Source organism: Carettochelys insculpta, chromosome 7 (genome assembly GCF_033958435.1).
Source record: "Carettochelys insculpta isolate YL-2023 chromosome 7, ASM3395843v1, whole genome shotgun sequence".
NCBI lineage: Eukaryota > Metazoa > Chordata > Testudines > Carettochelyidae > Carettochelys > Carettochelys insculpta.
Window position 1 is genome coordinate 17,636,387 of NC_134143.1, and position 62,226 is coordinate 17,698,612.

At 42.3% G+C, this 62,226-nt stretch overlaps 2 protein-coding genes across 3 annotated transcripts; both read left to right on the forward strand.

Annotated features, from left to right (window-relative positions):
* Positions 1–24,209: 24,209 nt before the first annotated feature.
* LOC142015692 (pulmonary surfactant-associated protein D-like) lies at positions 24,210–31,559 on the forward strand. The gene is made up of 6 exons (XM_074999458.1): positions 24,210–24,222; positions 24,450–24,523; positions 25,012–25,219; positions 27,452–27,550; positions 28,595–28,678; positions 30,706–31,559. Exons 3-6 carry the CDS (start codon positions 25,027–25,029, stop codon positions 31,080–31,082), a joined length of 753 nt encoding a protein of 250 aa, XP_074855559.1. The 5' UTR covers positions 24,210–24,222; positions 24,450–24,523; positions 25,012–25,026; the 3' UTR covers positions 31,083–31,559.
* A 7,675-nt stretch (positions 31,560–39,234) lies between these two features.
* LOC142016030 (uncharacterized) lies at positions 39,235–56,073 on the forward strand. 2 transcript variants are annotated; one of them, XM_075000079.1, is made up of 7 exons: positions 39,235–39,444; positions 44,853–44,969; positions 46,385–46,492; positions 47,122–47,238; positions 48,945–49,061; positions 50,312–50,395; positions 51,899–56,073. In XM_075000079.1, exons 1-7 carry the CDS (start codon positions 39,243–39,245, stop codon positions 52,273–52,275), a joined length of 1,122 nt encoding a protein of 373 aa, XP_074856180.1. In that variant the 5' UTR covers positions 39,235–39,242; the 3' UTR covers positions 52,276–56,073. The 2 variants fall into 2 exon arrangements, with proteins under 2 accessions (XP_074856180.1, XP_074856181.1); XM_075000080.1 differs by lacking the exon at positions 50,312–50,395.
* Positions 56,074–62,226: the final 6,153 nt, after the last annotated feature.

A 62,226-nucleotide genomic window follows, 5' to 3' on the forward strand; every position in this document is an offset into this window, starting at 1 on the left:
TGTGGTGTTAATCCCTTCTGGCCTAGTGGAGGGTATGCACACCTAACCACAATATGATAAACAGCTGTTACAAGTTTGAGACAAGTTTGAGACTTGATGGCCTTATCTTCTCTTTGCTGCACCAAATAGGCATAATTGAAAGAAAAGCTATTTGTGAGAAAGTGTGGCTTTTATTTATCTGTTTTAGAGAGACGAAGTAAATCCTGGCCAGTATTGTCAACCTCACAATTTTGATCAAGTTTTTCTTGGTATTTGCTCTTTGACTTAAAGTTCCAGTTCCTGGAAACAAGTGATTACATAAGAATCCAGGGATTTCATTTAAAAAAAAAATTTCTGGTTCTTCCAGGTTAAAGCTTGAAATGACCCCAGTGTACCACAGAGTAGCAAAAACCAGGTGGCAAATACAAAGAACCCAAACTTTATTAGTCAAAACAAAACAAAACAAAACAAAACCTGCATGATTGCTGAGCCAAGCTTACAATTTTGAGGAGCCTGATTCGTGATTTTTGAGTGTCTGAGGCTGACAAAACTGTGGAGTAGTTTGCATTTGCAAAGTACCTTAGGGGGTGATGTTTCTAGAGAGATGACTGTTAGGTGCAAGTGGTATATTAGTGTTGGGCCTCTGCACAGAGGTGAATTTCACACGAGGAGTATCATGCCATCACTTCAAATCACATCAGACACACGTTCAATAGTTCTCATGTCATTGCATAATTTTTCATAGCCAGAGTGACTGCTGTATCAGTTGCTATGGTTTTTCATGCTGAAAGAAAGCATACAAAAGGACTTAACATTAAGCAGAACATTGGCAGTTGAGTCAAAACACCTCAGACAATATGACAACACATGAGGAAAGTGCTGTCTAATATAGCAGTTGATGTTACCTATCTACTCTAGCTGCAGACAGATATTTGTTTAAATTGAGGATACATAGTTAATGGATCAAGTTCCCCACCTTGCCTACAAGCTACCCATTTGACTTCAGATATTTTAGGAAAATCTTGGTTATTAAAAATGAAAAATTTAAATGTCAATTAAAATATCACTGCAGATAATGCAAAAAGTATTAAAATGCTTTGCCTTACTGTAGGAGGGCCAAGATCTACCTTTTACACCAGTGTTTAAAGTTGAGATGTTAAATTGTCCTGTATGTCCATGCAGGGATGTAAGAAGGTTTTAAAAGCCGTGTCTACACGTGCACGCTACTTCGAAGTAGCGGCACTAACTTCGAAATAGTGCCCGTCACGGCTACATGTGTTGGGCGCTATTTCGATGTTAACATCGACGTTAGGCAGCGAGACGTCGAAGCTGCTAACCCCATGAGGGGATGGGAATAGTGCCCTACTTCGAAGTTGAACATCGAAGTAGGGCACGTGTAGACGATCCACATCCCGCAACATCGAAATAGCAGGGTCCGCCATGGCGGCCATCAGCTGAGGGGTTAAGAGACGCTCTCTCTCCAGCCTCTGCGGGGCTCTATGGTCACCGTGTGCAGCAGCCCTTAGCCCAGGGCTTCTGGCTGCTGCAGCTGGGGATCCATGCTGCATGCACAGGGTCTGCAACCAGTTGTTGGCTCTGTGGATCTTGTGTTGTTTAGTGCAACTGTGTCTGGGAGGGGCCCTTTAAGGGAGTGGCTTGCTGTTGAGTCCGCCCTGTGACCCTGTCTGCAGCTGTGCCTGGCACCCTTTTTTCGATGTGTGCTACTTTGGCGTGTAGACATTCCCTTGCAGCGCCTATTTCGATGTGGTGCTGCGCAACGTCGATGTTGAATGTCGACGTTGCCAGCCCTGGAGGACGTGTAGACGTTATTCATCGAAATAGCCTATTTTGATGTCGCTACATCAAAATAAGCTACTTCGATGTAGGCTTCACGTGTAGACGTAGCCAAAGTCTCTTTTTACTGCTCTTTGCTGGCAGGTAGTAGTGCTGGGGAATGGGAGAGAGTAGCTTTGGCGAAGCAACTATTTCCTCTTCTGTATAGTAAATATTTCTCCTCCCCTATCAAATACCCAACACAACATACAAAAGAATCCCACCTGACAACACATTCAGCCAACCAATTGGAATGTAAGTCAACTGCAGTAAGATAGATATCATGACCTTTAACATTGCCTCTCCATCACCTGTAAGGATACAGGATCATGTTTCCATCAATGTAGAAACATTCACATAACTTGTGGCACAAGCCAGGACATCCAGAATAGAATCAGTAAAACCAGAGATACCTTCAGGAGCTCGAATACACATTGGAAACTATCACAATACAACGACAAAACCAACTCAAGATTTATCAGAACTGCATGCTTTCAACACTGTTCTATAGTGCAGAATTCTGGGGAACGGGATAGCATGACAAGTCCAAACTGTCTTTGCACAATACAGCCTGCTCAAGAAATATCCTCTCTCTTTTTTTGGCCCAGAAGAATCTCAAAAGAAGATCTCTGCACACAGTGCCTCCCAGAGAATATGAGCAACATCATTGCCCAGAGATGCTGGAAATGGTTTGGGTGGAAGATGATTGCATCACCAGAAAAGCATTAAGCTGGCTCCTGAAGACAGATGAAAATGAGAATCCCTGAAAACAACTTGGCAAAGAGCTATGGAAGCTAAGCTGGAAAACCAGGGGATAGCTGGGAAACCATTGAAAGACTTGCCAGTAAGAGTCAGGAGTGGGGGAACTTTGTTGCAGCCCTGGACATCAGAGGTGAACTGAGAACTTGATACTGATAAGTGGACAGGGCCGCACGCTGTTCCTTCCCTCAAGTGTGCTACTTGAGCTGGCACCAGCAGGGGATGAGTTTCTGGTAGGCAGACAGCCACAGCCAACTACTTTCCACAGTACCTGGGGAAACTGAAAATCAGATTGAGAGTCACAATCTAGTGCCCTCCCCATCTATTTCTGAGTCAACACAGAGTTATGGCAAAGCTACAAATGAGCCCTAACTGACATATATATAATAATCTACAGACTGATTTAAGATCTAATCTCACCGTTTCGTTTGCTACTGAAAAAAGAAATAGGCAATGGAACATTGAAGTCATCATCAATGATTGGGCATTGACTTAGTTCAGACTGGCTATACAGAGTCCTAATTAATTTGAAATGTTTCCCTCATATACTTTAGATAGATAAGAAATCAGCCCTCAAATAATCAAAGAAGAAAGCATCATACATCCAGTTGTTTTCATACACAATTGTTTCTTTATCCAAATATATTTGGTATTCTTTTTTAAATTCATTATGTATTATTTTTACTCACAGGACACAACAGACTATATACAACTGCATGCCAAATCTAATGTACTATATTTTCCTTACACATTTGGGAAAAGAAACTCTTTCTATAAAAGAGGTGAAAATTTTGTGAACCTCTTTCCCCTCACATTGTTGTAGAAAAGTATAAATTTGTCACAATTTTGGCTGATTGTTTCACTTGGGCAAAAAGCCCTCACATGTCAAATAAGTTCATGATGGCATTTCTAAATGAAACATTTTGACTCTTTATTTCAGAAAGATGTTTTGTTTCTGAATTTCATTCATTTTTATGTGTTTGGGTTTTTTTTTTAACCACGTAATTGAAATGAAAGGATTGTGAGTTTTGGGTTTTGTTTGTTTGTTTGTTGGCATTGTAATTTGCTGAATGTTTAGAAACATTTTCAAGTTTGCTTGACCTGAAACATTTTATTTTTCATGGTTTTGCTTATTTGCACCCAAACCGAATATTTCCTTATTAGCTCATCTTATATTCTAGCCTCTTTAGAATGTGGCTAACTGCAGAGGTATGAAATGATGATGTAGGCAATGGGAATCTAAAAAAGCTCAATTTGTTTTATATCTTCCATTTGTTAATAAAATGCATTCATCAAATACATTCACAACTTTAATGACTCCTTATACATCCCATAAATTTTACTAAATGGTTCTTGAGTACATCTGACACTTCTGAAAGGCCATGATGAGGGGTAATGTGAATTAAATGTTAACCAGGTTTAGCTGCTTTAAAGCTGAAGCACATATACCTGTGTATTCAAGCAGCTGGGAGACCTCATTAAAAAGAATGAGTGAGCAAGGAAGATACTTTTAACATCCAGGCTCTTAACAATAACTTTTTTGAGCTATCTGTAACTGGGAGGAAAAACTGAGATAGAGTGGGCTATTAGTAATTTTTCATACATAGAAGGCTTCTTTCTTTTCTTTTTGGGTGGCAGGGGTTCTAGATGCTGATCTGAATTAGGTCATGCTAAACAAAGTTTTATCTGAGTGTTCATCATCATAGAGATGTTGGAACAGCAAAAGCAGTGCTTTAATACGACTTTCAGATATGGAGATTAACATAGCAGAACTCTGTATATCCCTTTGCTTTTAACCATATTGGAGAATTAAGTTCCAACCCTGACTCATCCTTTAAGAGATTTGGTTTTGCCAGTAGTCCACAGTTTAACTCAAAGTACTACAGGTTGAATCTCTCTAGTCCAGCACCCTTGGGACCTGACCAGTGCTAGACAAGAAAATTTGCCAGATTGTGGGAGGTCAATATAGTCTAGCAGCATTGCCAATGCTTCCACTGCTTACTGGGCTCTTAGAAGACATTTAGGGGTAAATGATATCTATATAACAGCACAGAACACTGAGAGCCAGGACTGGTGGCTGTAAACAAACTTTGTGGGACCATGGGAGAGTTGGCCACACCCATGATACATGGTTATTCAGCTAATTAAAATCATGCCAGATGACAAAAAAGCAGTCCAGTAGCACTTTAAACACTTAGCATGTAACTAACACAGCTATCTCTCTGTTACTATGCCAGATGACAGATGTTGCCATATCAGTGTGCGCCAGACTAGAGAGGTTCAATCTGAATATGCCTCAGACTCCTTGCGTAATTATGTAACTGAACCCCTTACTCCTTTGAAGATTACTCTCATAATAAGTGGATATGACTAAAAAAATGAAATCTCAGTTTTCTTTAGGAAAATTTAAAGTAGTACAATAATTAATAGTGCATTCCCCTTGAACTAAGAAAGCAGATGGCATAAAGGCAGCGTTTTCAAAAGGCAGATTTACAGCTACTGACTGATTATTCAGTTTATCCTTCTCACATGTGTAATGTTTCATACTACATATCTCCTGGAACATATTACACTTGAGTCTAGACTAAAACTCATCTGTAATGCCCTCAGCACAAGAAAAGGGTTTCAGCTGCACTTATGAAGAAAGGCACTAAATCACCACTGTATTACACAACATTTTATAACATACATCTCTGAAATCAGTGAGTGCATTAGCCTGAAATTGGAAGAGTGCTGCGTTCAATCTGCTTCTAAATATCCTAAATAAGAGGTGTCACAAAATTCCTGCTTATTACCAGCTCAGCGCATCAGCAGACACCTAACATGTAGTGTTCTTCATAACAGTGCCAGAGTTGTTCTTGATGCCTTTAGCTGAGAGAGAGCTGCCCACATCTCCTGCCATAACCAAGTTTTCCTACAGAATGAGCGACAATAACTAAGTAATAGTGCATGTTGCCAGAATTGAATGAGGCACAGATGGAAGTTACGTTCATCAGATGTGCGAACAGCAGCTTATATTGCTTCTAGGACTTTGTACTAAAATATTTCACCAGCGGGATAAGCATCTCATTTAATCTCTTCTGTTTTGACTTCAAATGAAATCCTGATGGCTACTTTTTGCAGCTTAATGGGCTGCCAAGTATCACTAGGATTTCCCTTAACTTGCAGCAGAAAACAATCATGACCTATTTAGATCCAAGGATGAGGTTTTACTCTGTTTTAACTCTATGTATGATTAAATGCCACACAGATGAAAAGCCATGGAAATAATATGAAAAGATACCTTCTGTTCCAGTGCGGAACCTGAGGCTACAGCTGGGCTGAAACAGACCAGCTAGTCCAGTAACCACCACAATATCTGTAGACATCAGCACCTGAATGGGTAACCCTTACATTATGCATCCAATAAAGTCAGGGTTTTAACATCAGGCCATATAGTATACTTGGTCGTGCCTGGGAATAGCCCAGTTTGTACTAGCATTCATCAGCAGCAGAAGGTTCATTTTTCAGTGCAAAGGAGATGCCACTTTCTCATCTCAAATAAAGTCTTGGGGAGGAGGCAGTAATTGAAGGGGTGCATGTTTTGGGTGTTGAGAAGAGAAATCCATAGGATAAGCTGTAGGGAATATGGCAAATGGAACCTGCTGTGACCCAAATAAAACACTACATACTAGAACTGCCAACCTTCCCAGACTGGCCTGGGATCTCCAGGAATTAAATATTTGTCTTTATTTAAACATGTCATGTGAAGAAACCTCCAGGGATATAGTCTCATGGGGTAGAATCTGAAGAAGTGGCTCACTCCCACTAAAGCTTATTACCTAATAAATAAAATTCTTACTCTGTAAGGTGCTACAGGACTGTTTGCTTTGTTTTCCAGAAATCTGTCCAACCAAAATTGTCAGCACTACCTGGTCTGGGGAACAATTCAGACCAGTGAGGGATTTTGTCACCTGCATCCCCATAACAGAGTGCTTAAATGCCCTTCTGCTATGGGTCCCCACCAGGACAGCAACAGCCATCAAATAAAGATGCAGGTCATACCGATAGTGTCTGTGCTGTGCAGTATGGATCTGACAGTCTGACTCCAGCAGCCTGCTTACAGCACAACAGCTCCACCCTGGCTTCCACCATTCTTGTTTTTTGTCTGCAGGCTGATACCGACAGACTGAGCAGCTAATGCATGACCCTTAACAAGGAAACAGCAGACATGTATCACTTTTTTGTTGTTTTGTTTTGTTGGAGTAGAGACTAACAGGGCTACCTCTGTTGCTACTTTAGCAAGGAGGTAATGAGATGGTAAACAGGGCTGTTCCTTAAAGGTAGTTGTCAAAGCCATCTTAACTAGACTGGAATCTGTAACATGTTTGCTGGCAGTGTTAGACTAGGGAATCAAGAGTTGATGTTAAGTGCATTTTTGTCCATGTTCACTTACTTCTTATTAGAAGTTTAACAATCTGATCTAGTTAGCTTATAGATGCTAAAATCCCACCCCATCATTTAATGCGTCATTGGTGTAGTTTATTGACTCAAAGACTGAAGATATAAGACACTTCAGGAAATAATACTTGCATTGTCTTCAGCTTAATTAGCTGACAGAAGGAACTTCTTTAGTAATTTGAATGGCCATTGCTTACCTTATTGTATGAGAAATGATCTGTTAAATGGACATCAAACTGTCAGCTTGCTTTCATCAAAGTCTAGGAGGTGACTTTAAACATGTTAGTTGGTATATAGCTCTCTTAACCATATATACAACTCTTTTTTCTTATTTTTATTTATAAAATCTTAGATTTTGTTAAAGGTTTGTTGCAAGTATGTATGTGGGTGAGACCTAAAATACTTATTGACCTGGTGGACGATGTCTTCTCAGATCGCCAGAACTTTAAATATGTTTGCAAATTGATTCCTTAATTGTCGTCTCCATTATCTGTTCCTGGTACAGAAGTAAAGCTGACTGGTCTGTAAGTCACTGTGTTGTCCTTACTTCCTGGTTTTTTTTGGTGGTTGGTGGTGGTGGTTTTTTTGTTTGTTTCTTTTTAAACATAGGCAGTATATTTTCCCTTTTCCAATCTTCTGGAATCTCTCCCATCTTCCATGACTCTTCCGAGATAATAGCTAATAGCTCAGATATCTCCTGAGTCAGCTACTTGAGTATTCAAGGATGCATTTCATCATTATGTAAACAATGTCTGTAAACATCATTTCCCTTGTGCCAGGCAAACCCAAAACTTAGTTTTGTATACCTGTCCATCTAAGCTGATAGCCACAGATGGATCTATCCTCCATGAACTTAACTAATTCTTCTCTGAACCCAGTTATGCTTCTGACCTTCACAATGAGGCTGGCTATGTGTTGTGTGAAGAAAATACTTCCTTATGTTTGTTTTAAACCTGCTGCCTATTAATTCCATTAGGTAGTTCCTGGTTCTTGTGTTATGTGAAGAGGTGAATTATACTTCTGTACTCACTTTCTCCATATCCTTCCTGATCTATTTCTGTGCATTGAGCAGATGTTTTTAGTGAACTAAGCACAACAACTAGAGATGGACATTTGCATAGACTACAGGTGCAGCAGTCACAGGTGTATGACAAATGAAATTTGTCACAAGTGTTCACACTTCATTATGTAGCTGTGTTATCACCACTCATTTAAATCAATTACAAAACTTCGTCAATCCTGATGGGGGATCTGGGCCCCAGATTTTGAGTGTGAACTTTTGCTTATAAGGGGAATGTTTTATGATATGCCAGGATCATGATTCTCTGTTACAACCTAGCCCCACGATGACTAAATGAAAGGTTCATTTATATGCTTTGATTTTTATTTTTTTAAACCTTTGCAAACTCACTTTGACTTCTGACTGAGAAACGCCTAGTGTGAAATATTGTTTTGGATGCCTCAGTATCTGTGCAAACAACTCCTGACAGACATACCTAGCCAAGAAAATCAATGACTTCATATTGTACTTTCCCGCTGATGTGCAGTAATAGTCTTATTCCCAGTAAAGAGGGTATGTTCTAATTCAGTATTCATGCAAAAAAGAACACTATCTTTAAGCATTTAAAATAAGATTTCCAATTTTCTCAGGAGCAGAATTCTTCCCTTTATGTAGTTTGCTTTCCTCTTTGCATAGATTTAGCCCTTGGTTACTTACAGTTCTGGAAAGTTTTATGATTTTGGCAAGCTTACTTGATTAAATCGTCCAATATGCTTGGAATGAAAACCTCTTTACATGAAATAGCTGTGCAATTTTTGGCTGTAGTTCATGGTTTCCACATCAAAATACATTGGAGATATTTTCTTACATTGAGGCAGAACTAATACTCTGCATGTACTGTGCCTTATAATTTGTACTGCTGGTTGTATCTCTGCAAGATGTTAAAAAGTATATTATTCTGCATATGGGAAAAACACATATGAGGGAAAAAAAACAAGTGTAATGAGGATCCCAGCAACTTCCAACTCCAGCTTTGCATTATTAGAAGGCAAAAGAATACAAGAATTGAGTAGAGCTGGTGGGAAACTTCTGACAAAACAGGTTTTAATCAGAAAATGTTTGAGAAGGGACTATCAGGGCTTCGAGCTCCCTGCCAACTATACTCCAAGTCTCCCAGCTTAGTTGTGGCTCCCAGGATTTCTCTCCTCTGGAGCTTGGCTCTCAGCCTCAATTTAATTTTAATTTTTTTTCCTAATGAAAGGTTTTGGTGATTTGCAAACCATTTCAAAAATAATTATTGTCCTTGGTGTGGGAAATTAAGAATATTCTGCATTTCATTCTGAGACAGAACACTTATTTGGATATTTTTGGATTTTCCCCTGGAACAAAATTTTGTGTGTATAATTATACTATAACTGTAGCTGTGACTTGAAATAACTTACGTGACATGCACAATGCAAATTGCATTCATTATTTCAAGTTAACTTATTCCAAACTTGGTGCTGTGCAAATGGCACTGAAGATCAAAATAAGGAGCTATTTTGAAGTGTCCACTAACCTTCTCATGACAAGGGGTAGCAGAAATGGAATACCATGCTCAAAATAGAGTTGCTATTTTGAGCTGTGTGTTTAGCCGCAGGGTTCCTATTTTGGGATCTATTTGTATCCCGAAATAGCAACCACAGTCTAGACATAGCCCAAAAGAGTACACATTGTCCTAACAGGGCTGAGATGAGGGACTGACATGTAGACATTCGTATGGTTAACTTTCTGAAGGGCAGAAGCAGTAAGTCTGTCTTTCCTGTGTGCTACAGAATTCTCTTGGAGAAATTCTCTCCAATTCAGAGAATGGTGCAGTTCAGGCCTGAGTGAGGAAGAAAGACAGGTCCTATTGTTCTGGTTGTTGTTCTCCCTTCCAGTCAGTCATGATCAAAGTGACCTAATGCTACACATGAACATTCTTGCTGAGCATACAAAGACTGTCTTATTTTTCTGATTATGAGTGAGGTAGTTCGTGCCCAGTGCGCATAGCTAATTCACCACACCGAGAGTAGAAGAAGAATCTTTATTTGCCATGCCAAGCAAGGTGCAGGGGGATCTCTCCTCAAAGCCTGCACACCCAACGTCTGGGTGATAGCACATATATACAGCTGTTCAATGAAAGTCACTCCCCACACAGGTAATACACTCCACCTTCCCATTATACAATCTCCTCGTACGACACAGGCACGTGGGTCTCTGGGGGTCCTCTGGTGGTCATTTTAGACAGGAGACCCAGGCCCCAAAATTCAGAGGTTACCCTCGGTCACATCTTGTTTGTTTCATAGCAGTGAAGCAGAGCAGGGGGCCATTTGTTTCATAGCAATGAAGCAGAACCAGATGTGGGTTGTATGTTCCGTGTTCTTGTTCTACTTGCTTCTCCCTTTTCTCCGGTTACAATCTGAAGAAGTGGGTCTGACCCATGAAGGATCACCACCAGATAAAACATTTTTTTAAAGTGCTGCATTTCTGCTGCTTTGTTTTGTTGGAGTACAGACTAACATGGCTACCTCTCTGTTACTTTTCATTTTTCTGCAGTCACTGTACTTCCAGTATTTTGTGAAGTGCTTTGGGGGAAAAAAATAGCCTGTGAGTGTTAATCATTCAAAACACTGTTTATCAAGGTGACTGAATTCCTTTTGGACCTATTGCCTATGTGTTAACACTTTATTTGTTATCTCTCAGATCAGAGAATATTAGACATGATTACCTCCATATTTCCTTCTGTAAAATATTTCTGGAAGGATTTGTTGATGTGTTAGACTACCTAGATTTACAGTGCAAACAGTAACCACTCAGTTATTCAGCAGTGTTCACATACAGTGGAATATATTAACCAGATGGATTTCAAAGGCGCAAAGTACCCCATCCTGTGTTGAGGCTCCAAAAGGCAATGGCCGAAGCCAGAAGCTAATAGAAAACAAAACACAATACATCCGTAACTTACGTGACAGCTCTTCAAATATATGATCAGTCATTAAAGAGAGGATGTTCTCAGTAGTGAGGGATGTCAGAACAAGGAGCAATGATCTCAAGTTGCAGTGGAGGAAGTCTAGGCTGGATATTAGGAAGACTTAGTTCCCTGGAAGGATTGTGAAGCACTGGAATGTGTTACCTAGAGAGGTGGTGGACTCTCCATTTCAAGGGCTGCATCAAAACTTGCCCCCAACTTTGAAGGGGGCATGGTAATCAGGGCCATGGGAGATTACTAATGATGTGTTGCGGTGAAAATTTTGAGGACTAAAGGGGCTTCAAAGTAACTCAGGCACTTCGGAGTGCCTGTGGCTACATGCATGCTGGCACTTAGAAGTTTGATGCTTCAAAGTTGCCACACGGGAAAATTAGCTTAATGAAGTGCTGCGTATCCACCACAGCATTTCATTAGTAATCTCCCATGTCCCTGATTACCATGCCCCCTTCGAAGTTGGGAGCAAGTGTAGACACAGCCTAGAAGTTTGTAAATCCTGGCTTGTAAAAGTCCTGGCTGGGATGATTTAGTCTGAGTTGGTCCTGCTTTGGGTAGGAGGCTGGACTCAATGACCTCTTGAGGTCTCTTCCAGCTCTAGAATTCTATGATTACATTCCCACTGAAACAAAGTATAAGTTGTTGATACTTTCTAGGGAATATGTAGTTACTATTGAATGTAACAGGAAATTATTTTAAATGGTCTGCAAAGCTCTTGTATTTATTTGTGTTTGCACAACGTATGTTTGAGTTTTTGCTGTGTGCCTAAGGGTATCATGTGATTGGAGTTGAATTTTGGTATTATTCTGCAGTGATGGACTTGAGCCAGAATCTCTCAGCCAAACAAGCCGAAAACATGGGAGTCTTTAAATCCAGTCCCAACTTTTTCACTCTGAAATTTGGTTGACCCTGCACTTTGAAATCTGAACTGGCATCTATAACCAAAGGTTTCATATGGCTCCTATCTGCATATAAGGCTGAACCAGAACCCAACTCTATCATGCTTGAAATCGAGAGCTAGCTCTAAAGTTTGTGATGCATTAAGTAGGTCTAAATTAAAAGGAGTAATAGAGTGAGATCATTACTTAAGTACTTACCATAAATAGTCAGTTACAGCTACAAAAATACGCAATTAAAACTGTATTTTTCCAAAGGGATAAGGCCTCAAAATGCTGTGTTAGTCTTCTGCTCATTTCCAGTTATAGTTCAACATATTCATCATTATCATGTTCTCTTTATACCAGTTTAGGGACGCAATTCCACTCCTGTTTCTGGAAAGTCTTTCAGTGGTTCCCTAGCTGTGTCCCAGGGTTTTCAGCTTGGCTTCCACAGCTCTTTGCCATTTTTTTTTCAGGCAGACCTATTTTCTATTTTTTCAGGAAGACCTATTTTCAGGGACCCATTTTATTGCTACTATGGTGGTGGAATCTTTTTCTATCCAAAGTATATGGCCAAGACATCTCCAGTAGCTTCAGGCACTGATGGTGCTCATAGCTTCTTGTCTGCACTATGTGAATAGATCTTGGTTTAAAATTGTTCTGGGCCAAAAGATAGAGGATTTTTTAGAGGCAAGTTGTACAGGATGAAAATGATTTGAATATGTCATACTCTCTCATTCCCCAGCATTCTTCACTATAAAGTAATGTTGAAGGTACATAGCACTCATAAATCTTGAGTTGCTTTTCTTGTTGTCATCTGATGATTTCCAGACTGTATTTGAGCTCCTGAGGGTATTCCTGAATTTACAGATTTTTGTTCTGGATATCCTGACTTCTACTTGTATATAATGTTGGGTAAATGGTAGGAGAGGAAGATCATCTAAAAAGACCAGGATTTTAAGAGCTGAAAAGTGTGTCCATTTAACATCTTTCAGCACGTCTTCTTTTCTATGCTGGTTAAGCCAACATCATGCCAGGTTCAATAAGAACAACACAGGCAGTGGCAGAGCAATGGGAAAATATGGGTGTGGCACCATGAATGAAAACTGAGAGAGTCTTGTTGATTTTTGCAACATGGATGACCTAGTCATGGGCAGAATCCTATTTCAATACTGTGAAATTCAGTCAGACATGGTGTTCTCCAAATGGTAGAAATAAGAACTAGATGACCGTCACTGAGAGATATGAAAGTGAGAAGGGATGCAGAAATTGGCAGCAACCACCATTTTGTGACAGCCTCTATCAAGCTATAAATTAGAAGTGTGGGTCCACCAAACAAAGGACATAGAAGTTAAGTTCCCTGAAATACAACAAGACTTCATTCTGTTGTTAAAGAGCAGGATTCAGGCACTTGCACTCTGATGAAGAGGAGGGGGATGCTGATGAGGAGATCAACAAGAACAAAGTAACAGCAATTTATAACAGAGCAGTGAAGCCTGTTAAGGCTGCAAGCTGAAGAGAAGAAAGCAGTGAATTACACCCAGCACATGGGATGGCGTAGAACCCAGATGATCCCTGAAAGAAAAAAAATTTAAGTTTGACATAGCTTTTCAACAGTAAACAGCAGACATCAACAAACACTTTCATCAGCCAAAGAGATCATTTATGCTATCAAATACTTAAAAGTGGGACATCGCCTGGCAAGAATAACTTCAACGCAGAACTGTTTAAGGCAAACCCTGGCCCTACTGTTTACATTAGCCTGGGAAAGGAAAAAGTGCCCAATGAGAGGACCCAGGAAGTTATATTGAAGATACCAAAGAAAGGAATTCTCAGTGATTTTCATAACTGGCATGGAAACATATTTCATTCTGCGCCAAGTAGAATATTATAAGATCATAGTCCAGAGTATATCAGAGGAGGTTGATAGCATTTTCAGAAAAGAGCAAGCTGTTTTTTGGAAAGGGTGTGACTGCACAGACCCAATGGTCACTCTACGAAGCATAATAAAACAATGCCTAGAATGGCAATGGCAACTCTACTTAAACTCCATAAACTTGAGAAGGCTTCTGCTAACGTTCACAGGACCATGCTGTGGTGCATTCTGCAGGCATGTGGAATCCATATAATTAACATTGGCAAAAGCTTCTATTTCAGCTTCAAAGGCAGCATGGATCACCACCACCTCAGTTTTGAAGTTGAAACCAGCATTTGTTGGGGGGTGTCATGTCTACAGTTCCCTGCAACAAATTTCTCATGATCAGTGAAGTTGTATATAGTTTGAGACTCAGTTTGTTAATAAATTGCTTGACTAACTCTTACCTAGTTGTAGCTGCATGGACTGAACTCTCCTAGCACAGGGACAAGTACATGCAGTGGAGGTCTACCTTGTTCAGAACTTACTACTTCTTGAATTCCACCAGATACTTTGCTGGAGTCTTTAGTTGCCCATTTGAACAATTATAGGCATATACTTTTGTACATATGAAGACAGCTGTTTAGTAAGTTTGTTTGTTTATCAGATGCCATGTACACCATATTTAAATCTGTAAATGATTGTAAATACTGAGGGTTACAGTCCCAAAAGACTTTAGATACTGAACTGCTACTTTAGGCACCTAAATCTCAGACTCAGGCCCTAGTGGGATTCACAGAACCCATCTCAGTTACCTCTATGCCAGGAGTGGGCAAAATGTGGTCCATGAGCTGGATCCGACCACCAAGCCTTTGGATGTGGCCCATGGCCAGCTGGGACCTTGCTGCAGCCTCAGGCCACACAAAGCAGCTGTCTGAGGGGGCCACGTGCCTTCAGACACTGTGTGCTGCTTGCGGGATTCAGGGGCAAAGAGAACCCATGTGCTGCTCCCACCTCCAGTGCAATCCTCAGTGCTCCTATTGGCTGGAAAGTGGTCAAAACCCTCCACACCTCCTTCTTACTTTGCTGCATCCTTTCACGTGCCCATACCCACTCCCAGACCCTGCACCCCCAAATCCCCTATCCCAGGCTCCCTTCTGCACCCAACTTCCATCCCAGACCTTACCCATAGAAAAGTGCAGCCCTAGACCACTTACCAAATCTTGGCATGGTCCCCATATCAAAAATTATTGCCATACCCTGCTTAAAACCGTGTAGGCACTTAAACTCACTTGGCACCTCCTATATTTTTGCAGAGGTTCCCTATGTCTATGTTTCTGCCTCTAGGTACGTGCAGTGCAGCTCCTTGCCAGGCATTTGGGTGCCTCTGTATCAATGGGGTTCATGAACCATGGGACATAGACACCCATCGGTCTGTCTGGGGGTCCAGTCCTATAGGTGTACTCAGAGCTCTCCAATGCGGTCACAGGGATAAAGGGGGTAGCAGAGAAAAGGACTTCCCACATAGCAAGGGCAGTATCAAACTGACAGCCATGAAAAATGGTTCCATGTGTTGTGCGCTTGTACCTTCTAGTAAAATCCAGTGCAGTTATATGTATGGTTACAGATGCGATTATTAGCTTGTTTCAGTATTAAAAAAAAATCCATGAAGTTGGCGGGGTTTATTTCTGAACACTTTACAGCAGCAAATAGCTCTCAAGGCCCAACTCACTGATTGGTAAATTTGAACAAACAAGGCAGTTTTGTACTGTGGTGATTGCAGTTGGTAGCCAACCATCAGGCCTGCTGACTCAGGCCCAGGACTGTTGCCCCAGGGCCCAGCACTTCAAAAGGGTCTGGAACTTTGGCCTCCACCACTGCCAAAGTAGCAGCAGCAGTAGCTGGAGTTCCAGGCCACTTTGAAGACACATGGTAGCACTGCACCATGCAGCTCTCGGGGTGGGGGTCAGTCTGAGCAGTGCTAAGGACTGATTGCCCTTGGCCTCATCACTTCTGCTTTAAGCCTGCCCCTTCCAGAAGCCCACAGCCAGGTCCCCTTCCCACCTTGCTCTGGGCCCATGGTGGCTGTCTGCCTCTGGCCTATCAGAAGACACATTAAATTATTTTAAAATGAGTGCTCAGAGTAAATCAAAAGCCTCTACAATTTGCAGCGGATCATGATGAAGAATTTGGAAGCTAAATTCTACATGTTGACAGTGGTAAACTTTTTTGTACAAGCCACAAAGTCATGTTGGATTACAGAAGGCAGGTGACATTTCATAGCTGATTAGGGTACGTCTACACTATCCCAGAAGATTGACCTGGGGTTCAATTTTGTGCATCTAGCATGGCAAAATCAACCTTTCAGTGGTTGCAGTTGACCTCTTTACTCCTTGTGAGGAGTAAGGGAAGTCAATGTGAGACACTTTCCCATTGACCTTCAGCATTATGGACAGCCAAGCTAGCCAAGAGCAGAAACTTCATTTTAAACTACAAAATTGCCATAGCTAGAACTGCATATCTGTGGGCAACTTATTTTGCCTAGTGTAGATGCAGACTTAGACTCAGAAAGCCTAAGAACTAGAAAAAGGGCAGAGGATAGAAAATTGCTGGGAAATGAATAGGTGAAATATAATTACCTTTTTCTAAGAAGAGGACAGAGAGCTTGGAGACCCATCATTTTGCTACAATGAATCTTGTGGATACTTTTGCAAGTGCTAATTTATCACTGGAAAAAGTTAATTACCGAAAAGTTTGCAAATTCATTAAATGGAAAATACAGAATGACAATTGTTTGCAAAAGTGCAAATTGATTTAGACAGGACTACCTTCCAAAGGTTTTTGCTACCCGTTTTGAGGCAATGAAGCTTTTAACTCGATTGAGGCTTTTGCAGTTATTTTTGATGAGCTCATTGATGAGCAAGACAACTATGTACTGACTGTTCTGCTTAATTTTATTTCTGGCAAGGCCAGAGATGCACAGCAAAGCTAACAGCAGTAGTTGTTGGCTGCATTTACTTGGATGTTTTTAACTACACTGCAATTTCTCAAGTGATAATTTTAATCCTGTCAAACTAAGGCTTTCACAAGTGACAATTCAAGTTACACAACAAAATCTTGCAAATCAGTTCTCTGAGCTCTAATGCCAAACATTGTCCATATTACGTGGAATGCACATACAGTTTGTCTTATCAGTGAACTGAGCAGATGCAAGTTTGGTAAAGTTGATAAACTGGTGAACAGCATTAAAAAGATCATTAAAAACACTGTCCTAGCTGCAAACTTTGAATCAGGCGGAATGTTGCTAGTGCAACTGAAATGTCTGAAATAGGGGAACAAAAAATTGTGTTTCACCCAGAGCCGTTACTCATTGGTAGTCCTGGTTTTGGACTGTACAATACCAAGCAGCTCACTGAAGCACTACTCTGAGTTTGTCTCAGAAGAGTTCCCACTGATACTGAAAATGTACATTTTAACAGATCTTTAAACCCTTCTAACTGATGTTCAGATGAATGAAGGAGTTCAGTTCATTGACAAGAATTGCCACAGGACTGATAGATTAATCACTTGGTTTGCATTTCAACATATCACAGTTCGCTAAGTGCACAACAAAACAATGGCCATACTGTTCTGGGCTGAAGCACAGTTGGATAAAAATCCCACTGACAATGCTAAGTTAAATGCCAGTGCTGTGCAGATGTTTCCTGGCATGGCAAAGAAGCTCCAACAGTATTATAATTGCAGGAAAGAGTCACACAATTGAGAAAAAAGCTTTCAGCAACCTGCAGCAGAGTTCCTAAAAGCACCATGTATTTCAGTCCTTGCACAAATACACATGGTGATGGTGGATTTAACGTCAATTAATTCAATTCCTGCCTTTGTAGACTGGAAATTCCTGCTTGTAATAATATCTCAAAAGAAGCGTCTTGTACTTTTCCTGTGATATGGTTTTGGAACAGTAGAAAGTAGAGTCCCCTACCTCACAGATCTAGGAGGGTGAGCACTGACAATCCCAGGGATTCAGAAAAAGCTGTGTCTAAAACAGGTGTTTTCAGTGCAAGGACAGGGAATGAAGAAAGACACAATTACAGGATGCTCCACACTCACATTCAATTCTACACATCAAAATTATTTTGAAATAACAGCCATTATTTTGAAATAACTTTGCTAGCATCTACACAAAGCAGCTGCTATTTCAAAATAGGTAAACCTCATTCCATGAGTAATAGCGCCTTTTGAAAGGGCTGTGAAGACAGGGAATAGACCCTATTTCAACACAGCCCCTATTTCAACATAAGCCATAGTGCGTCCAATGGCACTATTTTGAAATATGCTCTATGATATGTAGATGCTCTATTTAAAAATGCAATTTGTTTGTAGCAGTGTTATTTCTAAATAAGCTATTCCCAAAAACCTTTTCCAAAATAGCGTATTTCAAAATAACACTGATGTACAGACATATTCTTTATAGCATTTGAAACCAGAACTTGTTTTCTCACTTGCTTTTGTTAACATAAGGGCTTTACATTCTTTGCCATTTTAAATATGTTAATACTTTGTTACAGCGTCATGACATTTAAATATCTGAAACCATGCTGTTCAAAATGTTGTGAAATTTACAAAATGGTCTGTGAATTTGGTGGGGCCATGCTCATGCCTTTAGCTCAGTGGCTCAGGTACTCGTCTGTGCTGTGGGAAATCATCAGTTCGTGTCCTTTCTCCAGCTGAAAAAGAGAAGGGATTTGAAATGGACTCTACCACCTTTCAGATAAGTCTGTTAGCCCCTGGGCCAGAGAATATTCTTATACAGGACTGTGTCGGGTAGGACATCTCTCTCTCTCTCCTGCTAAAGCTGTTCCACTGTGGACAAAGAGAGAATCACTGGCTAGGAAGAGAAGGCATGAGCTCTCACCTTGGAGTGTGACACTCATGGTCCTAGCCTTCCGCTCCAGTGACTTTTTTAAAATTTTTCATCCACGGGGAAATAGCTTCAATGGGAGAGACTGAGGAAGGCCTACCTCAGAATATCCCATCGCTCACTGGTAAGAGCACTCTCCTTACATATGACAGATCCTCACTTAAAGTGCTTTTTCCATACCACATGGGACTACCCTAACCACTGGACTTAAAGATGGGAGGGCTGATACCACCAGGTTCTTGCTGAACTGACAGAGGCACCTGATGCCAAGCGAGGCTCACAGCTGAACTATATTACATCCCATGAAAGAGCTCAGGCTAATAAGCTTAGTAGAGTTCATCTCAGCTCTCACATGGGCTCAGGTTTTCAACATCCCACCTTAGGGGCTGCGTTGTGATTCAGAACTTCGATTCAAAACACACATGTGATCTTATGAGTCTTCCTATCCTCCCATAAGGATTGCGGCTCTTGGGGACTAGGTGGCCTGTCTGTTTGCTAGATCATAAAGGAGGCCTAAATCCAAGGCCATTTATCCAACACTCCTTTGTCTGTTGGCTCCTGGAGAATTCAAGTTCAACTAGTATATGCATTTCTTCCCAGGAGATTGGCTTCAAAGGGCGAAAAAGGGATGATGGGAATTAGCCTCTCCCTCCCATTAGTGGAGGAACATACCATGCCACAATAACATGCGCACAGATACATGCTTAATACAGTCACAGAGGTGTTAGCCCCAGTTCAGTAAGGTTCAACTTACTTCAGTAAAGTTCATCTTAATTCCATAAGGAATTACAGGACACCACCGGTCGATCACAATGATACCACAATGTGCAGGGATCGGCAACCTGTGGGTCCGGAGCCACATGCAGCTCTTTAAGGAGCTCCAGAGGCTGAGGCTGCTTAAACAAAAATCTAAATTCAGTTGCCTGCCGTCAAACCAACTGAATTTAGTTTCATGTTTAAACAGCAGCCAGAGCCACTGAGTTGTCATCTGTGGCAGGGAGCCCAGCAGAGTAAGCTGGCTGAGCAAGTAGCTGCCCCATGTAGGTGGAAGTCTAAGCCAGCAGGAGAGCTGGAGGGGAGGGCAGCCAAGCCTGCCCCTGCTGGAGACATGCAACCATGTCAAGAAGGAGGAGGAGATGGCAGGGGGCAGCAGGGGGAGGAGGTGGCTACGGCTGAGGAGAGTTAAGCCTGAAGGCAGACAGGGGGAGGTTGGGGCTCAGACGGGTTAAGCCTAAGGGTGAGGGTTGTTGGGGCTCAGGAGGGTTTAAGCCTGGGAGTGGCTTTTCAGGATGGGGGTAAAGCCTGGGAATAGGCTGCAGATTTGGGGACTGAGGTGGGTGAAGCCTGGAGATGGGCGTAACAACTTTCTAACTCATACAAATCATTGTGTGTGTGTGCTGTTCTTAAAATAGGGGTGACAAAAAGTACGGTTTGACTTTATTTATTAAGGACTGTCTCATATTTATGTGCATTGTAGCTCTTGAAGTATTGATTTTGTAACTGAGTTTGAAAAAACAGCTCTTCTCACTATTTCAGTTGCAGGCTCCTGGCCATGTGAAATGTTTTTCCTAAAGATCTTCGGCCAAGAGTTTGAAGTTGGCTGAGCTGTAGGGCTGGACAGTGGAGAAAAGCATTTAATAAATGCTTGCATTACGGATGGGGTGTGGGGGGCATACCAACTAGAATGTCCCTACATTAATCAAGAAATCAAAGGAAGGATTTAATCTCTGCAAATTTAGATGACAGGGTAAGGTGGTTTTCTAGTAGCAATTGACATCTGTCCTGCTCAAGAATGGTTGTGTAATACTGCTGCAAATGATGTTTTTCAGCACCAGTTCAGGGAAAACCACAGCTGACAAAGCAACAGAACAATTTCCCAATGTACAAAGAACTTTAAAGGATTTTGATGTGGTGTGTAACAGGTCACTTTACCCCTTTGTGGGCCAGAGCCAGCCAGCCCAACCTAGTTATAAAACAGCCATCCACAGAGCCAACAGACTTTCTGGGTCCCTGCATGAGGTGGGAGGGGGTCGATTTTGAATTCCCAGAAGAGATGGGTTCTTGGATGGAAGGGGAGGGCCTGAGGAAGCCAGCCCTCAGCACCACCCAGAGCATGCAGCACTGCTCCTAGCCATCTCTCAGAGCCACTGAAAACACACTATGCAGGGCTCTGGTGACAATGGAAAAGGTCCAGGGTAATAGCAGTAGGAGCCAGGATTCCCAGGCCCTTTTGAATCTCTGGGCCCTGGGATGGTTGCCTCCCCACATCAGTGATCCTGACAGGCATGCCTCAGCAAGGATCAAGTGATTCCCATGGAAGGGAGCAGAAAACTGCAGAGATGGGGTGAGGAGCACTCATAAAACAGAAGCCTGAGAAGTATGGCTGGCACGAGGAAGCTGCCCTAGGAGTGGGCTGTGGGGAGCAGCTGTTCCATGGAGGGGAACACTGAACAGTGACCCAGCTTTGGGAAGGAGGCCTGGGGACTCTCTACTTGAGGGAAAAGGGGCCTTAAATTTTTAGTTCAGTAAAGAGAGAGAGAGGGACATTGAGTGGATCCGAAACTCCAAGAAAGGCTGAGAGCTTCCTACCTGGATAGGGCCTGAGGCGAGCATGTGTGTCAGGACTAGATACCTTGGATTCTAGAAAGTGAGTGATTAAATTGCCTTTGGACTGTATGTGCAGGCTTATTTAAGAAGCCCCATGAAGGGAAAAGTGAAGCAGACTCCTGTAGCAAGGCCTCGAATCAGGAGGGGTAACTTGGGAGGTGGTCAGCTCAGCAACACCATGCTGTCACTTTGACAACTGCAATAAAAGCTATTTTTAAAATAAGGCAGACCATTAGATTCTTATTGCATCACACTGCGAAGTCCTTCTTCAGAAAAGGAGAGCTTTCATATTATTTATCCCACATGCGAAATCTCCCTCAGATGGGTGAGACTTGGCAGCTTTGCCTGGTTGAGCAGCTTGCCAATGGTAGCTTAAATAAAAAGTAAATGAAATAGAAAACCTGCTCGAGCAGAAGAGAAAAATGTTTGTGGGCAGGAAGTTGGCATGATTTAGTTTCATTAAGACATAGTCAATTAATCTCATGGGCCAGATCTTCACCTACCATACACTTTACCACAGGTCTGTCTCGCTCCTTCTGGTAATACCTATTGTGAAATAATCTGACTTACTGATTAAAGTCTGGTTTACTTTTTCCTGATTTGCACCCCTCTCTCCATTTAGACAATAACATGAGTATTTGAGGCTGCGTCTACTTTACAAGCTAAAATCAACTTTACAAAAATCGATTTATTAACTCTGGGTTTTCTAAATATGATTTTGAGCATCCTCACATTACCACGTGCTCCCCACAAAGTCAATTTATTGATGCCACACACAAGTCACTAAAATTGACTGTTGCAGCAGTGTATTGTGGGAACCTATCCAACAGTTCCTTGAGCCCCATAGGTGTCGTCAGAGTTGCCACCAGCGTGGTGCTCTGCTCTCTCCAACGTTGGTATCACTCGGCTGCGTGCGTGTGTTCCCTCTGTGTGCTGCCCCAGCTCTGCAGATAGCTGACACAGCAGACTCGAAGAGAACCCCCAATGACCACAGAGTCTAGTAAGGTGCAAAGGCACGTCGGCCAGGTTTATTGCCGTATTGGATACAATAGTAGTTCCCTGTAGACTTCTTAGTCTAAGTCAGGGCACACTACAAATACGCACCCACGGTCAATGGACTCGGCTCAGTCAGTGGTGGGACTTTCCACTGCCCCCTCAGCCGGACCCAGACCACATCCCAGGATTACATTCTTATACACAGGTACAAACAACTTACACATCACACGTATTGAGGTACAACCCTTCTACGTCATCAGGTGCCGCCTCTCACCTTGTACATGATGGTTTGAACAAAACAACTCTATCCATCATATTACCCTTCTGCCCCTGTCATTGGGATGGGTTGGCCTGTTCTTCCTTATCTGTGGAATGTTCCAGGGTTGGGTATTCTGGTACCGCGTTCCTATTTCAATATGATAGGTAGATATGTTTATGCAACATCAACCCTCTTTTTGCCAACTTCTGTGAGCAATGCATTCCTTTAGCTCACAGCTGCACTTTGCTTTCTGTTAGCAAAGTTTTGACCATTACTTTGGTTCAGGCGTAAGGCCTCATACTAGGCCTGTACTTACTACAATAGCATTCTGGGTATTTTCACTGGGGGAAAAAATGCCCACAAATGGCTGTGGGTATCTGATGACATCTTCCCATACTTCATTTCCTTCATTCCTCTGCCTTGTTAACCAAATGTCCCTTTTTCCAGGTGGAATCAGGGTTGCCTGTATAAGAGATGTGCTTTTTATAATTGAGGGGAGAGAAGGGGTAGGAAAGCACTTAAGAAAGTTTAGAAACAGAACGCAAAAGCACTGGATCTTTGAAGGCTTGGATCTGGATTTAGACCTCCTGGCAAAGATTTTGTCTCACAGGCCAGCCACTCTAGTGATAAATTTATGAGTGTGTGCGAACTCCTTTATATAGTCATTAAGTTCTTTGCTCTTCTCATTTGGCCATATAAATTATGGTCTTGCTCATTACTTTTATCGATGTTTTAAAACAGTCTAATTTGGAAGTCTGTCATTAACCTTAGTCTTCAGCTGGGACAGCACATGGACAAAAATACTGAAAGAGTGGCATGGAGCTCTGTTCTTAGCGCTCTGGACTGACCGAGTCTGTAGGCCTTTCTACGCTGGGAAATTTATCCCATGAAAAGAGTTTTTGTCATCAATGGGTGAAAGAATAAACATGATTTCTTCAGCATTATCTCTGCAAGCATTCTAGCAAGTTTCAAGAATTCTTCTTATAAAGAGAGCTGAACAAATCCCACTTTGAATGGGGTTTTGAGGTCAGATTCTTCTTGTGTTTTTCAGTGTAGCTTCCATTAGTTTTTACCTGTGTTACTGCCTTTTCATAATATAGGTAAACCTTGCTTTGTGTACACCAGAAAAAAATGTAATTTAGCACATGTTAACAACCTACTTTAAACAAGACTGTTAAGTGTTCACTGGTCCAGGTAAGTCTTAGTAGGGACTCTTGATTTCATTTCAACCAGTATATGTATTACAGCTATACTAGTTTAATCTTCATTAGGATTTTAATGTGTTACCTAAGAAATTTCAAGGTTCCTTTTTATCTCATGTGAACATGACCTAAGCTCTCAGAGGTTAGGTTTGATAGAATGACGTGCAGGAGTTAAGATCATTATCCAAACAATCTAAACTTCTAGATATTCAGATTGGAAATTCTGCCTGTTGTTTTGTGCTACCAGAGAGGCTTTCTGAGGGTACTCATTTTAGGCTTTGCACACTCATAGGAATGAGGAAGCCATAGAGTGATTAAAAACTCAGAAGAGATTAACATTTCTTAAATAAGCTTCCATGCCCATTTACTGTTAATGAGAATAGCTGAGAAACCTGAGTTTAGGTTGTGTAAGTTGTACTATATAAATAGAAAGTCAAACTCATTTTACATTATTCCTGCAGTTGTTTTGCCCAGAAAACTTGAAACTGCAAAGTAAGTAATTGGATAGTATCTTTGCTCCCTCTAATTCTGTTCCTTAATTATAAAGTTGTTTGTACTTTGTAAGACACTTATGATGGAAATTTATGTCAAATATTACATTTATGTGCAGTAAAAAGTTATTTCTACATTATTCAAAGTTTATGGCTAAATTATATTATTTTTGTTATTTGTTAATTTGAAAAATAATGGTCATGGTTTTATGTCCCTATTTTTTTCAGAGTACAATACATCTTGTCTAATTCTTTATCCTGTTTGTTTCAGAAGCATAAGGAATTTTAAAAATCATTACCAGGTAAGCTGGGGAATCTACTCCCTATTTAGCTTTGAAATGAAAGATGACAGCTGAATGTATAAATGAAAATATAATAATTGTGATCCAGCCCTTGTACTCCCGCAGTACCGCCAGTGCAATTGCTCAGGGCTGAAAAAATTCACTTTATCAAAAGCATTTGTCTATTAAAATGTTAAGGATTATGTTTGCAGGCAGCGCAATGGAACTTACCTGAAATTTGCTTCTGTTTTTGTTTCAAGTTGTGGGAATTGTAAAACAGGACTTATTCCAAAAATTAGGCGTACTTGATTAAGATCTGAGTAAAGCATAGTAAAGAAGTGTTTTCATGAGCACTGAAGCTCTGATTGAAAGTAAAGCAAACTACTAGAAATCTTTTAGAAAAAAGACATGTAACATTCCTGTATCTAGCCAATGTGTAGTACTGCAACATTAAGCGGATATGTGCACTCAGAATGACTTTGCGGTGTTTCTTTAATGATATTTCACAGGTTAGGAATCAAACAATGATGCTGCTTCCAGTATTCAACATTTTTTTTCTGACGTTAACTCTGGTGACAACTTCCAACTCAAATCCTGTTCAGGTTGTCCAAAACTGGGAAGAGAATGCATGTACGCTAGTTGTGTGCGGACCTGCTCAGAATGGATTGCCAGGAAGAGATGGAAAAGAAGGCCCCAAGGGGGAAAAGGGAGAGCCAGGTATAGAAATATTTACTTATGAGTCACTTGTTGATCTGATTGCTGTTTTGAGAAAACTGATAAAACAGATGCATTATTCAAATCCTAGCTGTACGTTGAAATTGAGCAAAAAGATTTTTCAAGAATGAAAAATCTGGAGATCCTTAATTTATTGCTAGTTACTAAAACATTAAGATGGAACTGACAGTATTATTCAAAGTCAAATATAATTTAGGTTACCATTTGAAACTGGATACTTCTGCAATGCATAATATCTTCTATTGCTGTTGCTGTTGCTTCTGTTACTGCTTCTGCTTCTTCTTCTTCTTAATTCAACAATAAGTAGGACATCTTCATGTCATCCTCCTATTTGTGAGTCCGTTAGTAGCTGATCAGCCTGATTCTGGAGCCCCTGGTCTTGGTCACTATTAGAGTGTCTCAGGGCAGTTTTTTTTTCATTTCTTCTCCACCTCTCCTCATCTGCACTGTGGTGGGACCTCTCAAATTGTGCCACCCCCTCATGGACTACTACTCTCCACTGGATACTGTCATGGGCAGGGTTCTCTGAAGTGTCAATACTGATGCTGCAATTTTTCGTGTGTGCCTTCAGCACATCTTTATATTGCTTCCTCTTACCCCATGCCCCCCAACGCACCTCTGTCCTTCCTTCAACTCAGAGAACAGAAGGTTCTGTTTTGAGAACTGCTGATCAGACATCTGAACTATGTGACCAGTCCAACAAAATTGTTCGTGAATGATAATGGCTTCAGTGCTGGTCATGTTCAACTCTTCCAGGATGGAAGTGTTTGTGTGCTTATCCTCCCAAGGCATATTTAGGATTCTTCTGAAGCAGCATTGATTATATTGTTCAAATGCCCTCAAATGAAACTTCTATGTCATCCAGGTTTCACATGCATGCAGGAGCATTTGAATACACCCTGCGTAGTATACAAGGAGCTTTGTCTTTGCACAGATGTCCTGGTTCTCAAAAGCTCTTTGTTTAAAGTGGGCAAAAAGCAGAGCTTGCACAGCACAGATGATGATGGATTTTTCTTCAGTGTCAACTATAGCAGAAAGATGACTTCCAAGGTATAGGAAATGCTCCACATTTTCCATAAGTTCTCAGTTAACTTCAATAGAAGGTACATGAGATTGTCCCATCAGTGAGGGTTGGTGGAGCACAATGGTTTGTTTGATGTTCAGTGTGAGGCCAAGATTCTTGTGTGCTTCAGTGAAGGAGCTTAAGATGGTCTGAAGGGGTCTGGGAGACAAAGTAGCAACCATATTTTCATCTGCGTACTGGAGTGCCATGATTGGGGTCACGGGGGTCTTGCTTGTATCCTTCAGTCTCCTGAGATTGAAGAGATTCCAGTTCATTCTATAGATAATCTTCATGCCTTCTGGAAGCTTGCCATCAATGAGATGAAAGGCTATCGCAATGAAGATGCAGAACAGTGATTTGACTCCCATTTTGACTTCAATGGAGTCACTATAGAAGCCATTGTTGCTTAATACTGTGGTAGTCATGTTGTCATGAAACAGCCTCAAGATGCTAATGAATTTTTTGGGGCAGCCAGTCTTTGAGCGGGTGGTCCACAGGGTCCTACAGCTGATTGCGTCCAACACTTTGGCTAGGTCAATGAAAAATCATAGCCTTGTACTCCCAAGACAAAAGTATTTAATCTGACACAGTTTGGGAGTTCATAGCACCTGCTACCAGCCAATGGCTGTCCTATGGTTTGTATGCAATGACTTGCTTGTTTCCATGCATTTCTAGGAAAATAAATAAGACTAATAGCACTTTTGGCAGTGTCAGCAAGTGGCCAAAAGCAGTATTTGTGATGATGTACATTCTGTTACTTTCAAACCAGAGAAGAAACTGAAATAGCACTGAAAAGACGACAGACCTTGTCACAGATGTTCCGTTCCCAATATGAGGAGGCATTCAGGCCACTCTCTAGAAGTTACTATGAATAGTTATGCAGTAATTGCACGGTACATAGTATTTATTCGTGTTACAAAATCATTTAGGGGAGGTCTACACAGCAAAGTTATTTTGAAATAGCATCTGCACAATACAATAGCCATGGCAGCTATCTTATTTAGAAATTGGTAAACCTCATTCTACATGGAATAATCACCTAGTCTTTGTCCATCTCTGATTATGACAGCAATCACAAACTATGACAACACCTACCAATTCAGTTGTTTACTTGCTTTGTTTTTGTCTTTCCCTTTTTCCTTGGTTGCAAGGAGTAAGAGGAATGCCAGGTCTTCCAGGAATGGATGGGTCCTCTGGACCAAAAGGAGACAGAGGTGAACAAGGACCAAAGGGAGACTGTGGAGGCAAAGGTAAGCAGTGCATTTCCTTTGAGGTGGGCTAAAGAAGATGCTCAACAGCGCAGACAGAGAGGCTTTTATGGTTTTCTCTTTGGTTTTCATGGCATAAATGTTCCAGTTGAACTTCACTGCTTCTGTCTGACTGGGGGAGAAATGTTCAAAGATAGACACTGAGGAAATCAGACAGACCAGTTTGCAAGGGAAGCAAGTGGACAAGCCTGAAGGGTTAGTACAGGTTAGTCTGATGAACTCAAATGTCTAAGAACAGCCCCCTACCGGAGAAAAACACTACAACATGTGCATGATCCCTGGGTTTATGGGATGAAGGATGTGCTTCCAATTTTTTTAATTGAAACTGACAAGTTAGCATTGCTGCAGTTGCTATGACGATTGCACCCAACAGGTGGCTTCCCTTTTACATTCAGTGGGCCTATGGCCTCATCACCTCAGTTTTAAACTTACATTTTCTCTTCAAGCTATCAAAACCATTGTAGGTTGGGCCTTCCTGGTCTGGCATAGGTTGCAAGTGACGAAGTTTGCTGGACCAAGGAGGGTCAATTCCAGCTCCTCTGCTCTGGCTTTGGGGACTCTCCATGGGGGCTACCAGCTTCCCTGCCAAAGTCTCCTCATAGTCACCGTTCCTGCTGCCAGCCCTGGCTGCGCTCCCAGTCCCTAGACTGCCAGAGTGGCTCCACACACCATGCCCCCAGTACGGTCTGCCCCCAACCAGCCCAGCTCCACTCCTCCCCACTGGCCAGGATCCAGACCACTGGCCCCCTGCCTGCCAGAGTGGGTCCACTCGCAAGCCCTTGGCCAGGCTCCGGAACACCAGGCCTTCTGCCTCCAGACTCCCAGCCACCAGGGTTCTACTGGACCATAGAAGTTGGCAAACCATTATGTCCCAAACCAGAGAGGCTCAACCTGTATCTTTCATATTCCGCTAGTGATCCATTACTACTTCTGGAGATCACATTTCTTGCTATTTTAAAACTTTAGGAAAAACTTGCATATTTTAGTGAGACACAATAAGAACAATGCTATTTTTTTATCCTTCAGAACTGGACCTTGTAAACACTCACATAGGTGACTTACAAGAACAGCTGACAACCCTGAAAGCTACAGTCAGCAAAATCCAAAAAGGTAAGATAAACAAAGTGGTAACAGAGAGGAAGCTGTGCTAGTCTATACACTATCAAAACAAAAAGCAGTCAAGTAGCACTTTAAAGGCTAGCAAAATAGTTTATTAGGTGAGCTTTTGTGGGACAGACCCACTTCTTCAGACCATAGCTGGACCAGAACAGACTCAATATTTAAGGCACAGAGAACCAAAAACAGTAAGCAAGGAGGACAAATCAGAAAAAGATAATCAAGGTGAGCAAATCAGATAGTGGAGGGGTGGGGGGGGAGATCAAGAATTAGATTAAGCCAAGTATGCAGATGAGCCCCTATAGCGACTCAGAAAGTTCCCATCATGATGCTTTGTATATTGGACAGACTTCTAACTCCCTTAGACAAAGGGTCAATGGGCACAAAACAGACATCAAAACACTCCAGGTCCACAAACCAGTTAATCAACATTTTAATGGAATGGGGCATTCTGTCAATGACCTAAAGGTATGTGTGTTACTGAAGAAGAATTATCACACTGTTCTGGAAAGGGAAGCAGCCGAGCTGGCTTTTATAGTCAAATTCGGCACATTAATACATGGTTTAAATCGTGATGGGAACTTTCTGAGTCACTATAAGGGCTCGTCACTATAGGGGCTTGTCTGATGTATATAGACTAGCATGATTAAAAGGTAACAGAGAAGCAGCTGTGCTAGTCTATACACCATCAAAACAAAAAGCAGTCAAGTAACACTTTAAAGACTAGCAAAATAGTTTATTAGGTGAGCTTTCGTGGGACAGACCCACTTCTTCAGACCATAGCCAGACCAGAACAGACTGTTCTTCCTGTGGGGGTACCCCCAAGCTCTTAACACTCCCTCCGGAGACAGCTTAGAACAAAGAACTGTTGTGTAGTAGCTGGCCGCCTAATTCAAGGCGCACACATTCACAGACCCTTGTCAGGACAAAGCTATCTGATCAATTGCTTAAAAACAGCAATTTATTCACAAAACAAGACAAAATAAATCATGGGGTTGCACACACAGAAAATATTTCCCTGGGATTCAGCTTAACAGTTACAGGGGGAAATATCAAGTCAAAGCAACAAAAAACAAAGTGAAAAAAATCCAGAAAAATAAAACAAGGCAACAAGAAAACAGAGAGAGCTCGTCCAACTAAAATCAAAATAACCATAACCTGATCACATCTAACTGTACATCTCCCTTTTACTCACATCTCTATCACTGATTTTGAGATGGCCAGGATATTTTTGGGATTCATTTCAGTTGCCAGTGAGATATCCTTCTCCCTCCATCCTCTCTTTGCCTCCCCAGCAGACAGAAGACCCTTTAAACTGCAGTTTGTCTCAGCTCAAAATAGTCACTGCACTTCCATTGTCTCACCTGGGCTTAAGTCACATCAGGAAGAGATTAACCCTTCCCTGTACTCATTCAAGTCAGGTAGAATCTACTTTGTGTCTGAAATGCTATTTGATTTGTTTCATGACTAAAAAGAGTCATGTGATACAGCTGCCCTCTTAAATCAACAGCACACGTGGCCTCATTCTGCTCCTTGGAGGCCATGTTCTTCTCCTGAAAAAGAGACAGGCTCTTGATCTTTATCTGTAAAGAGAGGTGCAAATGCTAAATGAGATAAAAGAATGATAACAGGACCCTATCAAACACAAGGGGGCTGGTATCATAAAAAGTACTTCAGTGGTGTTCTGAAAAGCTTATTGCTTATAATAGTGCAAGATTTTAGGCTAGCACTGGTAAATTGTATTCCAGCTCTGGTAGCGTGTATAATTTCCACTCTGCTCTCTAGGACAGTAAAAACATGCTAGATAAAGTATATAATGACCCCTTGCTCAACTCTGCCTTTACTGCTACTGGAAAGAACAATAATAATGTGTAAACCTCAACATAAGAATTGCTCTGAGATCGCTTGTTATAGACAAAGATAACTGTATCATACTCCAGGGTCCTAGCATCTGTTGTTCTAGAGTAAAGAACTGTGTTAAAAAGGTAACTTACCTGTATTGTACTTCTGTGTATTTCTAGTTCAGTTTTTTGGACATGCTAAAAGTGCTGGTGACAAAACATTCGTAGCCAGTGGTGCTGAAGGTGACTTTGAGACCTCAAAAGCCTCATGTTCTCAAGCTGGTGGTCTCCTTGCTTCTCCAAGGAATTCTGTCGAGAACAGAGCCATACAAGAATTAACAGTTAGTCATAACAAAGCAGCATTTACTGGAATAGACGATATACAAGTGGAGGGCACATTTAGGCATCTAAGTGGTGAAGCCATTGCATACTCAAACTGGGCTGCAGGAGAACCCAATAATGCTGGTGGAAGTGAAGACTGTGTAGAAATTTATCCCGATGGCCGATGGAATGACAAATCCTGTAATGAAAAACGGTTAATCATCTGTCAATTTTAATCTCCCTGTCCTTGTGTTTTTTATTAAAATCAGTTGATGCAAATGGGCTTGCCACTTAATTATATAACTTTGTTGATTTATTATAGCATCACATATTGAATACTGTGCTGTGTCAGAAATATAAAGATGCTGATAGGCGGAATCTTGCTGAACTTCTTATTGTCGGTAATCATTTTTATTGCTATACATTAATCTTTGATTTGTGTATGAGCTGCTTAAAACTGGAAAACCCTTCAAGTTATGTGAGAAATTTATGCCTGTTCAGTTTCAGATTTAAATAAAAGCAACTATCATGAGGAACTGTTGGAGAATGTGGATCAGGGTTGTCTCTTATGTAAAAGGCCAAAAGATCGCTATGTTGCTCCATATAGCACCAGCAGAGAGCACTTTAGCTTTACAAGTTTATATGTGCCTTAATGTGAAGTGTAAGAATAGAAATTATCAGTGTCTATTAGCCTCTGTTTAGAGCCATTTATACTTACAAACATACATTTTTCTCCAAAGATTTTCCCAACTTTTAATTAAATTGATCTTTTTAATGGCATTTCTCAGTCCTATTCAGCTTCTTTTAAGGCCTCTGTCATGCCATCTCCTTCTTTTCCATTGCCAGGCCCTGGCCTCGTTGTCTTCCTTTGTAACATTTTGGGCCTGAGTTCTTTCCCCATTGTTCGACTCCAAATGTCTGCCTGGCCTTGTCTACGGAAAGGACTCCTGGGGTGTCGACTAGCTTATCAAAATCATTTAGGCCTACGTAGTTTCAATATCCTGCAGCTTTGGAGATTAACAGTGATTAAAGTATTAATAAATACTGCAACACTATGCAATAGAAAAGAAAGTAAAGTATCCCATGGTGACTTGCAAACCCTAGAATGCAAATCCTGGTACTAAATGGGAAGGATGATAGGTAGAGTGACATATTTCCCTATGGTGAATACAGGACGCCTGGTAAAACTGCTCAAATTCAAGTGAGTCCAGCTCCCCATTCCCCAACATGCTATGAAAACTCCAGGAGCCATGGTTGGTCTGGGCTTCAGGATAAGCCTCAGGTAGAGGTGGAGCATGACTTCTGTTTGGTGGGAAGGACCAGCAGGGCTCAAGCAGCTCCATATGGCAGAATTTGAGAGAAGTGCCACCTCCTCCACAATTCATCCCAACAGGACACCCAGCCTGTTTTGGTAGTGGTGAGGAAGCACAACCAACAATTATTCAAACTCAGTCAGGGACGAGTGGGAGAGGCTCAACTCAAAAAAACTGAAAACAGCTCAGAGTGCAGGGAGGGGGTAGCTGAGGGGGTAGAGAGAGGAATATTCAGGCAGGCGAGTAGCTCAGTGTGCTGGGAAAGGACAACTAGGGGCAATGTGTGGATTGACAGATAGCTCAGGATGCAAGCAGGGGGTAGCTCAGGGGACAGGCAAGGAGTTGCTAGGAGCTGTGTACTACCAGCGGGTAGCTCAGGGGACAGGGAGCGGGTAGCTAAGTGCTGTGTATTGTTAGGGCATAGCCCGGGGGCAGGCAGAGGGCAGCCAGGGGCTGCATGTGCGCAGGGTAACTCAGGGCAGGGTAACTAGAGGCGGTGTTCCCAGGAGGCTTCTCTGCAGCCTCTGTTTCCCACTGGCTATTGCTGCTCATGGAGCCGGGCCCCAAACCCTGCAGCTTTTGCTGGCTGCATGAGCAAAGAAGGCTGTGAGCTGAGGGGCAGCATCACCTACCTTGCACAAGCAGCAGTAGCAGGAGAGGCGGAAACAACATGGCTGCCTGAGCCATGGCACTGGCTAGAGGAGCAGCTGCCCCACACTGCCTATTTCTAGCATCCTGCTGCCAAACTGGCTGGGGGTGGGAGAGAGGAGGGGCTGGCCTGTCCCCTTGACCGTGCTGCCCTTTCACTGAAGTGTTTAGGGGAGGCAACATCTGCAGTGCCCCCTCAGCTCTGCCCATTGACTGGGGGCTTCTGCAGCATGGAAAGCACCAGGATGTGGGGACTCAGCCCTGCTGCTCCAGGCAGCATGGGCAGGAGGGAGGATCACACCAGGGCCTGGGGATTTAGCCTGGGTAGTGCACACTGGAGACTGGGGCTTCAGCCCTACAGGTCTTGTCTTTAGCTCTGTGGGGGTCCACAGGGCATGGGCATTCAGCCCCACAGCTCCCAGCATCAGGGGCTGCACTCAGAGCTCTTTGACCAGTGGGGAAGCACAAATATGGGACAATTTACCCTTTTTTTTTTTTACTGTCAGGACACCTGGAAAAGGGTGTGAATATGAGTTGTCCTGTTAAAAACAGGTTGGAGACCCTAATGATAGGTTCTTGAAGAAGGCTGTGAAGTTCTTGTTACTCCCTGTTGATGGGAGAGAGGGGAGGAAATGACCAGGTTATTGTCTATATTATACTTTACTGTCGGACTGTTGATAAAATAGATGGCAACTTTCCAATAACCAATTCAATGAATCCTCTTTTTCCCATCATAGGGCATTTTAACATCTCCAATCATTGCAGTTAGATAGTGTCTTCTAGTCCTCACATAGCGTGCAGTAGGTCAGCTTCTTCAAATTTTAAAATGAAATGGCTGCACATATGCAGGCAGCTCTAATGAGGGCTCTGAGAACTTGATACTCACCTCACATGTGGACCTGTGTGTCTGAAGTCAGAAAGTCCTTGGGTTTTATATCGTTAGTCTGAATAGCTCCAGGGCAGAAACAGCTTTGTCGTTAACTTTAGTTATCTGATGTCCTGTGGAAGAACCAGGAAGTGTTGTTGTTTTCCAACTTCATGGATGGCCTTGGTTATTATCTGAAGTGATGTCTCTGATGGAGATGTGCCATGATTAATGAAAAATCACATACAGAAGTTTCTATGGGTACAACAATAGCTGAGGGGGCTATGCCAGAAAGGATCCTCTATATCCAGAAGATAATTTGCAGTAAGAGACAGGGAGAGATTACACTAAAATGGTGTTCCGAGAACTTGTGCAGATTGCTACTATACTGAGAGTATTTTTTACAAGCAGAAAATGGCTTTTCTCTTAGGTTAACATTCATGTCTCTTGCAGCGATCCAGAGTAAGCCCTTCCACCGGAGTCCTGCGTGGTGGCTGTGCATGCATCAGTCAGTGGAACAAATAGTAATCCATGCAGAGCCAGTGCAGAAAGCTAGTTTGGGGTCAGCCAAGGGAGGAGCTGTCACCATGGAGAAAGTGGCCCAAGGACCTCAAGCTAAAGCAGCAGTCCCACTTCTGGGAGTAAATTTAACCTCCCTAAACCTCTCTCAATTTATAAGACCCCCACATTTTTGTTCCATTTTGGCCACGCCAAAAGAAGTGGGTTTCGGTGTCTGAAAGTGTCAAGAATGGATGCCTGTAAAGGGTTAAACCCATGAAGATTGAATTCTTTGTGGGAAGCTGCCAGGTGAACCAATGGGGAAAAACAATTGAATTGAAACACTTGCTAGCCAAGGGGTCTTTTTTCTGCGTGGCTGATGCAGAGAGAGAAAGACCAAGATGACTGATGTTAAGCAGGCTTAATCCAGTAAATATCCTAGCCACATCATAATCAGAGCATAGATATGTAAGTAGAAAGGAAATGTTTTGTTAGATGCAATCAGGTTATTTTTATTTTCGGTTTGGTATGGGACTGCCTAGGCTGATTGATGTATTTGTCCCCATACTCTGAAACCTCTAAGCTGAATCCCAGGGAAATAATTGTCTGTGCTCTAACGTTGATGTTTTGAGTTGCTTTATTATCTCCTGAGGAAAGGGAAAAGCTTGGGATTATCCCACAGGGAAGTACCCAAATGTGTCTGTGTTCTAAAGGAGGGTTCTCTTCACTTGGTGGTGGCAGCTACCTCCAGGGTCAGGGAATCTGTGACCTTGGGGAGTTTTTTTAATGCAGAGCCTATAGAGGCAAAGTATTTTTAAGGTTTTTGCGGCCCCTTGCTTTCTGCACTTGGAGTGTCAAGAGTCGGGTTCAGCCCTATCAGGATTTATAGGCTTATATTTAATACACTTTTTCTTAATGAGGCAAAATCTCATTTCAACTGCCACAGCATCAATGCAATGCCATTCTTTTGTGAGACTAAATGTAAATATAGTAGAAATTAGTCTTGTGATAGTAGAATTGGTTGACTACCATATGGGGGGTATACATTTACTCAGTTTAATTTTGCCCATATGCTCTTTGCTAATGGCATAATTTTTGGCTCCTTGTTTCCTAATGTTAGGCAAGCATTTTACAACTGGCATGTACATTTCAAAATCTCCAGGGAAAAGAGAATGGAATTATTGAGAGAGAGAGAAAAAAGAAAAAACAGACTCTCTATATTTGTACTTTGTCCTGTCAGCTGCAAATTATATAAATTGCTTTATCAAAGTTTGTCAAATATTCCAGCGGTCAGACTCACACATATGCTGGGTTCTGTACTGTAACTTGTTAGGCTAGGTCCATTCCTATTTCCATTTGTTTTGGTGTTGGTCTTATTTGCACCCTCTAGTATTAACAAACTCATGCATGTACACTAATTGCTAGGGTGCATGCATTTAGGCTACGTCTAAATGGGAAGCATCTGTCGACAGAGGAACCCTGGCAAAATTTCCCTTGAAAGATTGAATCTACACACAAAAGCAGATTGACAGAGCAAGTGGCTACCTATATAGGCACTCTGTTGACAAAATGTTGTTGACAGAGGCACTATACCTGGCTGAGAAAAGGTATAATGTGCTGACTGAACAGCTGAGTTTTGTCAACAAACTCTCGACACAGAGCTTTCACTGTGTGGACACTCAGCAAGTTTTGTCAACAAAAGCTGCCTAAGCAGATGTGGCCTTATTCAAGGTTATCACAGGCTTTGCAATGCTCTGTGATCATTAGATGTAGGATTAGAAAGTCTAAGGAATTTTGTTGCAAAGATTTGTCATGAAAGGAAAAATAATTTTGTTTTTATATCACTGTTGGGGATGAAGATCTGGACATTTATTCCTAGAGCTGCCATAGATGTCAGGTGTGAATTTGGGTATGAATTTTAAACTCAGAGTTTTAAATGCAGGAACCTAATGGGATGGTTCTAACTACATGTTTAGGCACTTCAATAAGTGTCCAAAAGTGCTGAGCATTCAACACAATGAGAATAGCTGTGGCCAAACATCTCAAAATTGTGAGTGATTTTTGGATGCATTTAGTTTTGGCTCACAAATGAGGAGCCAGCTGACATTCAAATCAAGAGAAGAACGTGGGGATAGCTAAGCCACACTCTCAGAAAACTATCAGCCAGCATAGTCCATCCACCCACAAGGGAAACGCAAAAGAGAAAGACCTTGAGCACCACATAGAGAAGATCTACTGAGATTGAAGGACAACAACTGGGGTATTTCTGGAGTCAGTTAGAAGTTTTGTTCCAGAGTGAAGTGGAGGAGACTTGTAGATGACTTATGCTCCATTCGGAGGACAAGGGTTTAAGTCAAGTTTTGGGAACACAGCCTGAGATACATTAAAGGGCTTTGTTTTTTAGCAAGTGCTCAGTGTTCCACTGCCAGAAAATCAAGCCACTTTAAGGTGTCTCAGAGTGGAACCCCTAAGCATAATCAGTTTTGAAAATTTTGGCTGCTCAACAGTTCTGAAAATTATATTAGTGATTTAGCAGCCTAACGTTAGGATGTTGTAGTTGAGAATCTTGACTAAAGCATTTGACAAAATAGAGGGAATACTCATTTTGGTGTCTTGAGGATGAATTCTCTATTGCTTGTAAGTCACCTAGAAGATGCTAAGTTGGAAGGCATCATCCTGGCTAGGTATTACCTGAGAGAGGGGGTGGGAAGCAGAGGACAGCAGCAGCTGCAGGGGGTCACCTCCCCACATTCCACACACACACACACACACACACAATGTCCCGCCACACCTTCCCAGCACTGACAAGCTCTCGCTTCTCCATGGGAGCATATGCCTCACAGCTGAGAGCATATGCCTTACAGCTGCCCATGGAGAAGCATGGCTCAGAGGCCTGGGAGGCAGTGGTGGAACAGAGCAAGCTGCCACTCACTCTGTGGTGATTACAGGGGCAGTGGGGTGGCCAAGGAGAGGTGGTTCCACGCAGCTGTTGCTTCTACTGCTTGCCCCCTCCACCCATGCGCTGCTCCACATAATCTTCCTGCCCTCCAGCTACAGGATGACTAGGGCTGCTCCTAAAGGCACAGGGCCAGGGTGGCTGCCCTACCTCATCCTATGGAAGGAGTAGCTCTGCACTCCCCCATTGGTATGACCTGTTCTGTCCTCCCAATACATTTTGTATCCTGGTATTACTGTGTCCCATTAGATTAACAGAATTATTAGAGCATAGGCTTTTGTGGGCAAAGACCCACATCTCAGGCCCAGTATGTGCATTTGCACAGGCTTAAACTGTTTGCTATTAACTGCACATACCTTTTCCAAGATTGCTAAATAGTCAAGAGGTCAGACTCTTGCATTTGCTTGGCTTCAGTCCAACACTCTTTATAAGTCAGATCTGTTCCTCTTTCCATTTGTTTTACATTCCTGGGAAATCCCTTTCTTGTACCTTGTCCCAGTCACCAGCATTGTGAAACGAATTGGAATGTTGAAATGTTCTTCAGGAAAACAGATAATGAAGGAAAATGAAAACTCTTATTTACTGGAAGGTGATATGGGTGAAACACCAGAAACTATGTTACTCAATGCATAGCATATAAATGGAGAGATGAATTATTATTAAATCATTCCTGTACTAGTTCCACAGAGAACCTGAGATTACAGAGTAAGTAACTGGATGAAAATACTGTTACTTTTATTTTTGTCCTTTAATGATTAAGTTGCATTCATCATACAGTGATATTTATAATTTTGAGTGTATTTTAAAATAGCATTTATGGAATATTATGTGTCTCTCTAAATGCTTCAACTGCATATGAGGTTAAAATTTAATATAGCAGGTGGCATTGTATTTCCTGAATTTGGGTAATGCCAGCCATACTTTTCTCCTTGTATTTTACTCATAATATGTGTTTGGCTTATTAAACAGATAGTGTAATTCTAGGTTTGATTTTAAACCTTTAATAGAAACATGTCAATGATTAGTAAACCCTTCGCATGCTTGGGGGTATATTTGTACAATAGAAACAGATTTAGTTCATTTCCTGGCTGCCATTTATTAAAGATGCAGAGTTTGTCAGATGGCTGTTAAATCAGTGCCTTTCTGAACAAAGCAAACCTTTTATCTCTTGTGATATTTTCTGTCAGGATTGGGCTTGAGAGACACTGAGCTGCAAACTTGGTATTTAGCAAGAAGGGAGAAATCCAGCCTGTGAACGATCAGTCCCTGGAGTTTAGGGGCTCACTTGTCACTTTATGGATCAGCCTGTGTAAAGGGTAGTGACTCTGTGGGAGGTCCTTGGGCCTGTGTGTTTCTGCAGGCACAACTGATGCAAGAGCACAGAGGAACTGCAGTCACTGAAGTACCTTTGGACATGGTGCAGCATGTGCCCAGTGGGAACCTTTCTACTGGCTGATATGAGAGAAAAAGCCAGGACTCTGACTCTTTTCTGAGCCTTCCGGAGCAGCCCCTGCCTACACCAATGTCTGTGAGAGCAGCACTTCAGTTGTGTCCTGAATTAGGACAGTGAGCCTGTCCAGCCTGTGGGTCCTCTTCCCAGCACACACAGTGCACCTGAGCTGGTTCCAACCCACTTCACTCTCTCGAAAGCAATTGTTCACTTAAATCTTAACAGTGGTGGCCTGCTCCAGCAATTACATCACACATGGGAGGACACCTGCCTCTCCCATTGATAGCTGTGGGAACTGCATCGGTTCTCATCCACATAGGATAAGAAATAAGATCAGGGCCCAAGTGTCTGCAAACACTTAATTAGCAGGTGATAAAAATGAGACTTAAATTTAGCTTGTTCTGGTTTTGCGTGGTGCATTATTTAACAAAGGACAAACTTAAAAAATGTTTAAGATCTAGTCAAAATTTAATAAACTGTTTTCCAAGAGCACTAGTGCTTTCAGCAAAATAATGATGATTCAGGATATAAATGAAATAGAATGCAATTACTGAGCATGTCTTTGTTTAATCAGTTTATTCTTTGAGAGAGAAACTGATTTCATGGAGTTGAAATGTTTGTAGGGTAATGCTTTGATTTTTTAAAAACAGGTCAGACGCCTGGACAATGCTGCTGCTTGCAGTCCTGCTCTGTTTTGCTCTGGAAATATTGCTGTTGAATGCATCTGCTACAAATCCAAGCCAGAGTGTTCAGAAATGGGATCAACATGTGTGTACGCTAGTTGTGTGTGGGTCACCTCAGAATGGATTACCAGGCAGAGATGGAAGAGATGGGAAGGAAGGTCCTAAAGGAGAAAAGGGAAGTCAAGGTATTGAAGTATTTATTTCCTAATGTTATACTCACATGCCTGGTAACATTTTACACTATTTCTCATTTAACAGATGCTTCCTGTAAACTGTGGAGCTCTCAGCAAAATTAATCATATGAAAGTACTTATGTTTGTATTGTTAGTTACTAAAGGCAGGGATAGAATAGGCTGTTTTGTTCCTATTCACAATGAAATCTCTTACTATAGGTTGAACCTCTCTTGTCTGGCACCCTCGAGACCTGACCAGTGCTGGATGAGAGAATTTGCCAGACCAGGGAAGGTCAATATTTTCTAGCACATTATCAATGCTTCCGCTTCTTACTGGGCTCTTAGAAGACATTTAGGATTCTTCTTGGTGGTCCATCGTGTCCAGCAATGACATCTTCAGCTTGCACAGGCTCATTGCTTGTGGACTCAAATGTGGCTGAGCAGTCCAACCCTCGAACCGCATGGGCATTCACAGGAAGGGTTAAGGAAATGATCTTGACTCTGTTGGTGTGGCTGCTACTGTTGCTTTCCTCCTCTCATGAGCATCAGTCAGGTGTATGCATCGCTGCTCTTTGAAGTTGTTATACACATGTCGTATGACGGCATGCCACCCTGTTCATTCTTCTGTATGCTGCTCTAGCTGCTTTGACTTTAATCCAGCATGAGCAATGTTCGCCTTCATGCAGGCATTATACCTCTTCTGAGGCCTACCTTGATTCTTTTTTCCCTAGAAGAGTTCGCTATAGGGGAGTTGCTTAGGGATTCTTGACTCCTCCATTCATATGTTGTGCGTGTCCAGCGAAGCTGGGCTTTCAGAATCATGACTTCAGTGCTTGTGGTTCCTGCTCTGTCAAGGACTTCCAGGTTCATAACTCTGTCCTGCCATCAAATGCACAGTATTGACATCAGGCTGTGTGTGTGGAAGGGCTCCAACAGTTTCACATGTTTTCTGTACAAGGTCCAGGTTTCACATCCATACAGGAGACTGGTCAGAACTGCAGCTTTGTACACTTTCCGTTTAGTGGTCTGTCGAATATTGTGCCAATTCAGTAATCGTGCTCTCAGATGTCCTAGTGCTTGGTTGGCCTGGCAGATCCTGGCATTGACTTCTTTGTCAAGGGAACCATCATTGCATATCACGCTGCTGAGGTACTTGAACTCGTCTACTGTTTTTGACTCTGTTCCTTCAATAGAGATTGAAGCGAGGAGAGCAGCAGATCCTGAAGCAGGCAGAAACAGTACCTCGGTCTTTCCTAGGATGATGGTCAAACCAAAGAGGCAAGTGGCTTGTTGATGATAAGCTGGAGATCAGATTTCTTGTGTGCCATAAGTGCACGGTTGTCAGCAAAAAGGGCATCAAGGATGAGCATCTCAAGCATCTTGGTTTTAGCATTCAAATGGCATACTCATCAAGCCTGTACTTTATGTGGACTACATGGTCCAGGTCCCTAACTGCGTGGCTCAGGATGCAAATGAAAAAGAAGTTGAATAACAATGGGGCCAGCACACACCCTTGCTTCATGCCACTGGATATCTCAAAAGGATCTGAGGACTTGCCATTCAAAAGAACAAAGCCAGTCACGTCATCATGGAGCAGGCGTATGAGGTTACTGAATCTTCTTGGGCAGCCAAATTTTGACAGGATAATCCACAGGGCTTCTCTGTTGATGGTGTCAAACACCTTGATCAGATCTGTAAAGACAGTGTATAGATCCAGGTTCTGCTCTATGCACTTTTCCTGGACCTGACGAACAGCAAAGATGATGCCAATAGTGCTGCGGCCTGGGCGGAAACCACACTGTGCTTCTGGTAGGTTCTCCTCTGAGATGCTGGTGATCAGATGGTTGAGGATGACTCGAGCTAAGATCTTCCCAGCAGTAGAGAGGAAGGAGATGCCCCTGTAATTTCCACAGTCAGCTTTGTTGCCCTTGTTCTTGAAGAGTGAGATGATTGTGGCAATCCTAAAGTCTTTGGGCATGTCTTCTTCTAAGATGCTGGTCAAAATGCTGTGAAAGACTTCAGGTGACCCTTGTCCTGCTGTCTTGAAAATTTCAGCAGGGATACCGTCCATCCCAGAGGCTTTGCCAGAGTTGGTCTGGCTGATTGTCTTTTTGACCTCATCCATTGTTGCCTGTCTGTCATGGGTTTTTGAGTGATCTGTTCTAGGGCTGAAGGATCGACAATGGAGGGCCTGTTGAGAAGGTTGCTGAAGTGCTCTCTCCACCTATCATTGATGGTGCTCTTCTCCCTCATGAGGCTCATGCCATCTGCAGACAGGAGAGGTGTAGTACTTGGTTTTGAAGGTCCAGATACAGCTTTGATAGCACTGAAGAACATCTTGGAGTTCTTGGTGTCAGAGTAGTATTGGACTTCATCAGCTTTTCTCTCCCACCACTCATCTTGTATTTTGTGAGGTGCAGTCTGTGCCTGTCTCTGAAGGTTCTTGAAATGGCCATATTTGGAGATTGAGAACTGATCATTTTGCCGTAACAGAAATGCATTCCAGTTTTCCTCTAAAATCTTCAGCATGGTCTCATCATTTTTGTCAAACCAGTCTTGATGAACTCTCTTTTTTAGTCCTTGTGTCAACTTGGCTGATTCCATTACCATGGTTTTAAACTGGTCCCACTTTTGTGTTGGGTCTCCAGTCAAAGGTCCCAGGGATGTCAGCACTTTGCCAAGGTGGGCTGTAAATTGCTTGCGATGACCAGTATGTTGCAGCTTCCCAATGCTGAAGGAGGGTCTGACAACCCTGAGTTTCCTGTGGTGCAGTAGTGTGATGTGCAGCCTAAGGACAGATCTGACGAGTCTATGATGAGTCCAGCACTCAGCTCCCAGCATAACCCGGGTGACCTTAACATCATGAATGTCCCACCTGCAACTGATGACATAGTCAACAAGGTGCCACTGTTTTGATATCGCGTGTATCCATGAGGTCTTGTACTTATCAGCCTGCCTGAAGAGAGTGTAGGTAATTGTCAGGTCATTTTCTGCACACAAGCACAACAGAAGGCTATTGGCATTCATGCCACCAATGCTGTGATGCCCCAGCACCCCTTTCCAGTTCAAAGGTGATGTTTATCACTAGAAGGAGTTGCTTTCACAAGCCAATCAAGGTCCTTGTAGAAACTCTCTTTTGCTTCCTCACTGCTGGTCAGAGTGGGGGCATAAGCGCTGATTAAAGTAACATGGCAAGAGGGGTTGAGGGGGAAATGGAGCTTGATCAAACGCTCACTGATGCAAGTTGGTAGGTCAGGAAGTTGGCACAGAAGTGATGTTTTGTTTGCAAGTCACACTCTGTAGATTCTGTCTTTATTTTCTGGCCTGCCTTTCCAGAAGAAGGTGTAACCTCCTTTCAGTTCACAGATAGAACCTTCTTCTGCAAGCCTGGTCTCACTCAGGACAGCTATGTCAATGTTATAGCATGCCAGTTCTCTTGCTATGAGGGCCGTTCTTCTCTCAGGCCTCATAGTGTTCTCCCTGTCCAACAGGATGCAAACGTTCCATGCTCCAAATATGATCTTTCTTTTCATTGTTTTTCGACTGCTATGAGGGTAAAATTGCTAGCTGCGGCATGCTGGCCAGTTTGGTTGGGACAAGCAAATTTTGGGACACCTTTTCAGGTCCCCTCCTTCATTTGGGAATGAGCAGTGCTCCCCCTAAAGGGGCCTGCTCAGTCACCTGGGATGTTGCTGACCTCCTCCATTGTCCTAGGGTCAGATTCCAGGGACCAAAGTCCACAGGCCACTTATGTGCAGGTTTGGAATTATGACTCCCAGTAGTCACCTCCATCTGTCACTTCGCCCATCCCTCATTGCTGCAGGACTTTGAAGTAAACAGAAAGTGTAGAAGGATAAAGTATACGAATAAATTAGACTGATTTGAGAGATGAGAGAGTGCAAAGACCCGGTGTGAAAGAATGTTTAAAGAGGAAAAGCCATTGCACAGGGGCAGTTCCACTCTCTCGGCCTCAGAAGCTTGATTCCAGTGGTACGAAAAGTCATCACAGCTGTAGCATTCTTAGGCTGCAGTGGAGGGCCATGCCATCTTTGGTGCCTTGTCATGCCCTCCATGCTCCACAGTGCATTACAGAGCCACCTTCCTGGTCATTGGATATCACTGTTGATCTCATGCGTCCAGTCCACAGGAACCAACTTCATATGTTGGGATAGGTAAGTCCCTATCTCTCCGAAGGTTTCATACCTGTCGGCTATCAAAGTTGCATGACCTGCCCCTGAAGAGACATGACAAGTCCCCCACAGCAGAGGTGCTACCCCTCCCTGGACACCCCATACACCCTAACATTTAGGGTAAATTGCAGTTAAATAACAGCACCAAACACTTGTCTTAGAGGGGTAGCTGTGTTAGTCTGTACCTTTGCCGAACAAAGCAAGCAGTTCTGTAGCACCTTAAAGACTAACAATTCTATTTATTAGGTAATGAGCTTTCATGGAAGTGGGTGTTACCTTGATATGGGTTTACATTTGAGGACTGCTTTCTTATTCAATAATGTTACATTTGGTTTCAGGTTATAGAAAGAGAATTTGTTACAACAGGTGCCTAAAAATGATCATATTATTCATTGTAAATAAAGTATCTGAACAATTTAGTCTTTTTTTCCTTTTTGTATATTGTGCACAAACAGTTGATAAATATGGTACACAAGCTTATTCTTTGCAATTGTTCACTGAATGGTTTGTGTGAACTGTTTTTTGGGATTTGTCTCTGAATATTTGCTATTATTTTGCCTGGTTTATGTTTGTTCCTGTAAGTCACCTGTCTCTCTTTCCCTCCGTGAATGAATGGCTTCAGTTTTGTAAGCAGAAATCTCTTTTCCTCTTCTTTTTCTGTGAACAAATTATCCTTGAATATTCTGAATTATTTGCGAAGTGAGTGTGGATTGGGGTGTTTTCATGGACAAGAATATTAAACCAATATTTTCTTTCTCTATTTGCTCATATCTGCAACGCAGAATATATTATCTTCTGCAACTCACACAAATATATTCTCTTCTTTGATTCACACGATATTAATTTTGGTTACATATCACTTGCCCCATGAGTACCCTTTTTAACACATTTCTTCCATTTGCTATTGCAATTAAATTAATTATGAAGCCATCCTGACACCATGGAAGAGGTGGACATTTAATGAAACAATACTAAAATTGCATTCTAATCAGGACCACTGAAATGCACCAGATTTTATATTTTATTATTAGAGTTCAAGGAGCAGGTGCTTATCTGATTTATACCCTGGAAACCCTTGATGAATTGTAAAAGTAGAGTCGCAGCAGAATTTGGACCCAATTTTAATAAACATTATCCTATTCATCTGCAAGTCTCTTGTGGTTCAATCCTGTTTTGTTTTCTTCTTTTTTTTTTTTAAATCTCTTGATTTTTCTTTTGACCCAACACTAGGATTACAAGGATTAAAGGGGTCACAAGGTCCCCCAGGAAAGATGGGCCCTCCTGGACCAGTAGGAGCTAAGGGCTCATCAGGAGAAAAAGGTCTGAAAGGTGATATTGGAGGAAGAGGTAAGATCTGTGGTTATTTTGGTTGGGAAGGTTAATGTAATCACGAGTCATCAGGGCTGTCCTTAGGATTTAGGGGCCCTATGCAGTATTATTAAATAGGTACCCCTAAGCCCAATGGCAGCCATGAGAAGGATAATGTTGTTTTTTTTTCAGCAGAGGTGACTGGTGCAGGGATTCCAGTGGGGACACCAGCCATATGCCCCTCTCCCTCCCATCCCTGCTCTGCCCCCATTCACCCCTTCCTGCGAATTTCCTGTGCGTCTTCCGATGAGTGTGGGGTAGTCCCCCCACACATACCTCTGTAGTGGTGCAGTCGAGTAGAAGGCTTTCAGTGTGTAATACTTTCAGCAACACACTTATGGAATATTTTAAGCTGAGGCCCTGTCAACTAACACAGTAAATTCAGAAACTCCCAGTATATACCTGGGGTAGGCAAATGTCTGTTGAATGGCTTCATTCCACTTGAGTGGCTTTTCAATGGTTTCAGTGTTCTGCTTATAGGTCTGGCAGTCTTTTTTCACTTTTAAGTCAACTAGACCCTCTCTGGAGGAAGCACAGCCACATAACAGGGATAGGAAAGTATGGAGGAGTGGACACTAAGACCCAGAGTTCTCCCAGATTTTTCAGGTGCCCTACAACACTGCATATTCTGCACACAGGTAGAGATGGCCATGTTAACCACTAACCATCTGAAAAAAAAATAGCCAGAATTAAGCAGAAATGAAAGTAAGCATGTCTATGCTAACTACAAGAATCTTAAATGTGAATCCTGAAGTGCCTAAGATACATGATCTAAGGGTTTGTAATTAGTACTATTGGAATAAAAAAACTGAAGAAAAATACATTTAAGTTAAATATTTAAAAATCTATGTCTAGAGTAATGGAGCAATCCTATATTTCCCCATGGGTAGAGTAAGTCTCCTGATAGTAAATCCATATAAAGTTTGGTTTCAGGGCTTAGTTTGACCTAATATCAGAACTGTGTTAAGGTCAGTGGTTTAGCTTTACAGAAGTTTTGAATAAGGTTTTCTTTAGACTTGGTCCTTGTACCCACTCATCCAAAAATATTGTACTTTGAAACAAAATTCACATGATTTTCATACAAAACTGTAAGTGAACCAAAGGTATGTTGACTCATTTCTAGGTACATGTGAAATGGCCTGAACTTTTAAATTAACGCGGCCTTAGTTTTGCATTCATCTTCAGATTGGCTAGCAAATGAGTTTAATATTGCTTAACTACAAACATTTTATGTGTGTCATACCAAACAGGACTTGGCTATTTTACTTTCTTGCGACAAATTAGGCATTATTTTTTAAAAAAGGACTGACCTTTCCAAGAAGGGATGGTAGTCCTAACAGAGTTATAATGTAAATGAACATTTCATGTATTTCCCTTTCAATCTGTTTCATCAGGATTGCAAGGAGTCCCAGGTCTGAAGGGTGACCCAGGCAATGTGGGCCCTTCTGGGCCCAAAGGGGATAAGGGTCCGTCAGGTGAAAAGGGAGTAAAAGGAGAGAGAGGTAAGTGGTGTCATTATATGCTGCTTCACACTTCAGTGATTGCAGCGAAGGGTCCTGTGGCACCTTATAGACTAACAGAAAAGTTTTGAGCCTGAGCTTTCGTGAGCACAGACTCACTGATGAAGTGAGTCTGTGCTCACGAAAGCTCATTCTCAAAACTTTTCTGTTAGTCTATAAGGTGCCACAGGACCCTTCGCTGCTGTTACAGATCCAGACTAACACGGCTACCCCTCCGATACTTCAGGGATTGTTTCCAATCTAGTGGTACTAGATACAGAAATAGATCGTTGTAGGTTATTGTGCAGTGGGATGTACAATTTTCTTTAACTGTCTCTAATTTCTGTATTATACAAGTCACATTTGAATCATCTGGATCTGATGGGAGAGTTTGACGGTGCACCAAAAAGCTGTAGGAATTTCCCCTCCAATATTTATAACCTGTCCTATGATGGTGCCAGATTTTCAATTCCTCCTTCTCTTCGTGTCCCTGTGCATTCTTCGTTCAGATTCTATCAGCAAGTCAACGACAAAGACCACAATTATTCCCATCAGGAGACTCACTGGAATAGTGAACACTCAATGATAAAATTGCTGCTTTTGTACATCTCATCCCTTTCATCATCCTCTAGGCCTTCCAGGAACCACAGGTTCACGGGGCCAGCCAGGAATCGCAGGCTCCCCTGGGCCAAAAGGTGACAAAGGTTCAGTAGGTGAAAAGGGAGCAAAAGGGAGCAATGGGGATAGAGGTAAGTGGTGTAGGCCAGCTTGCAAGCTGCATTGCAAAGATCACTTCCATTGTAATTATTTCTCTGCTGCTGCAAATTGCCACAGTTTTGTTCTGTCCATTTACAGCAGCAGAGAATTTGTCTACTAGCTTAAAGAGAAGAGTAAAAGGATGCAGTGAAAGGGCTAAAGATTCTATTTGGTTAAATGCAAAGCCGAAGTCTGTACTCTTATCTGAAGCATAAGTAAGTCTCCTTTGCCATAGAAATCAGCTCTTGGGAATATAGTCAGTTAATGGGAATTCTTAGTTTTGACCAGATTAAAAACTGCTGAGTGAATAACTTGGCGAGGGGAGGTGGTTCACAATTTCAGTATTTCAATGTCTGCATGTCTAAGCTGTGCCAATTAGGGTTTCTCTGCACAGAGAAATTGACCAGCATAATTATAGTGTAATAAATACATAGCATCGTTAACTATATCGCTCATTTTCCCCGTGTAGACAAACCCTCAAGCTACATCTACACTTGCCCCCTTCTTCGAAGGGTGCATGGTAATCAGGCTGATGGGAGATTACTAATGAAGTGTTGCAATGTATTCTCCTCCACAGTAACTCTGAAGTGCCAAAATTTTGGGGTCATAAAGGTACATTGAAGTAGCGCAGGCACTTCGAAGTGCCCGCGGTTACACAGCTTGCTGGCACTTCGAAGTTTGACACTTTGAAGTTGTTGTGGGGGAGAATTAGCCACAGCACTTCATTAGTACTCTCCCATCAGCCTGGTTACCATGCACCCTTCGAAGAAGGGGGCAAGTGTAGATGTAGCCTTAGTGTAGTCAGAAGAGCGAAAATAAGCATTCTCAGAGAATTAAACTACCTTACCTGACAGTAAACTAATCCTTCATTTTGAGTCCAAATAAGGACATATCTTACCAAGTTTAATCACCACATTTGTAGTCACAAGCTATGAATTGTTAAATCTTTATAGAATCTCTTTTTATGCTTACCTTCAACCTCTACGTGATGTCAGAATTATTAGTCTAAACAAAATTACTTCAAATTTGATAAGTCTAAGATTCTGCAGTAATGATATTTATCATTTAGGCTTAATTGGTGTTAGATGGCAGAGTTATATATACCATTATTACATCCACTGTTCATGGTTTATCTGTGCAATTTGTTGCTCAGGCAGACTATTATCAAGAAAAGGGCAATGTGTATAAAAGTTACAATTCTTAATAGCGATAGAATGCTTTGCATTTTCAAAGCACTTGATGGACATGAACGTAGTCTAAAGCCAGGACTGATTATCCATATTTTATGAATGAAGAAGCTGGGACACAACCTGTGGAAGTTGTAATTTGTCTGCGATTAGTAGCATTACAACTCAGTCCCATGTTTTGCTGCATAACAATGTGAGGGCATGGCTGTCCATTAATCTGAGCAGTTTATTGCATGTCAAGACATCTAGGTTCTATACCTAGTGTGCTATTTTTTCATTAAGTAACCTTGGTCAACATGGTCTCCTGTCTGGGTCTCAGTTAGTTAATTTGTAAAATTGGTATAATGCTACTTAGTTCAAGAGGCATCAAGGCTGGATTGATTTGTTGAATACTGTGATAGTTTGAGGGAAAAGGCAATGTATAAATGTCTTCTATTTTTAATGTGAATTTATACAACTATGTGAAGATTAACTTGATCTTTTTGTACTTATTTCACTGGACCTAACCATAGGGTTACAAGGAAGCTCAGGTTTACAGGGCCCCAAAGGACAAATTGGTTCGTCTGGGCCAAAAGGTGATAAAGGCTCAGTAGGAGAAAAAGGAGCAAAGGGAGACAGTGGACTATCGGGTAAGTAGAGCAATGGGATTTGGTTAGTTAGTTTGTTTTGTCTGCTGGGGGAAGGGTGTTTAGTGCATGCCCTGTTTCTCTGTACTAATGGATTTTGGACCACTTTAAGCCCCATCCAGGTAAAATATGTATACGGTAAACTCTGTTTTATTTTGTATAATGGGAATTCTCAATTAACCGACGTTCTGTCCTGCCTCAGCCATCCTCCTCTTTCTCTGGTGGCCTATGGTGTGTGCACAGCCAGCAGCTCTTCCACTCTCCCACCCAGTGCCTGCCACAGGCAGCAGCTCCCCACCCAGCACCCACCACCACAACAGCTCCCCAAGCGGCCTGGTGGTGGCCGCCCCCAGAGCAGCTCCCCTCCCAGTGCCCACCACCAGCAAAGGTTCCCCACATGGCATAGCCATGTGCGAGCCCTGCAAGCAACTCCCTGCCATCCTCAACAACAAGGTAATGGGGCAGTGGTTGAGCAAGATCCTGCACTTGGGACAGAGTGGGGAGAGATGAACTTTGTTATCCAGCATATTTAAATATCCAACAGCCTCCCAGTCCCAGGGCTGCTGGATATGAAAGAGTTAACTGTAATAAGAGATTATCTCTTTTCCAATGCACATTAATTTATATCTGTATAGTTTACATCTTGTAAAACTGGTTCACCTGCAAATATATGACATCACCTAAATATAAAGATCAGAACATCACTATGACATACAAGATTAACCAGTAGTATTTTATAGATTATATCAGTCATCTGTTCCTTGGCTGAAATCCTTGTCCCACTGAAGTCAGTGACAAAACTCTCATTTACATAATGGAACCAAGATTTCAAATGGTAAACAGATTTTCCACATCACAGAGTTGTAAACCCATTCTTATGATTACAATTTTTTCCTTGTATGATAACTTTGTATTTTCAGAAATCATTGAAAAAAATTAGGAAGAAGGGTGCTTTCAAAAGTGAGGTTTCCTTTTGAAAGAACCCACCTACATGGCTTTTTTGGCTTTTGAAAACAGCACTTCCAGAATGGCGAGTGGCTGTCATTATGCAAATGAGACACTGAATGTGCAAATAAGTGCTTCATTTGCATTTTTGATCCACCGTTTTTGCATCCCCCTTTTGAAAAGAAGGATCAATGTAGACATGGCTATAGAGGATTAGATCATAACCAAAACATCTAGAATAAAACAGTTATTTACTTCTATTGTTTATTAGTTATGACATTAAGATTAATGCAACCATTTCCATTCAGAGATCACTCTTCTTAAAAGGCAAGTAAGCACTTTGGAAGGGCAGCTGAAAGCTCTGCAAAGCAGCTTCTCCAAGTACCAAAAAGGTAGGATGATACTGTGTTGGGATGGTGCTTTTCAACACAACTATCTCTCTGATTTCTTTTTAAGCCCTCTGAATTGTAGTCTGATGCATTTAAATAGTGGTTTAGTTCATCTTCATTATTCATGAATTGTACAGTGCCTTAGACTTTCCTGATGCTTTATAAGATATAAAGCAGTGCACTTTCTCTTCACAAAGAGAATACAAAGGCCCATGTCAATAAGAGATGAATTCTCTGGCGTGATTCCAGGTACCCTTAGATCTCAATGGCCGTGTCTACACGTGCCCCAAACTTTGAAATGGCCATGCAAATGGCCATTTCGAAGTTTACGAATGAAGCGCTGAAATGCATATTCAGCGCTTCATTAGCATGCGGGCGGCAGCAGCGCTTCGAAATTGACACGCCTTGCCGCCGCGCGGTGCATCCAGACGGGGCTCCTTTTCAAAAGGAAGCCACCCTACTTCGAAGTCCCCTTATTCCCATGAGCTCATGGGAATAAGGGGACTTCAAAGTAGGCGGGGCCCTTTCGAAAAGGAGCCCCGTCTGGACGTGCCGCGCGGCGGCAAGGCGCATCAATTTCGAAGCGCTGCTGCTGCCCGCGTGCTAATGAAGTGCTGAATATGCATTTCAGCGCTTCATTAGTAAACTTCGAAATGGCCATTTCGAAGTTTGGGGCACGTGTAGACGTAGCCAATGAATCCAGTTACTAACATAAATATCTCCCAGCAAGCACTGGTCTTCTCACATGTGGAAGATTGACCCAAAAGGGGGACGTGCTAATTCAAACCATCAGGGCTTGACAGTCGACCCTGATACCCTCATTCTTATGAGGAGTAAGGATGGTCAACAGGAGAAACTCTCTGGTTGACCTCCCCCTGCGAGGACTCCCTGATAAATCGATCTTAGGTATGTTGATTCCAGCTACACAACTGTTGTAGCTGGAATTGCGTATTTAAGATCAACTTTCAGGTCTCGTTTAGACCTGCCCTTACATCTAAAAGGAAACATAAAGCCATCTGGATATTTCAGCATCTCTCTCTGATGTTAATGGGGTACTGTCAAAGGGGGATGGGTGGACTTAGATCTTCTGTTTATAACACGCAGTGTGCTGCACTGGAAGCAGAAATGGGCTTTGCAGCATGCCCTGAAAACCAAAATAGGACCTAATACAGGCCAAGGGTTAGGGAATAAATTCCACAATCTTGGAACTCCCACAGAAAATGCCTGTTTTTGAATATTTCAGTGGTTCTAGGATCAGGTCCTTTGGGAAACTGCAGGCTTCGGTATGGTATGAGGGCAGGGTTTAGTCTATCACATAGCAGTAAGGATCACCCTACTTTAGTGACAGACTCCTTGATTCAGCTGATCAGCTGCTATAAAGTGATATAACACCATTTAAATCAATGGAGTTTAACTGATTTCCACCACCTGACCCCATTAATCCATTGATATCACAGAATTATCCCTTAACTAGAGGCCTAATGTGGAGATTGTTTTGTATTCTAGTTACAACATTCCCAAATGGCAGAATTGTTGGTGGAAAGATATTCATGACCAGCGGCTATGAAGGCAACTATGACAGCCTGAAACAAAGATGCTCCCAAGCTGGAGGCCAACTTGCTTCTCCTCGGAATGCTGCAGAGAATGCTGCCATCCAGGAGATAGCTGCTTTGTACAACAAACTTGTGTTTCTTGGGATAAATGATATTCAGACCGAGGGTCGCTTCACATACCTAAAAGGAGAAAACATTGTGTATTCCAATTGGAACACAAAGGAACCCAGTAATAGTAATGGAAATGAGGACTGTGTAGAACTCCATTCAAACGGCAAGTGGAATGACCGATTCTGTGGAGAGAAACGGTTAATTGTGTGTGAATTTTAAACCATCTGCCTTATTGCCTTTTTTTCACTTGGTGGAAGTGACACCTGCTGTAATGTGTTGGAATCAAATATTTATCCTGTTTAAAGGGGCTTTGCAGATTTATAGGATATCAGCATTTTTAAAGCAAAACACTTGGATTCTGCTTTCTTGTGCTGAACAACTTTAGTTCAAGTAAAAAGCTATCATCATGTACTGAACCAAATAAAAATCCAAAACTGCACATGCAAACCCATGCAGAAGGATACATTGGTGGATTAGTTTTCTAGGTGATGTAAGACAGAGTTGACATTATTCTGATTGCTCAAAAGAGGTTATCTGTATGCCTAATGAACATGCTTGGCAGTGCATTTGCTTGCCTGTAAATATTATTTATTTTTTTCTATTGCTGTACTCCAGAGACCCTAGTCTAAGTCAGAAGTCACTTGTGCAAGGAGCTGTACACACATGGAAGACACAGCTACAAAATAGCTTATATGTTAATTTAATAAGCTTCTGTGCTCCTGGGAATTATGTCAGGATGTGTATTTGTTTTTAAACTTTGGATCTGATTGCTGGAATGTATAATACCTGAAGGAATTTAAGTCACTATATTTTGTACTGTTACTTGTTGCTTGCATTTTTTTGCTGTTGAACTTTTGTATGCACTGTACTTTCAGGTATGAAAGGTTTACATGCAATTAGGTAACAGGCTGCATGAATTTCCACCGTCTCAGATCCCAAGGATCTTTATTAAACTCAGTTAAATTAGAAACAAAGACAATTTTACCAAAACAAAATGAATGGTTTGAAAGAAAGGTGGTGCTTTTCAATGGCCCCTTACTTTACTAATTTGAGTTCCAGTAAGCTCTGTCCTGTCTGAGAGACTCCCTTTGATATCTCAATAAGAATGTATTTCTTTTCCCAGGACAGATAGCCTGTATTGCCTTCAGTTATCCCAGCACCCAACTGTATAACAAATTCTGCTTTTGCACTTTTGAAGAAGACTGTGTTTCTCAAATTTTATCATGCAAAGCAAAAAAATGCGCTTAGAATTCAGCTGACTTCATAAGTGTAGGTAACTCATGGTGTCTCAGGCCAAAATTAGAGCTCTAAGACTCTAATTTCCTGGCTAAAATGGTTAGTCAAAATCAGTAACTCACTGGCTGTCTACACTACAAAAATAACTTCAAAGTTGCTTACTTTGAAGTACAACTCTGAAGTAAGCAACTTTAAAGTTGAGCACCTACACACACACTACTTCAAAGTTAAACTTCTAAGTAGGGCACTACTCCATTCCCAGGAATGGAGTAAGGACTTCAAAGTTGGGCTCCCTACTTTGAAGTTAACTTTGAAGTAAGGGAAAATGTGTGTAGACTCTCTGCTGGCTACTTTGAAGCAGTGCCTAACTTCAACGTTAACTTTGAAGTTAGTTTCTAGTGTAGACACACCCACTGTGCCTTAAACTTAGAGAAAACATCTTTTTCCCATAGTTGCCTCTAAATAAAATAGAAATTCTTGATATATGTACTATCACAATTATCTTTCGTAGAAAGAATCCTTTTTTAAAAAAATATCTAAAAGACAAAACGTGAAAAGTTGTCTAGAGCATATCCTGAGCTTTTAGGTCAAGCAAGTGTCTGTGCCACATCAACAACTTATTACATAGGGAGCTGAACATGGAGATTACTTAGAGTACGCTGTCCAGGAGCTGTGCTTCCAGCTTTACTATAATTTCTAAGGCAGGTCCTACCAGCTACTTTTTGGGGGTGGTCGTTGGTTCACACAGATTAACCTTGCAGAAGTAATTCTTCAGTCAGGATGCAATATGCTCCCTTATTCACTCAGCATTATAGGACTTTTCACAAAAAGTCCCCTATGTTCCTAAGTGAGACATATTCAAGTATGCCAAGTTTAGCTAAGTTTCAAACAGATCATTGAATTGTTGGCCACAGAGGGAGGAGGTCTTTTTTGTGTGTTGGGGGCGTGTGTGTTATCACATGATTTGCAAATTTTGGCATACCCTGTGTGGGATGGCTATCTCCCTTTCCCTTAGGTCTGACTGCTCCTTCTTGACTTTTGGGGGCTGCTGGTTTGGCTTGCAATACAGGCTCCTTCTTCACTTCTTCTCTATTCTTTTCTTCTCTGACTTTCGTAAGTCGGCACAGGAGGATTTGTGGGTGACTCCTTTTTCAAATATAAGTGAAGGAGTATATTTTTAGCAAAGAGAGGACCTCTGAACACCTGGTGGGTAAAGTGGGCTTGTTTACTGTCTCCAGATACATTGCCTTCTTCAGAATTACTCTGGTGAATAACTGCTGAAATCACATCAGGAACTCAGGCCATTATTTTTATCTCTGCTGTTGTTTAAGGGGGTCATCCAACTTTCAAAACTCAAGACCCTCACCATCCAAAAGAGTGAGCAACTTCTCTGAGCATATCCTCCATCTTTCAGAATGACTGTCACGTAGACGGGTGAGCCATGCATCGCCACATGCTGGCCCCCACTGTCAGTTATGGGTGATGGAGGGATACTCCCTTCAAATCTTCCTGTGCTAGTAAAGTCTGTAGCTTGGCACTAAAATCTTTTAAGGGCAGGGCTCGTGGGTACAACTTTCGCCAGCTCCTGAGTCAGTTCACGTGCTATCACCTCTTTTGGGATTCTGCAGCATCCAGCCCTTTCAAGTGCTGTATCAGCGCACATCTGGTTCTGGGTATAGCATTGGCGAGTCATCCATTCATTATGACTATGTCTACATTAGTGAGTTTGGTCGACAAAACTGGTGGAATAGCCACACACAAAATGTGTTCTGTTGACGAGTAACAGAGAGAAAGTCATGCTAGTCTATATATAGCTATGATCTGAAGAAGTGGGTCTGTCCCATGAAAGCTCACCTAATAAATTATTTTATTGGTCTTTAAAGTGCTACTTTACTGCTTTTTTGTTCTGTTGACAGTATGTCAACAAAAGTTGGCACTTCTGCCAACAACCTTCTGCCTCTCCCAGATGAGGAAAAGTGCCTTTTGTTGACAGGTTCTTCAACAAAAATGCTACGTGGACACTCTGGGGAGCCTTCTCTTGACAGACAGGGCACCCAGAACAATGAGCAGCCCTGCATGCTGTGCTTCTGGATGCCTGTTTTGTCAAGAGAGTGGCCAGGCACTCCGACTGCTCTGTTGACAGAGCAAAGCTCTCTTCCAATTGGCTTTTGTGTGTGGCCACACTCTGTCAACAGAAGTTTTGTCAGGAAATCTCTTCCAACAGTGACTTCTGCTGAATGATCACTGTAGTGTAGGTATAGCCTATGAGTCTCCCCAGGACCTTCTCAGTGTGAGAGCACTTGGTCTGTCCATCCATAGGTTTACAGTGTCTTCTTGTTACCATAAAAGATGGTCTGTAAGCAGTTTCCACTGCTTCAGTCAGAAAGTCAAATATTTCTTATCTTGCATTTGAACTTGCCCCCTTAGGTGTCACTGAACTCATTGAGAACAGGCTGAGTAAGGAGTTGTGTACTGGCTTGTAAACAACCCCAGCGACTGCCTCCTTTCATGGCCTCCCTCCAAGACGTGGCTTGAGTCTCCTCATTTTTTTCTCGCTTGGACTTGGTATCACCAGTGTTTGTAGTGACTTCTCCCATCTCATCATGCAGGCTGGGTACTGGATTTTTTTTCCTTATCACTTTGTGCTTCCACTGTCAGTGATGCTTCTCCATTGCAGATACATGTGGAAGCAAAAATATTCAGGGATGCTAAAAAGGCATTTGCTGCAGAGACTCTGGTTTTTACATTATGTGAAAAAATAAAAACATCTCTTAACTAAAATTATACTGAAAAGACCATGTCACTTATTTGGCGTGCGCAACCTCCCACTCTTGAGGTTGATTTTTGAATGCACCTTAAATTTACATAGCTAAATTTACCCCAATTAACTGCTTCTGGCATCTTGAGGTTATTCAGTGGTGTGTAGGAATTTATGTATTAACACATCTCCAATTTCACTTCTGCCCCCAGACTTGAGTAATGAAAAGATGTCAAAAACTTTAAATCACCCCTAAAAGCCACATCACTGAATTTTACAAAGACACGTTTCACATTCATGGTAATGTGCTGTTCTACAGTTCTCTGCCTTCAAACATAATTGGCAGCCTCGATGTATACTGTATAGAACAAGTGGAACATGAAGCAGGTCTTTGCCCACAAAAGCTTATGCTCCAAAATATCTATTAGCTTATAAGGTGCCACAGGACTTCTTGTTGTTTTTGATAAACATAAAGGCTATGTCTATGAAAGAGGCTTTTCCCAGAAAAACTCGACTTTTGTCAGGAAAACCAATGGGACATCTCCATGTAAAAAATGCACTTTGTCAACAGTTTGTCTACAAAACTTGGCACATCCACCAGCGTGTTCTACCTCTCCCCATTCAGGGATAACTCTTCTCTTGACAGTGTTCTGTTGACAAAATAGCTGTGTAGACACTCCAGGGCCCTTTTGTCTACAGACAGGCCTTCCAGTTTGCCAGGCAGCCCCATTTGCAGAGCTTCCGATCAGCCGTTCTGTCGAGAAGGGGCTGCGCAGTCTGGCTGCTCTCTGTCAACAGAGCTGATTGCTCTCCTGACCCACTTTTATGTGTAGATGCAATCTGTTGACAGAAGTTTTGCAGGGAAATCTCTTCTGACAGTGACTTCTGTCAACAGGCTTCTCATGTAGACATAGCCAAACTGAATGAAAAGAAACAAAAATGAAAGAGGGGGATTAAAGTTAACTAATAACTATTAAATATTTATAAATAAGCTGTTTTCCCACATCCTAACACTCTGAAGTTCCTCCAGCCCCTGTTCCCTCACACCATACTCCTAAGCTGCATGTCCCAAGATGGGGTATTGCCATGCCATGGTGCTGGTTGCTGTAAACAAAAATCTTACTTTATTTTAATCCTCATTTGCTGATTTGGAAGCCTCCTTAGCAGTGCTTCTTTGTTTAAAAAAAAAATGGGGCACCGGTCCTCAGCCAGACCCCTGCCCTCCTTCTCCCAGCCAATCCCACCTCCATGTCATAACATTTTAGGTACTTGGGAGTTGCTATCATGTCCCCCTCTCAGTCTGCTCTTTTCCAAACAAAATAAATCTCTCATAGGTTGTTTTTTTCCAGATCTTGGGTAATTTCTGTTGCTCTTCTCCAATTTCTTCACATCTTTCCTGAAATGTGGTGCCCAGAACTAAACAAAGTACTCCAGTTGAGGCCTAATCAGTGCAGAGTACAGCAGAAGAATTACTTCTTGTGTCTTGCTTAAGACACTTCCGTTAATGTGTGCCAGAATGAAGTTTGCTTTTTTTTGCAACACTGTTGACTCACACTTAGCCTGTGGTCTACTATCACCTCTTACATCTCTTTCTGCAGTACTCCTTTCTAGACAGTCACTTCCCATTTTGTATGTGTGAAACTGATTGTTCTTTCTTAAGTGGAGCACTTTGCATTTGTCCTTATTGAACTTCAACCTATTTACTTCAGAAAATTTCTTCAGTTTGTCCAGATCATGTTGAATTATAACCTTATCCTCCAAAGAAATTGCAATCCTGCCACCTTGGTGTTATCCTCAAACTTTGTAAGCGTACTCTATACCATTATCCAAATCATTGATAAAGATACTGAACAGAACTGGTCCCAAAACTGATCAAGGTGGAACCCCATTTGTTCTGCCCTTCCAACATGCCTGTGAACCATTGATAACTACTCTCTGAGAATGATTATCCAACCAGTTATGCATCCATTTTATAGTAATCCTATCTATAACACAGCTATCTATATTGTATTTCCCTACTTTACTGATGAATTCATGTGGGACTATATCAATTATCAGGGGTTCCCGAACTTTTCAGTAACAGACTTCAATGACACAAACAATTCCTCGGCACTCCCTCTTTTTTCAGCTGAATCGATCGCTCAGAAACATCACGTTTACTTACATTTACTATGGTTACAGTCTTACCAGAGAGGTTTGCAACATAGTAGTGCATACAACAAGCTAAACAAGGAGCAAATGCATTAATGTTTCAAATCTACCACAAAATACACCATGTTAGACAGTGAGCAAAAACACATTTTCCAAATCTTCTCACTTCCATGTTAGGGATATTGAGCAAATGAGTAATCACTGAAAACAGGCTCCCTTCTCCTACAGCCTCTTGGAGCCAAGATGCGACATTTAAATTGTGTCTCAGCTCCAACAGGTATCTACCCTCCCTTGCTTCCCCTTGCCACAGCAGAGAGTTGTGGGGGCAGGCTCCCCACCAGCTCATTTGGGCCAGAAAACAGCATTTCAGCAAGGTTGGCATTTCCCCTCACGATGGCTCTGCAAAGAGCCACCATGGAGGTGGGGGGATTAACAAACCCTGCACCAGCTGGCATTCAGTCAGCTTTGCTGCTTGAGGCCCATCTCTGGCATGGGGTGACCATGCCCCTCTCCCCTGAGTTGTGGCTCTGCAAAGCTGATGAAATTTCATGGCACATTTGGACAGTTCTTGCAGTATAGCAGCGTGCCATGGCACACTGGCTGAAAATCACTATTATGCATTGCACAGAAATGGGTTGTACAAAAATGTTGTACATTCCCAGCTTCCCAACACCCAAGGTGTGTCTATACAGCAGCCTTATTTCAAAATAAGCTGTTTTGGAAGAGCTATTCCAAACAGCTTATTTTGAAATAACACAGCTACACACAAAGTTTGTGTCTACACTACCCCTCGCCCCTCACTTCCAAAAGAGGCATGCTAACGAGGGCAGCAAAAGATGCAAATGAGACACAGATTAAAATATCTCAGGCCTCATTTGCATAGTCCGAGCATCTTCTGGACTCCAAAACAGTCATGTCATGCAGTTCCCACAGGGATCCTCCAGAAGGAACCCCTCCCCCTCATCTGGAAGACTCTTCTTCCTCAAACTGTCCTTCTGTGGGTGGGGGTGTGCTCCACTGCAGCTATGGCAGACCCTATCTGTGGTGTCCCCAGGCATGCCAAAAGCAGGGAGGCGCCAGCTCCAGTGTGCTGTGGACAGGGGGGCTCCAGCCCACCCATTTCTTAAACATAGATTATTGGATACAGTCTGCTGGTTGGTTATATAGTTTGTTTCATACAGAAGGTGCCATTTTATTTAATAATACTTAGTAACATTAGCCATAACTTTATTCTATTCTATTAAAAATGCAATGTAATGCATCTTTTGTGTATGTCATGAATGAATGCACGCAAAGGATTAAACCCAGAAAGAATGGGTTCTCTACTGGCAAGCAGCCAGGTGAGCCAATGAGAAGAGAGAGGGGTTTTTTTGAATTCAGGCAGTTATCTGCTGAGGAGTCTGCATGCGGGTGGGTGGATGGGTGGGTATGTTGCTGAAGTAGAGACACAGAGATGTTTAACCCTGAGCAAGTGTAAGGAATTCGGTAAATATTCAGGCTACAAGATGTTCTGGACATACAGATATGTAAGTAGAAAGGAAATATTTAGTCAGATACAATGAGGTTATTTTTTATTTTGGGTTTGGTACAGAACTTCTTAGGCTGGCTGATGTAACCCCTGTACACTGTAACTTTTAAACTGAACCCCAGAGGAGTAATTCTCTGTCCTTTAGCCTACTTTTTTTTTAGTTGCTCTGTAACACCTAGCAACCAACTATGCTTTATCATGTAAATATTTAATTTTATTAAGAAATCAAATTTTTAAAGGCAGTGATTTAGTTTCTGTGTCCTAGAGAAGGATCTGTGTATCTGCATGCCTAAGACTGAAAGGTCAGCTATCAAATAGCAGCTTAATTCCTTCCTCTTTGTTTTCAAGCTCTCTGCTAGGGAAGGATCAAAAGCTTGGGGTTACTCCACAGAGACATCCAAAATGTGGTCTTCTGTGTTCTAAAGAGGGTTTTTTCTCACTTGGGTGGTGGCAGCTACCTCCTAGGGTCAGGAAAGCTGTGACCTGTGGAAGCTTTTAAGCAGAAGCCTGTAGAGTCAAGGTATTTTTAAGGTCTCCTGTGAGCCCCTGCCTTCTGCACTCAGCATGTCAGAGTGAGGAAAAGCCTTAACAGCTTATTAAATAGATGACAAGTTGTTTCATTTGATTTTTGAAACCTTCTAGTGACATGTCACGGTTTAATGCTAATCCGCTTTCCATGCTTGGGTGAATGTTAGTACAATATACACGAACTCTGCTGTTTGTGAGCATCTTCGCTGCCAATTACTAAAATACAGAGATTGTAAATTGGGTGTTAGCACAGTGGCTTTTTGTGCAAAGCAATCCTTATGTTAAATCTTCTTGGACAGTTTTCTGGACCTGGAACTGGGCTCCAGAAACTCTGAACTGAGCCACTAACAGGGTATTTACATCTTACGAGCAAAAAGGGAGAAATCCAGCAGGTGAACAACCAAGCTCCTGATTTACAAACAAAACGGATTTTAAAGGTTCAGTTGTCACTTTCCATCCAAGCCTGTGGAAAGGGCACAGGCCTGTCAGGAGCTCCGTGAAGCCCTTATGTCTCAGTAGACAACTGATGCAGGAACATGGGACTAAGTTATCTTTCCTCAGTGCTCAACAAGGCCATTTCCATATAGGGGAGAGAACCATGTGTATCCATGGAGGCTCCTGCCCACACCTGCATTTGTGAGCAGGGCTGCAGTTATGTCCTGAACTATAAGGACAGTGATCATGTCTAGCCTTCCCAGAATGCACAGTGCTCCTGAGCAAGGCTCAACCCAATTCACTGTCTTAAAAAACAGTTGCTCACGTAAATCTTAAGAATTGTGGCCTGCTACTGAAAATATATCCCATGCAGGGGGATCCTGGCCTACCTGGAGCCCCACTGATGGCAGTGGGAAACCACACAGGTGTGCTTTCATGTGGGATAAGAAACAGGATTGAGTCCAAGTGTTTGCGAACACTTAACTAGTAGATGTTATTGTGGGACTTAAATTCAGCTGCTTTGGGTTTGGCGTAATGAATAATCTAACAAAGGGTAAAGTAAAAGCATCACTAAGATCTTTTCAGAATGTAATTGTTTTCCCTGCAATCCAGTACAAACCAGGCAGAATGTAGGTGTTTATCATTTCTTTAAATAATCAGTTCGCAGTATGCAGCATAAATAGATTCCACAAATTCAAAATATTCACAGGGTAAATGTGTCTGAGAGTCTTCACAGGCTGGAAACTAGTAAAATTATGTTGCTTCCAATTTTGAGTATTTCATTATAGCCGTGTCTACACATGCACGCTACTTCGAAGTAGCGGCACTAACTTCAAAATAGCGCCCATCACGGCTACACGCATCGGGCGCTATTTCGAAGTTAACTTCGACGTTAGGCGGTGAGACGTCGAAGTCGCTAACCCCATGAGGGGATAGGAATAGCGCCCTACTTCGATGTTCAACGTCGAAGTAGGGACCGTGTAGTCGTTGCGCGTCCCGCAACGTCAAAATTGCGGGGTCCTCCATGGCAGCCATCAGCTGAGGGGTTGAGAGACGCTCTCTCCAGCCCCTCAGCTCAATGGTGGCCATGTGGAGCGGCCCCTTAAAGGTCCCCTCCCCCACCCTTCCTGTGCAGGAAGCTGAGGGAACATGCAGGTGGCAGCCCAGACACGCGGCCAGCCTGCACATTCCTCAGCCAGCACAGCCACCCACCCAGCTGCGATGGCTGCCTGGCAGCCCCCCCCAGTGCCCCAAGGGGAGCCAGGGCAGCCAGCCCAGCCAGTCGGGCAGCCAGGCTGGCAAGCGGCGGCGGGGCCCCTCCTGGACGGAGGCCGAGCTGCGGGACCTGCTGGGGCTCTGGAGCGAGGAGGAGGTGCTCTAGGTAATGGGGAGCAAGAGGTGGAACGCGGATGCGTTCGCTCGGCTGGCCGACGGCCTGGCTGCCCGGGGTCATCCTGCCCGCACTCCTGATCACGTCAGGAGTAAGGTGAAGGAGCTGCGGCAGGGTTACTCCCAGGCCCGGGATGCGGCCAGC

Excerpts from the sequence above, each read along its gene's own strand:
- LOC142015692 (XM_074999458.1), top strand. The coding sequence starts at position 25,027 with ATGATGCTGCTTCCAGTATTCAACATTTTTTTTCTGACGTTAACTCTG. Across the intron at positions 25,220-27,451 it reads GGGGGAAAAGGGAGAGCCAG|GAGTAAGAGGAATGCCAGGT; the intron begins GTATAGAAATAT and ends CTTGGTTGCAAG. Across the intron at positions 27,551-28,594 it reads GGGAGACTGTGGAGGCAAAG|AACTGGACCTTGTAAACACT; the intron begins GTAAGCAGTGCA and ends TTTATCCTTCAG.
- LOC142016030 (XM_075000079.1), top strand. The coding sequence starts at position 39,243 with ATGCTGCTGCTTGCAGTCCTGCTCTGTTTTGCTCTGGAAATATTGCTG. Across the intron at positions 44,970-46,384 it reads AGGTGATATTGGAGGAAGAG|GATTGCAAGGAGTCCCAGGT; the intron begins GTAAGATCTGTG and ends CTGTTTCATCAG. Across the intron at positions 49,062-50,311 it reads GGGAGACAGTGGACTATCGG|AGATCACTCTTCTTAAAAGG; the intron begins GTAAGTAGAGCA and ends ATTTCCATTCAG.